At 41.7% G+C, this 72089-nt stretch overlaps 1 long non-coding RNA gene and 1 other non-coding gene across 3 annotated transcripts; both read right to left on the bottom strand.

The window, feature by feature from the left end:
- Nucleotides 1-1470: 1470 nt before the first annotated feature.
- Nucleotides 1471-1552, bottom strand: trnas-gcu (transfer RNA serine (anticodon GCU)). The gene has a single exon. It is a non-coding gene; the product is annotated as a tRNA-Ser (tRNA).
- Nucleotides 1553-33329: 31777 nt separating this feature from the next.
- On the bottom strand, nucleotides 33330-58240 carry LOC140471673 (uncharacterized). Of its 2 annotated transcripts, XR_011957159.1 has the most exons (7): nucleotides 58144-58240; nucleotides 55326-55408; nucleotides 52091-52177; nucleotides 48335-48439; nucleotides 47719-47836; nucleotides 34765-34883; nucleotides 33330-34457 (listed from the first exon to the last, which is right to left on the bottom strand). It is a non-coding gene; the product is annotated as an uncharacterized lncRNA (long non-coding RNA). The 2 variants fall into 2 exon arrangements; XR_011957158.1 differs by lacking the exon at nucleotides 47719-47836 and having other exon boundaries at nucleotides 58144-58225.
- Nucleotides 58241-72089: the final 13849 nt, after the last annotated feature.

The following is a 72089-nucleotide window of genomic DNA, read 5'->3' as shown; positions in this document are numbered from 1 at the left end:
CGAACTTCGGAAAACAGAGGAAAACCACCTTTACAATGTATTCGAGAAGAACAGATACTCAAAAATACAGTTCGCAGATTCCTCAAGAACAAACCACGACAAGCAGACCAAACACAGCCAGAACCCCTAACCACCTTACCATACATCGAAGAAGTTTCAGAAATTACAGCCAGACTATTCAGACCCCTCGGAATCCTAGTAGTACACAAACCCACCAACACTCTCAAACAAAAACCAACTTAAAAGACCCAGTACAACCCAAGGACAAAACCAACGTCATCTACAAAGTTCCATGCAATGACTGCCACCAACACTATGTAAGACAAACAGGAAGAAAGTTAGCCACCAGGATATACGAACACCAGCTAGCCACAAAAAGCCACAACCTTCTCTCCTTCGTAGCCCTACACACGGATTAAAAATACCACTATTTCGACTGGGACAACACATCTATCCTGGAACAGGCTAAGCAAAGACATGCCAGAGAATTCCTAGAGGCCTGGCACGTCAACCACAATGCCATAAACAAACACTTAGATCGAGATGCCATCTATCAACCCCTCAGAAAACGAATAGGAAATGACATCACCACAAACCCCAGGAACCCCATCGAGGAGAAAAATATAAATAGAAAGCAGGAGACAACAGCTTTGCTTCAATTGGAGGTCGCCACTGATGATGATGTTACTTAGCCAAGTAATGAAACGTCTGGATATCAAAGTTACAGCTTAGTGAGCAACCCTACACCCTATATTTTAAATCATTTTTCATGTTTATGTTGCATGAATCTTACGGTTATTGATCCACACTTTAGTTTCACTCGCTATAGGTAACATGCTGATTTCTCCAGTTGTTCATAGTTCAATGTGAAGCATCCAGTGTGTGCATAACGAGAAGGAGCTTGCTTCCCACATCTTGTGTTTATCTGTGCCTTATGTCCAGCATTCATCAATGGCGAGAGCAAGGGGCGAGGGCGAGACCAATGTGTAAGTCTCTCCGTGCCCATGCACGGCACCCACAGCGGCAATTCTCCACTCTGCATTTACACCCAGTTCTCTGTGCCCCTAAACCCACACCCTGCCCCTTTGAAATATCTCCATTATTTTGTGCTGTTTCGCTGTTCTCTTCTCACCAGGATGAATAACTTCTACTCAACCTCCTCCAGATTTCATCTGACAAAACATTCATTAAGAATCCCTTTGCATAAACATGCACTTCGCAGCTCTCGGTATTTGATTTTCCTGGATGTCTTTCATACGAAAAAACGTTCACAGCAGCTTGTAATGAAAAAAAAAAATCGCGTTTCGTTTCATTATCCCAAAGCAACCTCCATTTCAATGCAGTTTCGTCAAACGGCACAAACTATTCCTTGCGATTTTGTAACAGCGACAAAGCATATAAACTGACCGTTGGAGCTCCAGTTTTAATGCAACAGCTGAAAACAGCACCATTGAAAGCCGTTAATGACAGCGACGAGAGTGGGATTCGAACCCACGCGTGCAGAGCACAATGGATTAGCAGTCCATCGCCTTAACCTCTCGGCCACCTCGTCACAGACGCTGGAAAAGCTATGACCTTATGAATAATTGAATTTCGTAAATTATGCAGAGCAGCAGATGTTTCTCCCTGGTGTTGGTGAAATGAGAAACAACACAGTCCAAGACGATGGTCTGACCCCTGGGTTGTGGGGCAAGTGCACTCCCACTGTCACACTGTGCACACATTTTTCTGAACAAAAATGAGGAAATGACTATGTAACAAGGTCAGTTGAATTCTGTGAAATTTGAAGTCAACGGAATGAAGAACCCGAGACAGCAGGAGGTGTTCTTACAATAAAGAGTTGGATAGAGCTCTTAACGATAGTGGAATCAAGGGTTATGAGGATAAGGCAGGAACAGGATACAGATTGAGGATGTTCAGCCATGATCATAATGAATGGTGGTGCTGGCTCGAAGGGCAGAATGGCCTACTCCTGCACCTGCTGTCTATTGTCTATTCAACTGCCTGTCAGGAATTGTTTTCCAGACTGGAGGAGAGTGCATAGTGCTCAATGTCATTATTCCGAAGACCTAACTTCCGCTCAGATGTTTTTGACACGCACTTGTGTACAGAACAGACAATTTCAAATCCAAAATATGGCTAAACTGACAATTGAACTCAACAATGCAAAAACCTTGATGTGTATCATTTTCCTGGGCCGTGTGACACCAAGTCACTGTATGATCACAGCAACACAGTGAGCAAGTGTCAGAAGGAAAATGAGTGCAGTGCCAGAGCGCATGATGGGAGAAGCAGGTAACACACGGGGAAGTGCATTTCCCACAACATGAACACTTCCCAAACAGCGGAATGCGGTGGAAGAATTCAGAGGGAGTTTGCACTATGAAATTTGCTGCCAGAGACACAATGAAGAACTGTCATTGAGTCTGTTCAAGATGAAGATTTTAAGATTTCTACAGATGCAAAACAAAATAAAAAGCTCATGAGTTAATGAAGGCAAAAGATGAAATTGTACATTTCATCAATCTACCCATCTTTACAATGAGTAACTCACCACTTTCCTCACTCGGGGACAGAACCACTGGTGAAGATGATCATATAATCCCCGTTTACTAGCCATGGAATCAGAGAAACTCGGTTTCCCAAACGTTAAAGTAAAACCAGGAATGTGGAGGTAAGCATTAATGTGTTGCTCCTGTGCTGAAGGTGACCAGTGCACGGTATCTCTGTTCCAGTATAGTGGGCTGTGCTGTGCCGAAGTTTTAATTTTGAGCCTCACATGGAGCAGCTTTAATTTGTCCTCGTGTTGAGGGGTACGGACAGAAGGTGATATTGAGCAAAGCCAAGTTTATGGGAAAATACCCGTGTTTGTGGATTGAGAAACTACCTCTTCTGGATAATGACTCCTTGATCAACAAAGATACTGCAAGTATCTAAAACGTGAAGAAACATATGTGGAGAGAGAGCCGAAGGTGATTTTTCACCAGATGGATAACGTTTCCAATGTGCACTGCTTTAAATTCTGGGAAAATAGATGTTGAACTGATTTCATGTTACACAGTTTGTTACAAACTCACAAAGGTTGTTGCAATAATAAAAAAAGAAATCACATAGGACCGTTTGAATATTGTATTGAACTGAATTTTGGTGTGAGCATATTTTATCTTAACTGGCGTGCTGCAGAGAAGTACAGAGGGATAACAATACAAAAGGACCCATTCTCCTTGGTAGATTTCTTGGGTGGAGTTAAGAATGTACGAAATGTACATAACATCATGTGAATGTGGTCAAATCTTTAAAGTAGGTGTTGCATCTCCAAGTGACGATTCAATTCCTAGTCATTAGGATATAACTTCTGTATGCAGTTATTTTAGGACATCAGCTCCATTTACCGAGTTTCACCTTGAATAATACGCCACACCTTACCAATCCATGAACTTGTTATACTCAGTCTTATTCAGTTGTACGTGTTCATGAAATATCTTTGTGTCTCAAGTCAACAAATTCGAAATTGTTACGCAACCATACTGACTTTCACTCAATGGTAAATTCTCTCCTTGTTCGTTTGTTCATGTACCTTTTAAACCACTCTGAAGTCAGCTTCTACGTTTTACTTCTGTAAAGTCGTTCACGATTTAAATAACTCTATTGAATGGAAGAAACTCTCATCCAAACTTTTCTTAATCATTCCCTAATGGTTTTCAAGCTCAAAGGACAGTTATTGCTTCACTCGAAAGAGGGACTTTCCCCGATTTACTCATTCAAACCTCGTGTTCTGTGAAAATCTCATTTGTTGACATCAAACTTGCGTGTTTTTGCTCCAGCATTTCCAAATCTCGTGTATAAACTCCGTCATTCTTTCTATCATCCCGATGAAACCGTTTGTGTCTTTTCTGATATTCTTATGTCTTAGTAAACAACGTCACTTGGCTTTCTAATATCTTGCTATCCAGGAAACAGCGTCTGTGCCCTTTCTCACTTCTTTACATGCTTTTGGTGGAGAATGAGGATAAGGATTACACACAATGCTTCCACTGAGTGTGACCTAAAGATTTTACAGTTACACTATGAACTCTTTGCTTTTTCAATACGACGTCTCTATTTATAAACTCCAATAAGGTTAATTACTATCTATCCAGTTCATGAATATCGTCTCCATGGAGACGAAAATTATCTATCACTTCCTTTATTCTTCCACGGAATGTCTGAAAGGTTTGTAAGGCCAACATCTCCATATCCCCGTGTCCGGAGTCAGTCTCAGCTATTTCTAAAGGTGACTGAAGTTCAAATACTTCATAGTGTGTCTCCCGTCATTCCAGTGCAGACTGGGTCTGGACAGTAAATGCCATCACCAAAGGCCACCGTGGACCTGAAATCAACAGTTTTCATATAGTAATGGTCGTACCTATTGGGTATCGTATGTCCATGTTCTTATTCAATTTGTTCATCATTTCTTCGGTCCCTATACTGAATTCTACTGAATGATTAATTTGTGAATGGAGACATTCCCTTCACCACTCATTCGAAGCTCCATGGAACATTAAAAGATTTTACTCATACGCTTCCAGACGACAGTCCTGCCATTATTGGGATGAATCAGTGAACATTCCCCACGAATCCTGGAAGGCAAGGATTTCCTTTTCCATTTTAGGAGATCATTACAGCACTGAATCCCATGTGTGCGTTCATTATAACCGAAACAGTTGCAGCAAGACTTTAAAACTAAGATTTTGCTAAGATCTACTTGCATTGGTTGTCCCAAAAATTACATTCCATATTATGGTATGTTTGTGAATGAAAGCACTTTCTGATTCTTGAGCAATTGTATTTCAGTTTTGTCAAAAATTGTCATTCGCCGTTCTCTCTTTGCCTTTCATTTTCCCGTTTTATATCCCGTATTTTATCTGTTTATCTTAAGTTTTCAAAAATTTCAATCAATCTCGCTCCTGATTACCAATCCGAGAGAATGCCACAATTTTGTCAATTTAAATGCAGTGCAGCTGTCGGGCGCGGTGACCAAGCGGAAAGGCATTGGTCACGTGAAACAAATAAAAGGAGCCGGCTGGTGGACCTGGCCATTCCATCGTAGTCATATTTAAAACATTTAATATAATCTTTAGCCAAAACATATTTGGCAGAAAACAAGAAAACAAAAACGAAAAAATTGCTGATGTTGAAAATCAAACAAAAACAGACGTTGCTGGAATATTTCAGGACGTCTGGCAGCATCTGTGGAGAGACGGACCCAATGGATGTGAAACGTTAACTGTGATTCATCTGCACAGATGCTGCCAGCACACCTGTGATTTTACAGCAATTTCTGTTTTTGTTTCAGATTGGCAGATTTTGTCACAGTCCATGAGAACAGTGCTCAGTAGAATCAAACAAACAGCGTGGACCTGGTAGTGAAATGAGACAGTAATAATGAATGAGTGGAGAGTGTTGTACTGGAAAAGGACAGCAGGTCAGGCAACATCCGAGGAGCAGGAGAATGGACGATTTAGGTATAAGCCATTCATCAGGAATTAGGCTTGTGAGTCGGGCAGAGGAACAAAGCTGAAGCCAGGTACCAATTCGCAGGCACCTCCTCCTACAGACCACGATCACAAACTGTCCTCCCCTCACCAAACCATCATCTCCCAGACCATCCACAATCTCATCACCTCTGGGCATCTCCCATCCACAACCTTCAACCTCATTGTCCGGGAACTGCGCACTCCACAATTCTACCTCCTTCCTAAGATTCAAAAACCTGACTGCCCCAGTCGACCTATTGTCTTATCCTGCACCTGTACCATCCGAATAATCTCTTTCTACCTCGACACAATCCTCTCTCCCCAGTTCAGGAAATGCCCACTTACATTCGTGACACCCCTATGCACTTCACCTCCTTCAGGAATTTCATTTCCCTGGCCCTCAACACGCGATATTCACCATGGTCATCCAGTCCCTGTACAAATCCATCTACCATGACAGAAGTCTGCAAGCCTTCCATTTCTTAATCTCACACCATCCCAACAGGTACCCTTCCACCAACATCCTCACCCACTTGACTGAACTGGTCCTCACAATCAACAACTTCACTTTCCAAATCTCCCACTTCCTCCATCGACACTGGTTGTCATGGGCACCCACATAGGACCTAGCTATGCCTGCGTGTTTGTCAGATAAGCGTAACTGTCCATCTTTCACAGTTACACCATCCTACACCTATTCCTACGTTACATTGATGAATGTATTGGCGCCACTTGGTGCTCCAACGAAGAGGTTCAATAGCTCACCAACTTTACCAAAACCTTCCACACCAACCTCAAATTTATCTGGATCATCTTGGCAACTTCCTTCGCCTTCCTCGACCTCTCCATCACCGTCTCTGGCGACTGACTAATTAAAGACATATACTGCAAGCCCACCGACTCCCAAAGGTATCTAGACTACATCTCCTCCAACTCTATCTCGTGTAAAAACGACATTCCTTATTCCCAATTCCTCCGCTTACACCACATCTGTTCCCCCGGATGACCAATTGCACCTCAGAAAGACCCAGTTGGTCTCCTTCCTCCACGGTCACAAATTGCCTTTCCACGTTAGTTGACAATGCCCTCCAGTGCATCACCTCCACTTCACGCACCACCACCCTTGAACCCCATGCCTGTCAACGCAACAAGAAAAGAACTTCCTGGTGCTCACCTTCCACCCCACCAACCTCCGCATAAAACGCATCATATTCTGCCACTGATGCCACATCCAAACAGACGCCACCACCGGAGATATATTTCGCTACCCAGCTCTGCCAGCACTCCAGAAAGACCACTCCCTCCACGACCCCCTCTTGAGGAAGACACTTCCCCCCACCAGCACATAACCTTCTCCTGGCACCTTTGACTGCCACCAAAGTGAGGGTGAAACTAGCACCCACACAACTCTCATCTCCAACCAAGTCCCGAAGGGATCGTTCCACATCCGTTGGAAATTCACCTGTACAAATACCAATGTCATCTACTGCATCCGTTGCACCCAGTGTGTTCTTCTCTACATCAGGGAGACAGGATACCTTCTTGCAGATCATTTCAGAGAACATCTCTGGGACACCCGCACCCACCAACTTCAGCGTCCCGTGGCTGAACACTTCAACTCCCCCTCCTCCCCAATCAAAGGCTCGCAGGTACTGGACCTCCGCCACGGATAAACCGTTACCCACCCAACGCCTGGAGGAGGAATGCCACACATTCCGGCTTGGGACCCTTACACCACGCGGGATAAATGTGAATTCGAACAGTTTCCTCATTTCCCCCAAGCATAAGCCTTCAACTCGCCACCGCCCTCTCGACCCATTCCATCACTGCCACTTCTGACCTCTTACATTCTCCCTCCTATTCATCCATCTATTGCTTTCCAGCTATTTCCCCTCAACCACACACCACTTCCATTTATCTCTCAGCACCGACTCACAAGCCTTATTCCTGATGAAGGGCTTAAACCTGAAACTTGAATTCTCCTGCTCCTCGGATGCTACCTGATCTGCTGTGCTTTTCCAGCATCACACTGATCTCCAGCATCAACTCTGATCTCCAGCAGCTGCAGCCCTAACTTTATCCTTGGAATTATCAATGACCTTGGAATGAGGATATCCTTCGATATCAGTGATCACACTGTAACTGATTTTTCCATTTATTTTGGGTGAGGGCAGGCTGGATCTGGGATGAGCACTTAACACCTAAACAACTGGAATAGTATCAGATAGCGAAGTTAGGGCGGGCTGAAGTGAAGTGGAAAATTCTGCCAGAAAATGGGTCAGTACAACTGCATCACATCACCCAGATTGTAAAAGACTCGCACAAGGAGAAAATCAACTTCAGTGTAGGCACAATGACAGGTAAAGTGGAAAGGAGACAATACAACACACTGAGGTGCAGTGGAATTATTTATGTGAAAGGATTCGATATATAAGCTACACCTTTACATATGGACTGCCCTCACATTGGAAAAATGAATTCCCTGCAGTATAACGGCGACATTTGCCTGTGACATCACAATGCTGAGAGACACTGACATAGTTTCTTCTGTAGCAGCGTGGCCGAGTAAAAGCATGATCGTCCCATTAACCAGAACTCAATACTTCAAAGCTCTCCTCTGCACTATCCAACTTATTTGCTGCTCCTTTAGTCAGATCTCAATCGCTTCACTGTCTATCTTCTTCTGCTTCCAGCTTCACGGAAACACTTGAAACATGAACAAATCCACTTTCCACTTTCACCAATCTTTTGCAACTCCCGAGTTGGCACAGGTACGAGTGACCGATTGGCCTTCTCGAGCGTTCTCACTCTGGTATGATCTGAATGATAAAGTGGACTGTGTCTGATCTGCAGAATGTCCCCACCGGGACGGTGCTGTTTATCCCATCCTCGGGGACTGAGCTGTCTCTATTGGCAGAGTATTCAGCCATTCCCCTCCACTTTCAGGCATTATGAGGGGATGTAAAACGGATATGCTCTGAAGCTTCCTCTTACGGGCACAGCCAGGTGCAAGAGGGCCGCTGGAACCTAGCAACTTTGATTGCGATCTTTTTCCAAATATCATTTATTTGAGAGAGAGAGAAAGGTGCTGAGCTGGAGGGAAAGACAGAAATGGGCTGTGGACTCTCTTCCCTCAGTAAAATTCAAATCAGTGCATTTTTGTGCTGCCCATTTGATGTTCAGAATCAATCTTCACAGAACAATCCAGCAGAAAGGCTTTTGTTTCACAGGAGTCGGTTTCTTTGCTGCAATCAGGCATCAGTTAAGATCTGAGTCCCAACTGTCCCAGATGAAGTGACTCCGAATGAAACCCTCACTCACTGAGAACCGTCCCCACAACCAGGAGCTGCGGGGCTGCAGACAGTCCAAAGCAGAAGGGAGGATTAAAAGCGAGCCATTATTTCACCCTCAGCCACTCTGTCAGAGCCAGACAGAGGGACGGCAGAGACGTGTGACGCCATTCACGTGCCGACAGAAGCCGTTCAGCCCATCGAGTCCACGGCAAATCTCTATCGCTTGCTTCTCTCTGAGGTTATTCATCATCAGTGCTGCTTGTCCTAATAATAGGGAACTGTGTCTGTCTGGAAATGCTGTCTCCAACAGACTGAACCACATGTCATTCACGGCTGTTCATTTCACCGGAGAACCCTGCTGTGTGACACAGTGTGGGGAATAACTGCAAGGCGTCATGTGCACGGTCCACGCCACAACTGATTTCTCTCAACTTCGCCAGTGTATTCCCAGCTCAGGCAAGTGACTTTGCAAATCAGGTCATAACAGACCGATGGAGAACAGCAAAAAAATCTTTCATAACTTCAAACGTGTGTTTCCTCAAATGTATAAATGTGGCGGGTCTATCTATTTCAGATACCATTCAGTATAAGGATGCAAAAGGCACATCAATATGTAATACGAAGAACGGAGCACTGTTATAGCAAAATACTGGCAGTGGCAGTACATACACTGAAAGCTGGAATTGTAATCGAGCAGAGGATGCTTTTCATTCATTAATTTCTGGATTATGCGCCCACCTCGATCCCTCTGGGCCGCTCTGTTATCGCTGACCACAGCAGTTTCACGCAGTCTTCAGGTTTTTGTAGCATGTCCCTACGAGGATGACGTCAAAAGATCTTCACTGTTATTGTGTGATACGCTGTTTCACAGATGTGTCCCAGCTGCGTCAATATAACTACTGTGTAACTTCCCCAATGCTGCTGTTTTAATTGTAATTTTAATCAGGATCACAAAATGTGCCACACTGCAGACAGAGTCCATGCAGCCCACCTTCGCTCTGCTGGCTCCACGCAATGAGGAAATGACTGTGTTTTGATTGATTGATTGTCACATGTACCTAAGTACAGTGGAAAGCGTTGTTTGCGAAAGGTAAAGGCGGATCAGAGTAATCAAGGACATGCAGATCACAGCGTGAGAAAAGCAAAATTTGACCAGACTCGGGAATTCAGGTTACTTAGTATAATACGTGCGCTCAGCAAAATCCAAATTGGCAAGATCAGCATTATTTCAAGTTAGACAATTCATTTCTCAGAGCAGCACCGGCCGAGAAGAAACGGTTTTTGAACTTGCTTGTGTATGGTTTCAAGCTTTGGAATCTTAATCTGAACTCGATCTCATCGAAATCATATCTTCTCAGTCAAAAATGAAGTAGTGTGCAAAATTCCAAGGCTCATCTGCAAGGTGAACCCGAGACCTCTCACACGTATGTCACCTGACTGAGGCAATATCACACCCGAGACAAACAAGCGAGAACGGCGCCAGACGTGGTAATCATAAACCAGGTGATTTTTTTTTGCTATTTCTGCTGTTTCAGAGTGAAAGAAGCACCGAGTTTTCATAACAGCTCCTTTCCATTCTGACTCGCTTCTCCCAGGAGGCTGTGCTAGCTGCTTTCCCGGAACAGGGCGGTCTTCATTGAGAACTGGACGAACTCAGCTGCCATTGTCACGTAGTGTTGGTGGAGAACAGCTTGAACGCGGTCTTCAGCTCCCTCATTAAACACGGGTTTGTACAGCGGAGTAGGGGTCAGCTGGGAGTGGGAAGTATAGAAATTCTGGAAAGGTGTAGAAAAGTGAGATCGTGCATGCACAAGAAATCATCTTCTTTTGGGAACCCTTGTCCAAATAATGCGATCTGAGACAGATAGAAAATGCAGAACTGTGAGCAAAGAGTGAATCTCTCCCCATTATTCAGGAACAGTGTCTGTGCTTCTCGAAGTCACGGGGAGGCTTCTGCTGTCTGAATTAGCATGGGATATTAATGCACCAAATCCTGTCGCTCACGCAGCTGATGTGATTTCCACGTTGCCTTCAGTTCAGATCATAGATTTCACAGCTCACATCATCCCAGAGTGACAGGAAAGAGAAGGACGCGATTTAGATCATCATCTTAACACAACCTGGGGATAAATTGGATGTGGGAGAGCGGACAGCCTCGACTGATTCCAGCATATACAATCCCACTGTTCACAAGATCTGACCACATGGAAAGAAATGACACAGTGACAAGATGTATTGAATCCGATTCCAAGCAAAACAGAAGCCGATGGAATGAAAAGAGCCATGAGAGCGGGAATGTAACATTATCTGTGAGGAAGTTGTTTTCCAGAGTCGAGGAGAGTGCACAGTCCTGTTTCCAGGGGTCAATATTTGGATAAGTAGACTGAATCAGCATCGGAATTAGTGGTGCTGGAAGAGCACAGCAGTTCAGGCAGCATCCAAGTAGCTTCGAAATCGACGTTTCGGGCAAAAGCCCTTCATTCCTTTATTCCTGATGAAGGACTTTTGCCCAAAATGTCGATTTCGAAGCTACTTGGATGTTGCCTGAACTGCTGTGTTCTTCCAGCACCACTAATCCAGAATCTGGTTTCCAGCATCTGCAGTCATTGTTTTTACCTCGTTGAATCAGCATCGGCTATTCTTGTACTGCATCTTTTGTACAATGTTGCAAAAGTACGGGCCTTTTGTATAGAGGGGACAACTTCAAAATCCTCAATGATGCAAAACACACAAATGAGGTGAACAACAAAGCAACCGCAGAAACTCGTGTTACGTCATGGGGTAAACACCCGGCTCAACTTTTGCTCAAATTCGCTCTCTGTCAAATTCCTGAGCCTGAGATTCGAATGGTCTATGTTAATAAAAACTGTTCGCATCTCACAGCTTCAGTATTTAATAGGCCCCTACATGTATGTCTGACAACAGTAATTGATCCCTCACTGTGTTACTCAGCACACGTAGAGAAGAAATAAATATAAGAACAACAGTCATGTATCTGACTGGGATTTGACCCGATGCTGCTGCAGCCAATCGATTCAGCTGTAACTGAAATTACTTCCACCTTTCCTGTGACGGTAATAAGATTGCACAGCTTAGTGGTGAGTTTTCATGCTTTGAATTGGACCCAGCATCCTTTCTCAGGATGAAATTTACTGGGATATAAAGGCATGGTGAAAGACACGGTAGAGTTTACTGGAATATAAAGACGTTAGGAAGGACACGGTCAGTGTTCACTTGATACAAAGTCGATAAAAAAGACAGACATGACGGTTTCTTTGAGATAACACCACTAGAAAAGGAAAGAGCAGATTTAATGGGAAGGTGGGACAGATAAAGAACCATGCGGGAGAAATCAGGAAAGACTTCGTTGTGTCTGAAGGGAGGTGATCCAGCTAATGTGACGTTGGTAAGAGTAAATCTGAGGGAACTTCCTTCGTTTAAGTGAGTGGAAACTAAAGGGTGGAGTTTCAAAACCAACGGGGAATGATGAAGATGGTTGGAGCAGATTTTTCTTTTTTATTCTGAGAATTATTGAAATCGGAGATGAATTTTCAGAAATAAATACATTTTAGGAGCTGATTTCATTATAGTTCAAAGGTCGCGTGCAGACACACAAGGAGTGAATTTAACAACGATAGAGATTCTGGGCTGCCTGGATGGCGAGGCAAAAGGGACATACTCTTGAAGTGGATAACATTCATCGGAAAGAAATTGCATAATACCTGCATTTGAAAATGCTACGTATAAGAAGAGCTGCTGGCGTTGATAGGTGTTGCAGTTTATTCTACATGAAATATTATATATTGTAAATACACTGAGCTGTTTGGTTTATTTCTGCATTGAATGGAAGTCTGTTAGCTCAGTCCACTGACTAACTAGTTATGTGAAAAGTGAGACCAACAGCATGGGAGTAATTCTCTCACTGTCTCAGGTTTGCATAAGGATCATCATCTACTCTGCTCTCCTGATCTGTAATACTATGGTGCCTCTAGTGAGTAAGATTTGGCCTGTAGATGGAAAACATCATTATCATTGCCATTTGTTGCCTTGAACATTTGGTCACAATCACTCGAAAGGAGAGTGAGTCCATTTAATACTCACTTATCTCCGCTTAAAGACCCCGGTGACAAGAGTCGACCTTATTTAAGTTTGCACCCTCTGCTCCTCCCAACAGCAAACCTACTTGTTATGCCTTTGTCAGAGTTACTGACAACATTCAAACTCCCCAAAGAGATAAATCTAATACTTTCGATTGGATAATGAACTGCGTGTTTGCAGGAAATGGAATGATATGAAATGAGTTAATTAGACTTTCCCAGAATGTAATCCAGTGCAGGCTGAGCGATTTGAGAAAAGTCATTAAGCTAAAATTTCACCTCTGTTTCCCTATCCACAGATGGATATTCAACTGGGGAATATCTGTAGCTTTGCAGATAATAATTGACAGAAATGTGAAACTGGAGTTTTCAAATAAATGCTACTTTACTCAATATTGATTTCAACTGCGTATGATGCCCTAATAATCCCTTGTCAATGTCAGTAACAGCATCTTTAGATAAGCATTCAACTCACAACCGTTGCATTTTACGCACCTTTAAGTAGCAGGCGCTAAACAATTGCGTGACTGAAGCTGCAGACAAGCAAGCTGGTCACATGTCCTAGGAACTTTAACTCAACTGCCCTACTTTTGCTGTGGTTCTGAAATTAATGCTAACGCAGACAAGGTGAAACTGACATGGACCTGTGATTATTGAAGCATCAGGCTCAGGAAGGGGACACATAAAAATATGCAAAATAGACTTCATTGAAAAATGGGTTTCCGTTGGTTCCTGCGTTGTTTACAGACAATGTTACATTGCCGCTGTCGCCAGACCTTTCCTTCGATCGGCTTCAATTCGAATCGATAAAACTTCGCAACTTCCTTCTAAAAGTTCATACTGGTCACATGAAACACACTGCATTTAGCAATAATCTCCACCATTCCTACATCCATGAACATGTTTCACGGTTTCCATGAATACCGAGGATGTAGGAGTGTGACGCAAGAATACATTCAATTCCAGTTTAAATTGTAAAGTCGGAAGAATGCACAGGAAGACTCAGAATGTCAGAAATTCATGTACGTCTTCGTGTCCAGAAGTGCAGCAAATCAGAGGGGTAATCTGTCCCTGAATCCCCACGTTTGCTTGCTCTATGTGTTCAGTGAGAAACCTGTGTGAAGGAGCATGCAGTCTGACAGAGCGCCTGGGTGAATCCTAGATTGTCTGATCGAAAGCTGCAATAGGAGCTCTCCATTCTGGCTGTGAGAGCGGTTGGGTAAATGGGAGGACCTTGATACTCTGTGGGTGTAGATTCACATTTCAATATGTTATTGTTGAAAACCCTCTGTCAGAAACAGCACTGACAGAGAGGAACAGGAGGACGCTATTCCAAACACCGGTCCTACCCCACCATTTGACATTGTCATGACTAACCAAATACATCAATATCTTTCCCCGGTCTATCCACAACAGCCTGTCGCCCAAAGGGAGAAAGACATTTAAGCAATCGATAATGCCTGTGAAACTATTGGACTGGAATATGCGTTTAGAGACAGTGGGTTTCTGCACGAATTTTGTAGGTTTCGTGGGTTAGCAGTTGATTCTGGTCTGATCATGCTTCAATTGATATGATTCCGTTGAAACTCACCAACAAGGAGGTCAGGAAATTTCTGTGGTAAACAGCAATTTCAAGAACCCCAGACGACGGGAATTAACGATGAATCAAAAGAATAATAATTGATTCAGCTGATATCTGAACGCCGATTCTGGTGAAACCCAAAACAACAAACTTTGTATAGCAATGTTAACAATGCTGTAGAAATCTAACGCGCTTTTCATTGCACCACCGAGCCGCGCTAGCCATAATTTTACTGTACCCAAAGTTGTGGTTGTCGTGGAGAAAATGTAATAAATCTCCAGGAGATGCGGAGAGTTCTTCAAGGAGTAGATCTTTTATGAGCAGACAAAAAGCCGTGCCACACAGAAAGCAAATTCTTGAACGACCCCGAAACTCAGGATCCGTGGCTCTTTATAGCCTTTTTAAAATTATATTTTTGTTAGCTTACCAGGATGCCCAACTGTGTTAGTCAGAATTATTTCACTCCAGGTATACAATAAACCATTATCGCTCTACTTCTGCCAATAGGGTTTTTCTATTGTCACGATTATGTATTTTACTGCCACATCTGCTGCAGTGATCTTCCAGCCCAGACTAACTTGTCATGATTAGATTTTTAGCTACCCCATCTACCACAATGTTTTCCTGTCCCAAGCTGATTAGATATTTAATGTCTTTTTTTCTGCTACAAAGGTTTCAAGCAGGCTGACGCAACTATCAATTAAATATTTAAAGTCAAGTCCTAAATATTTATTGTGACGACTTGTCCCAACCTGCAATGATGATATTTAGCTGGCAAGGTTGACGTTACTAATTGCTATGATCTCAGCCTGTCACAGTATCCGTTCAGCCCCAGTTTGACTCTGCTAATTGGTGGAGGAGCATTCCACTATGCTTATCCCATCCAGCCACAGTGACCTTTTGACTCGTGTAGCATTCCACAGACCCCTTGTAACAGATCGACAGTAGTATCCATGCTTTTACCCTTCCCATGCTTTCATGCTCCGTACTTTCCGTACGGTGTTCGGACATTTGATCAGATAGCTGTTCGTCTTCGTCCCACTTTCCAGTATCTGGTCCTTATCCATGTGTGCTCTAGCTTCTCAAGTATTCGGCTAAGTACTCCTGAAGTGTTTTGATGACTCATAGCTTTACCACTCGTTCAAATAGTGAGTTCTAATGATACAACACTCTCAGAATGAAAATGTTCTTCTTATATCTCCTCTGATTATCCTCCCCCTTGCGTTTAACATAGATCTATGTTTGTAAACACTTCCCATAACAAATTTATTCCTATAACATGTATCTATCCCCTTAATGTACACCTCCATCTCTTCCTCACTCACTCTTCTCCGCTCTCAGATAAAGAGCCTGAGCTAAGCTAATTTATCTTCGCCATGACGAGATTGTCGTGCGAGAAAAGTACAGCAGGTCAGGCAGCATCCGAGGAGCAGGAGAACCGACGCTTCTGGCATAAGCCTTTCAACAGGAATGAGACGTGTTGGGGGGGCGGAGAGATAAATGGGCGGAAGTTGGGGTTGGGGGGAAGGTAGCTGGGAAAGTGATAATTGGATGGAGGCGGGGGAGAAAGTGATAACTCAGAGGGGGAAAAGATTAATAGGTCCGGAGGGTGGTGCTGAGTTGGATGCTTCGGACTGTGATAATGTGGGGGAAGGGGAATTGAAGATGATTTATCCCGTATGGTTACAGGGTCCCAAGGCAGAATATGAGGCGTTCCTCTTCCAGGCAGCGGGTGGTAACGGTTTGGCGATTGTCCTGTTCTGCAAACCACATTTCAGGGGAGATGTGAAATACCAAAGCCTAAAAAAAGGACAAAACTTATAGAATCAGAGTTGATGGAATTAGACACAATGCAGACAGAAACCATTTGGCCAATTGAGTCTGCTCTGTGCCGCCGAAGAGATTCACACTCCCCTGCCGATCTTTCTAAACCCGCATCATTGATCCAGCTACAAAGAAAGAAATATTTTCAAAAGCTCAGCGGGTCAGGCAGCATCGGTGGAGAGAAATCAGAGTTAACATTGCAAATCAAAAACTGTTCCAAGGAATGTTGACCCCAAATGTTCATTCTGTTTTCCCTGAGCTGCAATTCCCACTTTTGACTTTGACTTTGTCTTTGATTATACAGTCCATTCAGGTTTTGCTTGCCATCTACCTGACGTGCACACCTTTGGACAGTGAGAAAGAATCGGAGCAATCAGAGGAAACCCACACGGAAGAGAGAGAAAAGGAGCGTGCAAATTCCACACAGTCAGTCACATCAGTCTGGAATCGAATGCGGGTTTCTGGCCTCTTAGTCCTCCCAATCTGTAAGCGCCCGTCCCGGATGCGAATTGAACCCAATCTCACGCGGTGACAGGCAGTGGTATTACCCTGGAGTTCTATGCAAAAAGAAGCCTATGTATCAGTACTGGAAATCAATAATCGATTAACTATCCGAACTCTTTTTTTAAATCACTTGACCGACTGCCTTGTATGTCTTGTCATCAAAAATTCACATCTAAATACTTCGGAAAGTTATGAGGATTTCTGCCTCTCCAACCTTTGCATGCACTGAGTTCCTTTCAACCACTCGCCGTTTCAAAACGTTTGTCTGCGCATTCACTCAAATCTTCCCTCCTCTGTTCTTAAATCTATTACCCCGTGAGTGATCTCTCCATTATAAGGAAACCTTTATTTCAGTCCACGCCATCCGTATCCCTGATTATTTTTTATATCTCAATCATGTTTTCTCTCGATCTCTTCTGCTCTCAGTCTATCCAGTCTATCAATCTCTCTTCATAACAGGAGCTCTTCTACCCAGACAACGTCCTGGCAAATCATCCCTGCATCATTTCCAGTGCTAATATGATTGCAGAACTGCACGAAATAGTCTACATAGAGCCGATTGAGCAAGTGAAATAAATGATGTGGAAGTCTCCAGAAAAAGGTCTTTTTGGAAAAAAAGTTTCTTTTCCTCAGAGCTGCCCTGTGTTCTTTTCCTGAGCCTGAAGTTCCAATAATAACTGATCCATGTCATTAAAAACTATTACTTGACCATTGATCTCAAAACCACAGTATCGAAATGGATTGACTGGTCTGAAGGTTGTACTGGTATGATTGTGGCACGTTCATCCAGCAACAGCGAGCGCAGCAGCACAGACTGAACAGGGTTCAATGTGAAAATGATTGTAAGGGAAATAGGAGGGGGAGCTTAAAGGAGGTCAGTGATTGTGGGAGGGAGAGAAGTCTCCAAGAATGGGTGAGTCTGAATTCTGATATTTACCTCACAGAGATGTATGAGAGAAGGGATTGATGAAAAATCATTAATGTTAGAGAAAGTTTTCATGTAAAATCAATTAATTCATTTCTGTGTTTCGTTGGCATGTACCACAAGGAGTTAAAAAGGGGAGAAGGTTACATGCCGTAACTCGGATTCTAACGAGGTTACTGGGGCCACAACGCAAAACACTGAACATTATACGATCACTGGGCCATGCAGAGATGCGTGTTTGAAAAGAGCAGTAACGACAGAAACATAGGACATGTTAGGAAGAATGGAGAGACACAACAGGACTATATGGCGAGCAATAATAGACATGTTGGAACTCAGAATTGGCTGTATATTCAAATTGGATGTTTCAAGAGGCTGAGGAAGATCCATCGAGTACTGCATGTTGAAGACTGAAGGTGATAGATTTTTACAAAACATCAAATTCTCAAGGGATACTGCAGGATATTGTTGAAATGTATGTTTCATCAGCAATGTGGTTTCACAATTGTTGCCTCACGAGCTTCCCCACAGAAGGAAGTACCCATTTCTGCAGTGGATCACATAATCCCAATTCCTCCACCCAGAATCAATGGGCTGCAAAGATCAAACTGGAAATTGGGATGGAAATGAACACGTGAAGCTATCTATCACACCAGTAATGCGATCGGTGAGCACATTGTCCTTCTATGATGGTACAGAATGGCATGAAATTCCGAGACTGGGAGTTCTCCTGGTCAAAGTCGGGGAGGAAGGGCATATTTGTCTCCGGTTATGAGATTATTAAGATACAACAATAGCATTAACCCGCATTGCAGATTGGCTCAGCGGAAGCGTGCTGCAGTCTTAAGCGAGAGGTCGATGTATTGCAAACATTCAGTGCAATTTTCCAAACAATGCACTGTTGTGTTATTTTGACAGTTAGAACAGTTTTTTTTTGATCACATCATCCTCTTGCTCCCAACAAACACTCCAGTACAGCGTACATCAGTTTCATTCCGACACAGCCACATGTCATATTCTCACTCCCTCTGAGATTATTGGAATTTCCAATGTCATTTTCTGAGATGGAGCAACGTCGCATTGAGATGGTAGTGTAGTGAACAAAGAAGAACAAAGAACACATAACATTTGTCGCCCAGGAACAGGCCCTTTGGACCTCCAAGCCTGAGCTGAACCAAATCAACTGTCTAAACCTATCACCCAATTCCTCAGCATCTGTTTCCGTCTGCTCCCCACTTACTCACGCATCTCTCAAGGCGCACCTTGAATGAAACGACCGTGCCTGCCTCTACTACCTCTGCTGGCAGGCACCTACCACCCTCTGTGCAAAATATCTTCTACACCTATCCTCCTTAAACGTTTCACCTCTCAACTTGAAGGCGTGACCTCTCATTATTGAATAACTCACCTGGGGAAAAAAGCATATCTCTATTCACCCGGTCTGTACCCTGCAAGATTTTGTAGACCTCAATCAGGACCCCTCAATCTCGTTTTTTTCTACTGAAAACAATCATAAACTTCTTAATTTCTCTTCACAGCAGCATCTTCCATACCAGCAACATCCTCGTTAACCTTCTCTGCACCCTCTCTGAAACGTCCACTTCCTTTTGGTAACTTTACCAGAACTGTGCGCAGTATTCTAAACGTGGCCGAACCAAAATCTTGTACAATTTTAGCATTACCTGCCAGCTCTTAGACTCAAAGCCCGGCCCTATGACGACAAGCATGCCATATGCTTTCTTGACCGCTCTATCCACCTGTGCCACCATCGTCATGGTACAAAGGACCTGAACTCCCAGATCATCAAATTTCTCCAAGGCTGTCCCGTTTACAGTGTAGTTGGTTCTAGAATTAGGCTTCCCAAAATGCCTCACTTCACATTTGCCTCGATTGAACTCCATCTGCCACTTCTCCGCTCAACTCTCCTGTCTATCTATATTCTTCATTCTTTGATTGATCCCTATGCTTTCTGCTACTCACCAATCCTCGAGTCAAATGCAAATGTAGTGGCGATATCGTGGGCGAGCAACCCTTGGAGACTGGAACATGGCAGCTGCTGGTATTTACATCGATGAATAAAATCTGGAGTATTAACCCCGATCAGAGGAACAGAGGCAAAAAATTTTGATTTCCGAAAACCCATTCATTCTTGTCCCTTTGAAAGGTGAATTTGCCGTCCTTAACGAGACGTGCCAACATATGACTCCAGACTCACAACAGTGCGGTTCACCCATAGAATCACTCGGACTCAGTTCAAGGTGAATTAAGAATGAACAACAAATAATGTTCAGATCATGATGGCCACACTCCGTGAGAGAATAAAGAAGAATAGAAAAATGGATGACGTGTAAAATTGGGAGTCATCTCTGTTTGGACTCAAATTCAACTGATTATCCAAGCTAAATAGACACATGGATACCCACACCGCCAAGAAGTCAGCTCCATCGGGCGACATCCGGAAAGGATTCAATTACCCGCTGAAGTTTCAACCTACGTGCCCAGGCACAATGTGGATAGGTCATTCACCACTCCCATATGTGAGAAGGGATCACTCAGGAGGCCAACTGGCAGAGTCACCATCAGGTTTACAAATGACATCAGGGGTCCGATTGTGCTGTTATTGCAGGTGTTCATCCCATCCAGCAATGAACCATGTTTGGACGCCTGTTTCCAGGGAAGTTCCATTGTTTCCTGATGTAGATCAACGATTCAGACTTAGTTGTAGGAGTCATGATTTAGAAGTTTGCAAAGGATGCAACAATTGGTCCTGTATTTGACTATGATGAATAATGTCAGGGCCTGCAGAGATGTATCAATCAGGTGGAAAATAAAAGCGGCGAATGGAATTGAATCCAGACCAGTAAGTGTAATGAATTTGGGGAGTTGTAACAATAACAGTGAGGATTCTGAGTGGTGAACGGAACAAACAGGAACAAAGAGATCTTGGAGTGGATATTTACAGATCACTGAAGATTTTTGGACAGGGAGCTCAGTTGGTCGAGAGTATCTTTGGATATTTTCTGTTGTTGATCTCAGACTGTGGATGATATTCGATCTTTAGCAACCACCAGTTTAGGAAACAACTAAAAGAATGAGCACAAGTCTGGTCAATGCAATCATCAACATTTTAAAAGATGTAAGATAAATGATGGAGGGCTGAAGTATACCACTTTGACCATCAAGACCGCTTCATCCCTCAATGAATTTACCACTGATACATCTCCAAGTCATGCCTTTATGTGCCTTGGAGGGTAACTTGCAAATAGTAGCGCTTCAGTGCATCTTCAGCCTTGTCCTTATAGTCGGTTCAGTTTTTGAGCTTTGAATGTTCTGGAAACACAGCCTAGATGACTTACTCCACCGCATCTTGTAGATGGTGCACTCTACTGCAATTTTGCCTTAGCGGTGAAGGTAATAAACATTCAGGTATTGAACGTGGTACAGTTAAGTGACTGCGTTGTCGTGGAGGATGTCCAGTTCCTTCAGTAGTATTGAAGCTGCACACATCCAGGCAAATGGAGAGAGTTCTGTTATACATCTAATTTGTGCCTTACAGATGATGCAGGCTTCACGGAGACATGAGTTGTGTTAATAATCAAACGAAGTCGACTGACGGACATTTTTTTGTCGTCAACTTCTTTACATAGGCGGTCAGGTTCCATTTCTCCGAAGTATTAGCTCTGAGGGCGATTGCACGGAGGACGTCAGTTACAACGAAACCATTGAATGTCATTAGAATATAATTAGATTCTCATTTGTCAAAGTTATCATTATTGTATTTGTGTGGACTAATCCGATTCCAATCGCAATTTCATTTCAAATTCCAGTTCCCGGGCTGTAAGGGACAGCAGAGATTTACGAGAATGTTGTCAACTTTGGATAAAATGGAGCTTCGGGGAATGATTGGTCAGGCTGGGATTATTCTCCTTGAAACAAAGTCGTGGGATTTTGGGTAGATACAGGCAGGTGCCGTGCACCAGAGGACATAATCTCAGAATGAGATAGCGCTCAGTTAATTGAGAAATGAAGAGTCATTTCCATGCTCAGAGAATATGTGGCTTTTTTTTTGGCAACCGAAGTAGAGGCTAAGTTGTTGGTTATTTTCAAATTGTGTCAGGTACTTAATCAGAAAGATGATGAAGTTTGTCGAGGTAAGTGAGCAGAATGGAGTTGAAGATTATCAGATCAACCATGAGTTCGTTGTATGGTGGGACAGACTCGATGGGATGAATGGCAGACGTCCACTTTGTTTAACATTTGGTCTAACGCCAAATTTTATTCATAAATTGAGAATTGTGAGTGGATGCGATGAAATGATAGAAAAGGTTTATCAAACAGGAACGAAGCTCATAAGGTCATGAAGAAGAAATGTGCAGTGACCTGGGAACAACAAATGACACTCTGCACAGCACAGGTGGCGGTTTACAGACGCTATGATTGCTGAAGAAAATTGGTCGACCTTGTACAGTTAGCGAGTCAGTCATCACGCTGCATGTGAAAGAATGAAAGGTTCGTTTCATTGGAGCAGTTTGCTGCGGTTCCAATTCCGAGTGTCTGTTTCAAATACTGATCAAATCATTGTGTGGACTGTTAGTTTAAAATAATCATGAATAATCCCATTGGATAAACTTGTGCTCCCGATCACTTGTTAGTTATTTCTCTATCAGTCATTTAAATTAATGGAAGGACAAGATGGAATGAGGGACATAAAGAAAAAAATGTGTACCTTCTCATTACACCAATTTAATTTACAACTGATTAGAACATCTGCTCTCATTCTTTATTTCAATTTTAATGTGGTGATTATCATTCGTGAATTTCCCGTGCAGTGAAGGGCAAGAACAAAATTCTCGATCCAGTGTAAACCAGAGGTGTGGGATGCAAAATAAAAATGCAGTAGTGTTATGTGGAAAGAGCAACCAAAATGTGACTCAACCCGTGAATGTGGAGCACCGTAGTATAATAACCCATAATCTCCCGGTCTCCTCAGCACGTTTTGGAAAGGGGTGACATGTGACCTCATCAAGGTTACATGTGGTGAAATCCGTGGATGAGAAATGTCTAGAGCTAAATTGATTCCACATCATACTGTTTCTGCTTTCACCAGAATTACAATAACAGCAAAATTCAAGAAATAGCCATGCTCGTCGGAATGAACATCTGTCATTGATTCATTCTGAATCAGAACTGTGTCAGAATGAAACAGCAAACAAGAATTTCCCGTCATATTCACACCCACATTTTGCCTTGACTCATAATTTCTTCAGTGACGTTCTCTCTCACGTGAAGAAGTAGCCATGGAGAGGGATATAAAGACGAGGTTGCGGTTCAATAGCCATTCTCATATGGATTAACTGAATTGGGTTAAATCGCAAGAAACGCTGTTTTGATCGTTTCATTTTATTAATTAAACTGAAAGTCACACTGTTCATTGTAATAATTGGAAGTGAATAAGATTTATCTCATTGGAACGATTAATGATATATGCAAATTTGTTCTGATTTATTTCAGCTGAAAGAAAATACTGCTTAGAAAAAGAGACGATTAAAGTCCAAAAGAAAAACCAACAGTTCTGTTGCTCGTGCTTTTGCAGAGTTCAATGATCACTAAATGGACCAAACATCATGGTGATCACATCTTTTAGCCACGTGATTAAAGCAGGAAGTCGATCTCCAAGTACCGGTTCACTTACCGCTCATTATGTAATATCTTTCCTTTACAATAAAAAAATCCACTGAGTTCCATTTGCAATGCTTCAGATGGCATAGTATGCCAAATCTTTCCAAATCCAGGGTATTTGAAACAAAATCTTATTCAGCTGTGCATGTTCACGTAATTTCTAGACTTTTAAAGTCAACCAACTGAGACATTGTTTCCCCGCGGCTTCCAACCGACTACACCCCACCCCTACAACTTTACCTCGCCACAGGCTATTTCTATACTTGTGAAATTTATTCCTTGTATGTCACCAAATGTGCCTTTCCAAATATTTTGAATAACAGATTCTTGGAGTGTCAGCGATTCTGCTCTCATCATTTCTTTGTCCCTCAAAGGTTTTGAAGGTTTGACATTTAAATATTTACTCACTTGAACACAAAAAACACGAGTCACAAAAATACCAGTCACAACTAAAAACAGTCACAAAAAGCATTGGCTCGTTACAATAAGACCCTTATGAAAAATGTTCTACTCAACAGTAATTCGACGACTGTGAACATCTTCATATCGTCCTTGCAAAGAACACTCTTATTATTCCTAAACTTTTATTATCCTAATTTATTTCGACATTTGTATCAGAACTAGGAAGAAAACGAGAAGCAATTCACGAGTATTTGCAGGAGTGAAAGTCAAAATAAATTAATTTTACAGTGTCACCATTCAGTATTTTCTCTGACTAAGCAGATAAAGATGTTTAAAGTGCGAGCTCAAAATGTTTTCACCTCCAGTTGTACTAAGTCAAAATTAAGTTACTTTATTGTGCGACACTCCAACTGGAACCCTGATTGGAAAGCGGCTCCGTATGTTGATGTTCGAATCCTCGGTCATTTGTAATAAAGCATGGTTATTGGTTTTAGTGAAATATTTCCTGTGCAATTACTGAAGTCAGATGTAAGAAATCAAGTGCATGTATTGGGTGGAATTGTTCACCAAATATTTACTGTGGTTCTTGTTCTCAGGAACAATAAGATACTTCCTCAGGTTTTTCTCCTGAGCAGTAATTAGATGACCAGGAAGACTTTGTGTGACTGTATGCGCCGTGTCTGTGAGCATTTTTTAAAAATTACATTGAGATATTTTACTAATAACGGAAGGGATTAATAATCGTGTGTTAAAAGTCTTAACTAATGTCATATTTTCTTTATAAAATTACGAGGATTCCTTTGTGCAACAATGATTTGGAGATGCCGGAGTTGGACCGGGGTGGACAAAGTTCAAAATCACACGACACCAGGTTATAGTCCAACAGGTTTGTTTGGAATCACTAGTTTTCAAGGTGCTGCCTCTGTATCGGGTGATCTGATGCACAGACAGCGCCAGGTAAACCAATGCTTCCAAATAAACCTGCTGGACTATAACCAGGTGTTGTGTGATTTTTTTAACTTCGTGAAACAAACTGAAAAACCACATGTGATAAGTGAGATATATGCAAAATCGATTTTCAAAGCATTTCATCTTTACAATCAATTTGACTCGGCCATTGGAAAAATAAGGTAAAAACAATGACTGCAGATGCTGAAAATCAAATACTGGATTAGTGGTGCTGGAAGAGCACAGCAGTTCAGGCAGCATCCAACGAGCAGCGAAATCGACGTTTCGGGAATAAAGGCAGTGAGCCTGAAGCATGGAGAGATAAGCTAGAGGAGGGTGGGGGTGGGGAGAAAGTAGCATAGAGTACAATGGGTGAGTGGGGGAGGAGATGAAGGTGATAGGTCAAAGAGAAGAGGGTGGAGTGGATAGGTGGAAAAGAAGATAGGCAGGTCGGACAAGTCAAGGAGACAGTAAGTGAGCTGGAAGTTTGAAACTAGAATGAGGTGGGGGAAGGGGAAATGAGGAAGCTGTTGAAGTCCACATTGATGCCCTGGGGCTGAAGTGTTCCGAGGCGGAAGATGAGGCGTTCCTCCTCCAGGCGTCTGGTGGTGAGGGAGCGGCGGTGAAGGAGGCCCAGGACCTCCATGTCCTCGGCAGAGTGGGTGGGGAAGTTGAAATGTTGGGCCACGGGGCGGTTTGGTTGATTGGTGCGGGTGTCTCGGAGATGTTCCCTAAAGCGCTCTGCTCGGAGGAAAAATAAACCAAACTCTCAGGCAGTTCATCAATTGAACATTAAGTAGAAATTAAACTTAATAAAAGACATAGCAATAATGAGATGAATTACAACATTGTATTGTATAATAAAGGTAATCTGAAGAACTGAAGGGTAATAGCAAGTGGCATTTGCTTCATTTTACTGAAGAAAAATCGAACTTTTTTTTCATCTTGCTTGGACTAGAAAATAAGGATAAGTACATGTGAGGTGTTCAAATATACAATACTGATGTGCTAAATGCTTATTGAATCTCTTCTGCAGAATTAAGTTCACAGAATAAACAATGTTTGGGCATTCATGATCTGATTGGCATTAAAATCCTGTTGTCCACCATATGCATAATAATTGGATGTAGCAAGGTATTTTGATTTTAAAATCAAATGAATTTCATTTCTTAGATATATTAAATTTTGAAAACTACTAAGTCCTCAAACTTAAAATTTAGAGACAATGCAATGTGATACATCCTTTTATTAATAACCTGCAGATAAAAGATTGCAGATTGTGAGATTATTAGAATGAATCACAGACAGAAGCAGATCCAAAACTGGATTTAAAAACAATGCAAACTCCGCTTAGTTATATTCTAATCACCATTCTAAGCTGCTCTGATGCATCTCTGTTCAAGATGAACTCACACCTCCAACAGTAATTATTGGTGAAATGGCATTAGATATCTCATAATTTATCAGGTTGTGATTACTTTGATTCTCCTAGGAGAGAGACACTAGTAGAGCTCCACAAGTTCCTTTCGTTATCTTCCCACCAAGGAAGGGTGGGATTATAATCGATTGGGATTACTCAAATGCAAACGAACCAGTGTTCATTCCGATAACTGGGCTGGTAATTAATTAGACTGTTTCTGTGTAATCGACTGAGAATGAAATGGCAATTCACAATAATGATGGAACTAATCACATATGCTCTTACTTAAAAATTAAGATTATGATAATTGAGAGAAAGATAAATAGACACATCATGCACTTATTGTAAATTCATAAAAAAATACAACTGCTGTATATGTTTAAAGTGTTTTTTTTCTTATAATAGAAAGATCATTAGAACATTTAGCAGTAGGACGCAATCTGAAGAAAATGTTATTCACAGTGACTATTCAGCTGCAGAGAACTTCCCCTCCTTCCACAAACGTATAAATTCCAACAATTCCATATTCACTCTGATTGATAAAGGAAAGAGCAAACAGCTGTAAAATCCTTTTTTCTTGTTTTCACAAAATGTCACAAATTTGAAATTTATTTTAGCTTTAAAATATTTAAATCTTACTGTGAACAGAAATACAATAAATCTTGGCGTTGAAGAACAATATAATCAAACCAAATTAAAATACACATTGATATTCACAATAATTGGGGGAGTGAACACTGCAATTTATTTCCACCAGTTGATGTACTGAGCCATAATTCCAACTTCATACTCCATTTGGATAGGCAATGGTTAGATATTAGCAATAACAAAATTATTATTATACTGTCAGTGAACTGAATATTAATGAGAAATCTCACATTGCTATTTGAATGAGCAATGTGTCGAAATAAACAGTAATTATTGGTGAAATGCCATTAGATATCTCATAATTGATCAGGTTGTGATTACGTTTCTTGTAGAAATGAGTAGCATTCAAATATTTCCAATGAGCATTGGGTGGAAAAGCAATGCTTTTTGGTGTCGACCTGAACGGTTTTTTTTAATTGCAGTATCGGCACTAAGAAATAATGGATTAAACTGATGTGCGAATCTCACCTTACTGAATATTTCCAAGCTTTCTAACATGTTTCTAGTTCAATCTTCAGTATAAAAAGGGTAATTTTGGCTCAGCACATCTGTAACTGTAAACATTTCAATACATCACCAAAGTTATTAATCTGACAATTCAGAACAAATATAAAAAAAATACCTCTGTAAATGTCATTGACTATATCTTTTGATTATAGTTAAGTTCATTCTCTACTTACTTTATTCGTATTTCTGACACCAGTGATTAATATTGATTAGATTAAATGTCATATGAGTGAGACATTAGTTTTCTCTCAATGATCTGTGCAGCACAGGAATAGGTCATTTGGCCCATAACGTTGTGCAGAACATAATGCAAAAGACACTCACCGCTTCGGCCTACCCTTGGTCCATATCCTTCCAAATTATCTAAATGAACAGTAAAGAGCCTTAACGCATCTGCCTCTCCCACCATCGCTGGAAGTTCATTCCAGACACCTACCCCCACTCCCGTGTAAAAAAACAAATTGCCCCTTGAACTGTCTCCCCTAACCTTAAACGCAAGTCACATAGTTTTGACGTTTCAACTCTGGGAAAAACATTCAGAGTGTCAAACCTATCTATGTATCTCATGATTGCATAGACTTACATAAAGTCTTCCCCCAGCCTCTGCCACTCCACAAAAAGGTCGAATGAGTTTTTCTCGCCTCTCCAAATCCATACAGCATCCGGGTAACTGCTCTCTGTACCTTCTCCAAAGCCTCCATACCCGTCTTGTAATGTGGCAAACAGATATGAATACAATCGTTTAAGTATGCCTTAACCAAAGTCTTATAACATGACTTTGGTTACAACATGACTTCCTGACTTTTGTAACCAGTTCCGTGACCAATAAAGACAAGCATGCCATTTGCCTTCCTTACCACCCTATCTACTTGCATGGTCATTTTCAGGGAGCCATGGTCTTGAACGCCAAGATCACTTTGAACAACAAAGCTGTTCAGGGTCCTGCCATTATGTACTTTTCCTTAGTATTCGATCTCCCAAAGTGAAACACCTCACACTTATATGGATTAAACTTCACCTTTAATTTCTCTGCCCATATCTGCAATTTATCTTTTATCCTGCAGTATTCCTTGACAACCTTCTACATTATCCACAACTCCACTGAACTTTGTAATGCCTGCAAACCTATTAACTCACTCAATTCGATTTTAATCCATGTCACTTATATCCATTTTTATCACAAACAGAAAAGTTTCAGTACAGATCCCTTTGGAAAAAAAGACAGAAAATGAAAGAAATGCAGAATTCTTGAATAAATGCGGTTTTTCAATGACAGAACAATGCTGATGAATAATCTCTGAAGGTCTATTTTTGTTTTTAAATTAACCCAATATTTTAATTCTCAGTTTTCTGATCTTAATGAATACCGAGTAAAAAAAAAGCTTTGAAAATATTGAATCATTTTAAGTGTTGAGTTCTAACATTAATTGTTAGTTTATTGTCATTTCAATTACCACACCATAATGTATTTTAATCTTAGTAATGAGCATCAGGCGATTCACATTTCAGTTTAATCCATTATTTCTGATTGCAAGTATCATAATGAAATATTAACTTTCTTTTCAGGTCAACAGACCTGCAATCCACCAATGGTTTCTCATCCAAAATTCATAATAACTATCTCGTTTTCTTTCATTTGAATTCTCATATTAATGGAAGGAATATTAATCAGCCTTATCAATTAAGAAGTGGCTAACTATTTTTCACATAAATATTTCAGTTCTTTCCAACATATTGCACAATTACATTGCAATAAGGGTTTTCTCATCATTCTTAAATTTGCTATCAGCCATTTTAAAACTAATTATTGCAATTAACAAACCGGTAATCATTGTTGAAATCTAATATCTCCAACTTTAGATGAGGAATTACGGCTCAGTACATCAACTGATGCAAAACGTATTGCACTCTACAATCTCTTAATCTTACCAAAAATAGTTTGAAGTGTGGAAGCTTAGTTGGATTGAACTGACTGTGAGCAAAAATGCATTCTGAAGATGGGTCACTGGACCCAAAGCATTAACTCTGATTTCTCTTCACAAATGCTGCCAGATCTGCTGAACTATTTTCCAGCAATTTCTGATTTTGTTTCTGATTTCCAGTAGCCACCGTTTTTTGCATTCTTGTCCTGATTGTTTTTCATTTCAATGCCAACATTTCTGTTTTCTGATTATTACAATAAGAACTAACTGTTTTCATGCTAAATATCATTTCAATTTCATGTATTTCTTCCGTACGCAAAACAGAATTAACAAATGTTTGTTCTCGCAAGGTTTGTGACGGTTTATACCTCAGGTTGAGGTTTAGGGTGTAGGTTTGCTCGCTGAGCTGTAGGTTTGACATCCAGACGTTTCATTACCTGCCTAGGTAACATCATCAGTGGCAACCTCCAAGTGAAGCGAAGCTGTTGTCTCCTGCTTTCTATTTATATCTTTCTCCTTGGTGGGATTGCTGGGTTTTGTGGTGATGTCATTTCGTGTTCGTTTTCTGCGGGGTTGACAGATGGCATCTAGATCTCTGTGCTTGTTTATGGCGTTGTGGTTGGTGTGTCAGGCCTCTAGGAATTCTCTGGCATGTCTTTGCTTAGCCTATCCCAGGATAGATGTGTTGTCCCAGTTGAAATGTGTTTTTTTACACGGATGAAAAAAAAACACCATTTCGACTGGATCAACACATCTATCCTGGGATAGGCTAAGCAAAGACATGCCAGAGATTTCCTAGAGGCCTGGCACTCCAACCACAACGCCATAAGCACACACATGGATCTAGATGCCATCGATCAACCACGCAGAAAACGAACAGGAAATGAAATCACCACAAACCCCAGGAACCCCATCCAGGAGAAAGATATAAATAGAAAGCAGGAGACAACAGCTTCGCTTCACTTGGAGGTCGCCACTGATGATGTTACCTAGCCAGGTAATGAAACGTCTGGATATCAAACCTAAAAATCAGCGAGCAAACCTACACCCGAAATGTTTGTTCTATTACAGTAAAACTTGAATTCTTAGAAATCACAATTTTGTGAAAATGAGGGAAGTTGTCTTTCGCTGAGTAGTCACATTGAATGACTAATTCTTTATTTCCAATTCATATGCATTACAAAGCAGTTTAATTTTAATTTCTGTATATGAATAATTGTTTCAAACATATCGAATTATTTGACTATCGTGACATTTTTATTTCATTGAGATCAATGTCGCTTCGGTCCATCAGTATTAGAAATTACTAATTATTTTAATTGGTCCATTACACACTGAACTGTCTAATACAATCCTAGTCCAATTATCACAATAAATATCTGAGCAGTTTCCCATTGAGTAACCATAGTAAGTATATGATTATAGTCCTGCCCATCCTGCATGGGAACATTATTGAGCGCTCTGGTAATGTCTGTACTAATACACCAGGAGGCATGGGTTGAATTCCCACCTTCAACAGAGATGTGTCAAAGCACCTCTGTGAGTTGGTTAGAACATATCTAGGTGTCTATTGAATTGCTTTTCAATCCAACATTTCCTCAACTTGTATCCGTTGTTCATTGCTATGACCACAATATCTGCACTTTATTGGCTTTAGGTCACTGATTAAAATATAAAGGGGATTATGCTGCTTCTAAATACCTATCAACTTTGCAGTATTAAAGATTCTACAGTGTAAATAATATTTAAATTGAGAGGGGAAAGATCGAAGAGGGATCTGACGGGCAATTTTATTCGTACAATATGTTTGGCACATATGGGATGAGCTGTGAGAGGAAGGGGCAGCGGCTGGTACAATTACAACATGTAAACGACTTTTGGACAGTTACATGGATAGAAAACATCCAGAGGGGTATGGAACAAACACAGGAAAATGGGACGAGTTTAGTTTAGGAAACCTGGCCAGCATGCCAAGTTGGGCTGAATGGGCTGTTTCTGTGCTGTGCCAATCTACCATTCTACAATTCAAAGTTGACTGTGATTGGTAAAGGAGAGAACGAGCGTGTGTTAATTCTGTTTTGTGTCCAGAAATAAAGTGGAATGAATTTTAATTTTGTCATGTAAAATAGTTCACTCTTATTGTGATTAAAAACACAATGAATATGAACATTGAAGTGAAATATAATTAAATCAATTCAACTATGTTTCCATGGTTAAAGCAGAAATTGATCTTTACAATGATTGTGAGATTGTACACTGCAATATCTTCACAACAGTTCTTGCACTGAGCCATTATTGCACATTTATACCCCTTACTGAACTGAACAATTATTAGAAATGAATTTTGAAAATCTATCTACGCACTTAGAAGAAGGAGCAATTTAATTTTGCAATGTGACTGTGCAATGTGTAGACATGAACAAGAATTATTGCAGTGAAATGTAATTGCAGTTCCCTGAATTTCTACGGCTGAGATTAATGCGATCATTCAAATCAGTAAAAGTCAGATACTTTCAAAATATGTTGGATGCAAAATCACTGGTTCCATTGTGGGATAGTTGACCTGAAAACAACAATATTGTTACAGTGGATTAAATTAAACAATACATTAAATTAAAATGTGGATCACGTTAGAAACACAAACAAATTATTCTGCAATTATTATAAGGCTAATGAATTCAAAATAAATGCTGTAATCTGAACAAATAAATCAATTCAATATTTTAAAAACACTTTGCTCTGATGTTGATTAGACGTTCATTATGCTCAGTAAACTGAAAACTGAAATATAGTCGCGAGATTGATGGACTGGGAACAATAAATGAGCCATTCAGTTATTATTGAAAATAATTTATTTTTGATGAAAAATGCAGACAATACAATTCAAAAGTTATTGTGTTTATTGAACTAAACAAGTGATATAGGTAACTTCATTTCTCGCAAAAAATACAGTAATGCATTTCATTCAATTCAATTAATTGTAGAAACATGTATTTTTAATTTATGTGATTTTATCCTGATCAATGTTGAAACATTAGTACCTGAATTTGGAAGAAAATTATTGGTAAAGAAAGTGAATATCTGAGTGACCACAAGATACAGTCAATGACATTTGATAGAAAATCAATTTGCATGATTTTGTGATTATTGAACATTAATAAGTAATGTTGTAATAAACATTAAAACAAAATCAACAGTTCCAAAGCAGCTGTTTGTTGTAACAAATTGAACATAAAAACACTTCTGCAGGGCACATGATCTGAAAAAGCAAAAAATCTCTTGACGTGATATTTCGGCTAAAAGATACTTTCCTTTTTTTTTAAAAAAAGGGGTACAACTTTCAAGAATTCAAAAGTTATTGTGTTTGTTGACCTGAACAAGAGATGTAGGTAACTTCATTTCTCACAAAAGAAAGTGGAATGGGAACTTTAAAATTTTTTTTAGCAAGAAACACAATGTAGCTTTTAGTGTAATCATTTAAATTAAAATGCATGTTCGTATGGAATTGAAATATAATCAAAGCAAATGAAACAGGATTAAAATAAACATCAACACGAATTCCATTATTGAACTAAAAATCAACTAGCATTGCACTATTACAATAAAAATCAGCATTTGCTATGATTGCAAAACTGTACAGTGCAATGTGTTTACACAAGTCAATGTATGGAAACATGATACTACACTTTGGGATGAATGTACTGGATTGAACTATTATTAAATATTGGATATAAGCAACAATTAGTCTGAAAAACAGTTAATGTCAAACATTAAATTGGTTAGAAATCTGATTTTACTGTGCAACTGTGTAAAGTGTAGACATGAACAGTAATTATTAGGGTAGAATAGCAATCTGACATGACTTAAGGTTTCATATTAATTCCATGATTACTTTGTGTTTTCACATCAAGAAGAGATAACATATTTACTATGAATGCTTGGTTGTTTCATTGGTTGGTTTGTGGATGTTTTAACCTGGATAGAATGACTACATTTTTCATTGTAAGAAATAACATATTAAACTAAAATGGGAATCTCACGATGCTTGTCATAAAGATTTAACTGAATTACCGTCTGGTTAATGGAGTGACAATGAATTTACAATTAATTTTAGTACTCTGGCAAATTAAATGATTCGATATTTTAAAATTATTTTGCTCTAATGTTGATTAGACTTTTTATTGAGATCAGAGACATGAAGATTAAATTGCTTTTTTGGTAGATTGACAAAAAACATATTAGACATTCAGTGATTATTAATTATCATTGTTTTGTCATTCATAATTCTCAGTTATTCAAGAATTTCTTGCTTTACATTTCTTCCCAAAAAGAATAATTTCATGGAATTTTTCATATCATCAATATTTACAAATTTGAGTCAGAGTTGGGAAGAGAATAAATAGATAAGGAATGTGGGTATCACAGCAAAAAATAGGCAACAGTATTTGTCGCACAATTATTTTCAAAATTTCTCTGAAAAAATGTATAATCGGTTATGCGCAAATGCTTGCAGCTACAAATACAGTGAGCCATAATTACACTTTTGCTGTGATGAATAGTCGAGAAACCTATCACAAACATTAGTAATATTCAGGAATTTCTTCATCTCAATAAATGTCAGTATTAGCTTGCTCATCTATTAATGATGAAGGGTGATTATTGGTCAGAGAAAGATGTGTGTAAATTATAAGAAGGTGCCTATTGCATATCTTTGGATGGGGTGTTACGGTGATGTTTGTTGTGGTTATTCATCCTGGGAAAAATAAGATTATTACAAAGAGATATTCAGTGAACAGTGATTAGGTGACCTTGAAGACCATCGTTTGGTTTTATGTGCAGTGATTAAGAGTAATTTGATTTCAGTAGCATTGGGCTATTTTGCATGATTTGGCAAATGATTAATAATCTTGTGACAAAATTTTGAGGATGATCATGAGCTGTATTCGATCCATCCAGTGGGTTGGTACAAACATCCTTCACTGTTTTCCTTCCCATGAGAGGCGTGCTATGCTCAGGAACTGGCTGGAAGCCAAGATGCCAGAAAATCTGGTTCAACCTCTCGAATACACAACTCTCAGGCTGGTTGTCACTGGATGCCCGGAACTTTTGTGACCTCTTTTCTGGAGCTGAATGATGCTGGCTCTGTTTGATTTCATTTGAGCAGGTTTCTTTTCGATCAGATTTCTGTGGCTGTCGGTGAATTTCAAACATTCAATTTCGGGCCACAGGTCACTTGACCTCAGTCAATAATTAAAATAGAGTTCACTTATTGTGACAGCGATGTGATAATTAACGGTGGCGTTTTAACAAATGAAATGATTAAACATTTTCCAGCAGTTTACACAGACATTAATTAGATATTCATTAAGATATGTAAACTGAGAAGTATAATCTAGTTGCAGGATTACTGAATTGTAAGAAAGATTTAGTTACTGTGTTTTCTAGAAGGAATTGTTTAATCATTCAAATAGGTCAGCTCTTCCTGAATTCTACGTACCTTTATTTGTAGCGAACACTCATCTAGGACTCATTTGATTTGTCTTTTAAACTGTGTTTCAAGATTTCAACGGGACATTGACATTGATCTGAGCTGAGAAGTAGGAGATTGAGTTCAACCTGGAAAAGTGTGAAGAGATTCATTTTAGAATTTTGAATTTGAATGCAGACTATTGAATGAAATGTAGGATTTTTGGCAGTGTGGAGGAACAGAGGGATCTTGGAGTCCATGTCCATAGATCCCTCATAGAGGAGGTTTACCAGGATCCTGCCTGAAGTAGAGGGCACGTCTTCTGATGAAAGGTTGAAGGAGCTAGGGCTTTTCTCATTGGAGCAAAGAAGGATGAGAGGCAACTTGACAGACAGGCTTAGATAGAGTGATGAGAGGCTTAGATCGAGTGAACAACCAGAGACTCTTTTTCCCAGGTGGAAATGACTATCATAAGAGGGCATAATTTCAAGGTGAATGGAGGCATGCTTAGTGGAGATGTCAGAGGTAGGTTCCTATTACAGAGTGATGAGTGTGCGGAATGTACTCCCAGCAGTGGTAGTAGAGTCAGATACAGTAAGTGTATCTAAGTAACTCATGGCTACATAAATGAATGATAGCAAAATGAAGGGAATATATGTTAGTTTGATCTTAGAAGAGGATAAAAGGTTAGCACATGGACCAAATGTCCTGTACTGTGTTGTACTGTTCGATGTTCTATGTACTGAACTGAACAGTTATTACATATTAGCAACAAATAGATTTTCAAAGCTCTATTAGCGAACATTAGAATAATGATAAATCTCACCTTGCTATTTGACTGAGCTATGTGTGGACATAAACAGGAATTATTGCAGGGAAAAGTAATTAAGGTTTCCAAAATTAATAAATTTGAAGTTACCGAGGTCATTCAAATGGCGGCCTTTGTGGGGAGCCGCAGAAAATGGGGGAGATACTAAATGAGTATTTTGCATCAGTATTTAATGTGGAAAAGGATATGGAAAGGATATAGACTGTCGGGAAATAGATGGTGATATCTTGCACAATGTCCAGATAACAGAGAAGGAAACCCTGGATGTCTTGAAATGGGTAAAGGTGGATAAATCCCCAGGACCTGATCAGGTATACCCGAGAACTCTGCGGGAAACTAGAGAAGTGATTGTTGGGCCTCTTGCTGAGATATTTGTATCATCGATAGTCACAGGTGAGGCGCCGGAAGACTGGACTTTGGCTAATGTGGTGCCAACGTTAGGGCAAGAAGGGCAGTAAGGACAAGCCAGGGAACAATAGACCAGTGAGCCTGACCTCGGTGGTGGGCAAGTTGTTGGAGCAAATCCTGAGAGACCAGACGTACATGTGTTTGGAAAGCCAAGCACTGATTATGGATAGTCATCATGGCTTTGTGCGTGGGAAATCATATCTCACAAACTTGCTTGAGTTTTTTGAGGAAGTAACAAAGAGGTTTGATTTTGGCAGAGCAGTAGATGCGATTTATATGGACTTCAGTAAGGCGTTCTTCCCATAGGAAACTAATTAGTAAGGTTAGATCTCACGGAATATGGGGAGAACTAGCCATTTGGATACAGAACTGGCTCAAAGGTAGAAGACAGAGGGTGGTGGTGGAGGGTTGTTTTTCAGACTGGATGTCTGTGACCAGTGGAGTGCCACAAGGATCGGTGATGGTTCCTCTACATTTTGACATTTATATAAATGACTTGGATGCGAGCATAAGAGGTATAGTTAGTAAGTTTGCAGATGACACCAAAATTGGAGGTGCACTGGAGAGCCAAGAGGGCTACCTCACATTACAACAGGATCTGGACCAGATGGACCAATGGGCTGAGAAGTAGCAGATGGAGTTTAATTCAGTTAAATGCGAGGTGCTGCATTTTGGGAAAACAAATCTTAGCAGGACTTATACAATTCGTGGTAAGGTCCTTGGGAGTGTTGCTGAACAAAGAGACCTTGGAGTGCAGGTTCATAGCTCCTTGAAAGTGAAGTCGCAGGTAGATAGGATAGTGAAGGCGGCGTTTGGTATGCTTTCCTTTATTGGTCAGCGTATTGAGTACAGAAGTCAGAAGGTCATGTTTTGGGCTGTACAGGACAGTGGTTAGGCCACTGTTGGAATATTTCGTGCAATTCTGGCCTCCTACCTACCGGTAAGAAGTTGTGAAACTTGAAAGGGTTCAGAAAAGACTTACAAGGATGTTGCCAGGGTTGGAGGATTTGAACTACAGGGAAAGGCTGAACAGTCTGGGGCTGTTTTCCCTGGAGCATTGGAGGCTGAGGCGTGACCATATAGAGATTTACAAAATGTTGAGGGGCATGGATAGGGTAAGTAGGCAAAGTCTTTTCTCTGGGGTCGGGGAGTCTAGAACTAAAGATGGTAGGTTTAGGTTGAGATGGGAAGATATAAAAGAGACTTACAGGGCAACTTTTTCACACAGAGGGTCGTAAGTGCATAGAATGAGCTGCCAGAGGAAGTGGTGAAGGCTGGTACAATTGCAACATTTAAGAGGCATTTGGATTGGTATATGAATAGGAAGAATTTGGAGGGATTTGGTGGGATTAGATGGCGTTGGGAAATGTGGTCGGCATGGATGGGTTGGAGTGAAGGGTCTGTTTCCATGTTGTATGCCTCTATGACTCGATGACTCTTAATGAGAAAAAAGTCAGATTTTTACAACGAGTGTTGTATCAGAAATCATTGATTCTTTTGTATGTGTGATGATCTGAAAGAAAATGGATTTTTATATTACTGTATTAGTACAAGCGAACACGAGATTATTTTCAAATATGAAATTCACTGTAATTGTTAGCCAGAATAAGTTAAAGCTTTGTGTAATTATTGTAATGCTGATGACTTAATAATTGTTGTTAGAATTCTGAAAAAAGAAAATGTTATACTATTTGTCCTAAGAGTCAATAAATTAAATTGATATATGAACCACAATATACCTGTTAGCAAAACTAATTTAAATTATTATGCAGTTATTGTCAAGGCAATGACTTGATAATTAGTGCTAGTATCTAAACAAATAAATTGATTCAATATTTTGAAAGCATTTTGCTCTGAAATTGATTGGATATTTATTAAGATCGGAAAACGGAGGGAATAAAATGCAATAGCTCGCTTGATTGGATTGAAGAAGAAAATGAGACAGTCCATGTCAGTGTCGGTTACCACAGCACAGTCCTTTTGGAGACAGGTCCCACCTGCAGATAGAGCTGAGCGATGCAGCAACCAACAGATCAGATCTAAACTCTACATTCATTCCACATCCAGTCGAGAATGGTGGTGGAGAATTGAACAACTCACCGGAAAAGGAGGTTCTACAAATATTCCCATCATCAATGATGGAAGAGCTGAACACATCAGTGCAAAAGATTAGGCTGAAGCATTCTGGGAGCTAAATATCCAAGAATGCACATCCAAATGAAAAGGCAGGCAGGTGGGCAGAGAGGCTGGGGTTAGTGAACAGTAAGAAATGGAATTAAGTCAAGAGCAATAAATGACATTGGCTCAGATGATGTAGAATCTGTGTGGGTGGAGATGAGGAACCGCAAAGGTTAAAAAAAATATAATGGGAGTTATCTGCAGAGCTCGAAACAATAGTCAGGATTTGGGCATAAGTTACATGAGGAGATAGGAAAAGCATGTAAGGAAGGTAAGTTTACAGTGATCTGGGGGATTTCAATATGCAGGGGGACTGGGAAAATCAGGATGATAGTGGATTGCAAGAAAATGAATTTGTGGAATCTCTACAACATGGCTTTTTGAAGAAGGTTGCAGTGGAGCCCACTAGGGAACAGGCAATTCTGGATTTAGTGTTGTGCAATGAGGCAGACTTGATAAGGTAGGTTAACGTGAATGAACACTGAGGAGGCAGGGACCATAATATGATAGAATTTGCGCGGCAGTTTGAGAGGGAGAAGATGGAATCAGATGTAACTGTATTCCAGCTGAATAAAGGCAGCTACAGAGACATGAGGGAGAAGCTGGAGAGAATTGACTGAGAGAGGAGTCAAGCAGAAAAGAGAGTGGAACAGTGATGGCTAGGGTTTCTGGGAGTAATCAGGATGACACAGTAAAAATTCATCCCGAGGAAAAAGCAGCATGGATCAGGGAGGGTGAGGCAACTATGGCTGACTCGGGAAGTCAGGGAAAGCATACAAGCAACATATCACATGGCAAAGGGTAGTGGGATGTCAGTGAAATGGGAAGCCAAAAAAGAACAATGGAGAACAATGAAGAAAAAACATAAGGAGAAAGAAGATAAAGCATGAGAGAAAGCTAGTCAGTAATATTAAAAACATGATTGCCAGAGTTTCTTTAGTTACATAAAGTTCAAAAGAGAGGCGAAAATGGACATTGTGCTGCTGGAAATTGAGGCTGGAAGAATAGTAATGGGGAACAAAGAAATGGATAAGGAACTGAATAAGTACTTTGCATCAGTCTTCATGGTGGAAGACACAAATACTATCCCAAAACTTCAGGGACAGTCGGGGTGGCGGGGGTGGGGGTGGGGCGGGTGGCGGTGGAACAGAGATGAGTGTGGAATATAAATCACGAACAGATCAGGCTTGGTCTTATTGAATGGTGGAGCAGGCTCGAGGGGTCGAATGGTCACCTTCTTCTTCTTTCTCACATGATCCCAGGACTGAGAGCTTTGTTTAAAATTCATTCACTAGATGTAGGTGCCACTGGCTAGGGAAAAATGTATTACCCAGAGAGCATTTAAGATTCACCAAGGAGAAAATGGTAAAAAATTGAAAAATTTGAAAATAGATCTATTACCTGGACAGATGGACCACGCCCCAGAAGGTGATAGCTGAAGGGATAGTGGAGGCTTTAATTGTGAGCTTTCCGGTATCACTGGAGTCAGGGACTGTCCCAGAGGACAGGAACATTGCTAATATAACCCCCAACCACAAGAAGGGAGTAAGGAAAAAGAAGGGAAATAACTGGCTATTAATCCTGGCCTCAGTCATTGGTAAATTGTTGGTACTATTTTGTCAGTAATATTTAACGAACTGGTTATTTCAATTATAATGCAATCTCTACAAAAAGACCAAATATTTTTTTGACGACAACAAATTTTCAAACAACTTCTCTCAATCTATCTCTCCTTCCTTTTCATTAGACAACGTAGGGAGGCATGGAAACACGACAGTGATGTAAGCTATACGTAATACGGTGAGACAGGAAAGCTAGTATGGATCATTTTGATTCTTGAAACCCACCCAGTGAAGCAACACATTCACTGCATAATAAACATTAGACAACATTTCAACCCCACTCATACCGGCATGACAGAAATAAAATGTGGGTTGGTTGGACAGGCTGGTTTTGTTTCAGTTGGAGTGAGGGGTGACATGACTGAAGTATATAAGATTAGATTACTTACAGTGTGGAAACAGGCCCTTTGGCCCAACAAGTCCACACTGACCCGCCGAAGCGCAATCCACCCATACCCCTAACCTAACACTACGGGCAATTTAGCATGGCCAATTCACCTGACCTGCACATCTTTGGACTGTGGGAGGAAACCGGAGCACCCGGAGCAAACCCACGCAGACACGGGGAGAATGTGCAAACTCCACACAGTCAGTCGCCTGAGGCGGGAACTGAACCCGGGTCTCCGGCGCTGTGAGGCAGCAGTGCTAACCACTGTGCCACCGTGCCGCCCAATAAGATCCTGCATGGTTTGATAAGGTGGATGTGGAAAGGATATTTCCTCTTGTGGGTCATTTCTGAACTAGAGGGAACTGCTTTAAAATTGGCTTCACCCTTTCAGGACATAGATAATGAAATTTGTTTCCTCTCAGAAGGCTGTGCAACTTTGGAACTCTGCCCCAGAAGGTGGATTCACTGAGTATTTTTAAGACACCGGTTGATAGATTCGTGTTAAGGGGCATTGGGGCAAGATGGTATAAAAATCACGAACAGATCAGGCTTGGTCTTCTGAATGGTGGAGCAGGCTCGAGGGGCATAATGGTCACCTTCTGCTTCTTTCTCACATGATCCCAGGACTGAGAGCTTTGTTTAAAATTCATTCACTGCATGTAGGCGCCACTGGCTAGGGCAACATTTATTACCCAGAGAGCAGTAAAGAGTCAACAATATTGCTGTGGGTCAGGAGTCACATGTAGGCCAGACCAGGTAAGGATGGTAGATTCCTTCCCTGAAGGACATCAGTGACACAGATGGGTTTTTCCTGAAAATCAATAATAGTTTCATGGTCATCAACAGACCCATAATTTTAGATGATTATTAAATTCAAGGTCCACATTTGCTGTAATGCGATTTGAATCAGGGTCCCCAGAATATTCGCTGGGTCTCTGGATTAACAGTTCAGCAATGATAACACGAGGCTGTTACCGAGCGACAAAGGGACAGTTTTACGGGTGGAAACCAAAACCTTGATCAAACTGGATTAAATAAAGGAGTGCTGATAGAATGGAGGAGAGTTGAAGGGATTGGGGGAAGAGAATTACCAAGTTTAGGTTCAAAGCAGCTGAAACTAAAGCCACCAACAGGGAGGAGATGAAAACAAGAAACTCTCATGCAGCTGGAATTGGATAAGTGCAGCTCCCTCAGGGAGGTGTGGTACTACACTGGGAGGACAGGGTGAAGGCATGGGTAGGTTTAAAAGCAGTGAACCAAATTTTAAAATCATATTTCTGAACATAATGTAGATGAGGTTAAAATGGAGGTAGATGTCTTACGTGACTTGCTTTAAGGACACAGACAGTAAAATCTGAGGTGACCATGAGTATGTGGAGGTAAATGGGGAGACAAGCTGGGACTGTATTGGAGTAGTCACTGTGAGAGGGAACAAATGCTGGATGGAGGGTTTCAGCAGCTGATGGACTGATGCTCAGGTGAGCCATCGGAAACTGAGCAAGTGACCACCATCTAATAGGACAGAGAAACTGATCCATCAGCCTGAAACTGACTGACCACGTGGCTGTCAGTGACTCCAACACAAGTGAATGGAAACATTGCTCAGAGCCTGATTCTGTAACATTCAACACAACCAGGAAATGGAAAGTGAATAATGAGCTGAAAACAAGGCCACTGCTCTGTTAGAGTCAAAATCATTCAACGTTCAGTTATTGAATATTACTGACTCTCAGAATATTCTAACCTGCAGAATCACAGTAAAAGGGGAAAGTAAACAACATTCTTGGCAAAGACAGAATGAACCAACTGCTTGTATAAAACTAGCTCAAAACAAAGGTGCTGAATCCTCCACAAACTGACAAACACAGGTATATGACAAACCTGTGTGTAGATAGTAGTAGATAGACAATGAAATTCTTCAGAAAAACACTTCCCTGCTTATGGTGCGTGGTAGAAATCATTCTCAGTGAGAACTGCCACTTATTTCCTTTGAAAAGAGTTTCTGTTTTCCTTCAGAAAAGCAGGTGTGTCGCGCACTTACAGACAAAGGAAACCTGATCTGAGACTCGCAGGTTAATTAAGCTATTAGTGACAGTCCATTGCACACAACAGGAGTTTAGACCACAACAGATTCTAGGGAAACCAACAATGAAATGAAAAAGGTGAATTAGTCTTAATAGTCATGCAGCCTCTCTCGATCAAATAATTCTAGTCAACTTCCAAACATTTTAAAACTATTAATACCAATGCATACATATTTATTTCCTTTCCTAAGTTTCCTCCAAAAAAAATATCTGACTATTCTCTTCAAAATATATTTTAAATGGTCAATTCATAATCACAATTCATTTCCAATTATTCTTAGAGCAAAACAACTTGCAATCTAAAATAGTTTTCATGTCAATAATGACACTGGAAACTTTGTTATGTAGTTTAACCATATTTCCAAATATTGTTTTGGTTCATTCTTGCAGTGAAGCTAAAATTAAAGTCTATGCATTTTCTCTGATATCCTTCCATTACTTTATTCCCTAATAACAATGCCCACGGTGTAATGGGTGACAAGCATTAAAATAAAATTGAATTTTCAATGCAAGAACTGGTACAAATAATCACATATTATTCAGTTCATTCATTGTCGTTGATTATCAGAGTTATATTCATTGTATGAGCACGTTAAATTCACTTGAATAATCACAGTACAATTCTCACCTTTATAGATATGTCAAAGTGAATGTCAAATTATTAATATTTCAAGTAAAACCAAATTCATATTTTGTTCTGTTTGAATCCAGGAATGACAGGATATGTTGAATTATTATGGGAAACAGGAACAAGTGAAGGTGGTGGTTCTCAGACGTGAGGTTTTAAAGCCAAAAGGCCAGGTGGTAGTTACAGTGGGGGGAGGTACCTAGTGCCCTGCTCTCCTCAGAAGGCAGTGAGGATGGTGACACTGACTGGAACGGGTTAGATGGTGAATCGCCCACGTATGAACAGAGGGACGGCAATGGGTGGGATGACCCACCGCCCTATAAGGTCCAGAAGGCCCTGTCTATGGCTCCACTGGGCGTCAAAGCTCAAACTTGGACAGACAGTAGGGAGCAACAAAGGGGAACTAACAGAAACCAAACCTGAACCGTTCACCCACTGAATGACAGATGTTGGTGAATGAAGACCCAGCCTGATAGGGAAATGGTAATAATGGGCCTTATTGGGACAATATGGATGAATTAGTAGAGGTACACAGTCTCACCGAAGATGATGTACGGACCCTCCCTCAGGCCAAGATGCCCTGACGTGTACAGCAGAATCTGTCCCTGCAATGAGAGGGTGAGGGTGAGAGTCGGTTCCCCCAATGCACAGCCGATCAGTGGCTCCAGGCATTTACAGATAGTACAGGGACACACTGGGGAGGGGACAGGCTGAATGGGCTGAAATAACTTTGGTGACTTAGGGACAAAAGGGTCATATTGAGGATCATACAGAAAGGAAGCCTGATGTGTGGAAGGGCCACAGGGGATTACCAAACCCCAAACTGTGATGATGAAATAGGTTTGATGTATTTAAAAGATGACATGGGACCCTATTTAACTGTAATTATAAACATGGGACTCCCAGTGGGAGATAATTCTAACCACATTCTGAATTGGGCCATGAGAGCTGAGGCAAACACAGAAACACAGGGGAATAGCTGCAGTACAGGGAGGGTAATCAGACCCACAATGTTACAAGGGAAGCAGGAAAGGGCACACAGACAAGGAATGTAGGCACAGAGAGGGAGACAGGTGTTCATATTGTGAGTGGCCTGTGTTCATGTAGGTATATGCATAGCCCATGAATATTCATTGATGCGCTGTTAAGGGGCCAACACTTTCATGATTCTAACACCGGAGCATCTTTGCCTTTTATGCCTCACCCTACAACTCAAATCCTCCAACCCGAACAACATCCTTGTAAGTCTTTTTTGAAATCTTTCATGTTTCACAGCACCCTTCTGATAGGAGGCAGGCCGGAATTGCACACAATATTCCAAAAATGGCCTAATGAATGTCCTGTACAGCAACATGACCTCCCACATCCGTTACTCAATGCTCAAACCAATAAAGGAAAATACACTGAACACCTTCTTCATCATCCTATCTGCCTGCAACTTGACTTGCAAGGACTATGAACCTGCAGTCCAAGGTCTCTTTGTTGCGCAAACGTCTTCAGGGCCTTGCCATTCAGTGTACAAGTCCTGGCCTGATTTGCTTTTCCAAAATGCAGCACATCACATTTACCTAAATTAAACCCCATCTGATCAATATCTTATTGTAATCTGAGGTAACCTTCTTCATTATCCACACCCCTCCAATTTTGTATGACCTGTAAACTCATTTACGATACCAAATTATTTAAATGAATGACGAAACAAATCCAGAAATAGACATCCATTTCTCGGAGTTTGAATGTGCTCTGTGTAAATCCTGCCCAATGAATCTGTACCAGAGAAAGGCTGCACATGCGCCTGGCTGCACCTTGCCCCCTACAAAACTGGTGGCTCCACATGTGTACAGAGAATTCTTGCCCCGAATAAAGATGGCGGCGCGCACTCATGCCTGCAGCCACACTGAGGCAATTCCCCGTTTACTGTAAACACGAGACTGGGACGTTCAAATTTGTGTTTTCCGACGTGCACATTTTGTTTGTAAAATCTCACCGCTCATACAGAATCGCTCTCACCTCCTGCGGTTCCACAGACAGCCTTGATGATTTTTGTGGGTACCTATTCTCTGCCTGGTTACTCGTTTGTCCTTAGTGTATTTGTACAATCACTCTGGATTCTCTTTAAGCCTATTTCCTGAAGCTATCTCATGTCCCCTTTTTGCCCTCCTGGTTTACCTCGAGTATACTCCTACTGCCCCTATACTCCTCTAGGGATTCACACAAACACAGCTCTCTGTACCTGCCATATGCCTCCTTCATTTTCTTGACCAGGCCCACAATATCTTTCGTCAGGCAGCATTCTTTACACCTACCAGCCTTGACCTTAACAGGAACATACTGTCTGTGCACTCTCATTGTCGCAGGCCTATGGAGGCAATGGCAGATGAGGAGACAGAAGCAATCATTGTCAGTAAAGAGGAAATGTTGGGAAAGATAACAGCCTAAAGGTAGATGGGTATCCAGGCTCTGATGGAATGCATCCCAGGGACTAAAGGAGATGGTGGGGGAGGGGGGGAGTAACAAATAGACCTCGTGATAATTTACTACCATTTGTTGGATTCTGGGATGGTTTTGACAGACTGGAAGCTGCAAATGTGGTGTTACTATTTTTCAAAGGACCCGTTAGCTTAACTTCTGTAGTGGGGAAAATGCTTGAATCTCTCAAGGAAGTAGTGGTGAGATATCTGGGTAGAAATTGTCTCATTGAGCAGACACAGCATGGATTCATGAAAGGCAGGTCACATTTAACGCATTTAATGGAATTATTTGAGGATACGACGAGTACGTTGGACAAGGTGGACTCTGTGGATGTGGTGTACATGGATTTCCAGAAGGTATCCGATAAGTTGCCAACAAAAGGCTGCTGAATAAGGTAAAAATGCATGGCATTGTGGGTAATGTATTATCATTGATACTGGATCGGTTAACCAACAAAAAATAAAGAATGGGAATAAACGGGTGTTTGGATTAATGTTGGCACGACAACTGTTTGCAATTTACACAAATGTTTTGGAGTTGAGGACCAAGTGTACGGTGTCAGAGTTCATATTTGATACAAAGATGAGGTAGAGCAATGTCTGCAGAGGCCTCTGTCAGTCTGCACAGGTTAAGTGAGTGGGTAAGGGTCTGGCAGATGGAGTTCAGTGTTGGGATATGTGAGGTCATCCATTTTGGTCGGACTAACAGCAAACTGATGATGAAATGGTGAAAACGTGCAGCATGCTGCTGTGCAGAGGGAGCTGGGTGTCCTTGTGCATGAATCACAGGAAGTTGGTTTGCAGGTGCAGCAGGTAATTATGGCAGTGAAGGGAATATTGTCCTTCATTGCTAGAGGGATGGTTATGATGCAGCTGTACAGGGTGCTGGAGAGGCCACACCTGGAGTACTGTGTACAGGTTTGGTCCCCTTGCATTAGCAAGGATGTACTGGCACTGGAGGGAGTACAGAGGAGGTTCACTAATTTGAGTTGGGAGTTGAGGGTTGGTGTATGTGGAGAGATTGAGAAAACTGGTTCTATAATCATTGTAATTTAGAAGAATGGGAGGTTGGAGAGGAAACAATAAAATTATGAAGGGAGTAGATAAGACAGAAGCAGGGAGGCTATTTCCACTGCGGGCGGGTCAAACTACAGAGCATTACCTCAAAATAAGGGGGAGCAGATTTAGGACTGAGTTCAGGAGGAGCTTCTTCAGCTAAAGGGTTGTGCATCTGTGGAATTCCCTGCCGAGTGCATCATTTGACGTTATCAACTTGAATGCCTTTAAGGCAAAATGTAGATTTGTGAACAGGAAAGGAATTAAGGGTTATGGTGAGAGATCGGGAATGTGGAGCTGAGGCCATGAAAAGATCAGCCCTGATCTTATTGAATGGCAGAGCAGGCTTAAGGGGCCAGATGAAAGTTCTTGCCTTGTGCCATCAAAATTGGCCTTTGTCCAATTCAGAACCTTAACTTTTAGATCTGGTATATTATTTTCTGTAACTATTTTAAAACTAGTAGAATCATCAGAGACTCCCAACAGTGTGGAAGCAGGTCATTCAGCCCATCACATTGATCTTGACCTGGAGAGCCTCCTAACCTTCCCCTGTAACATTGCATTTCCCAGGGCCAGCCAACCTACACATCCCTGAACACTATGGACAATTCAGCCTGGATAATCCACCAAACCTGTACATCCCTGAACACTGTGGGCAATTCAACCTGGACAATCCACCCAACCTGCACATCCCTGAACACTGTAGGCAATTCAGCCCGGACAATCCACCCAACCTGCACATCTTTGGACTGTGGGAGGAAACCAGAGCACCCGGACGAAATCCTTGCAGAAAATCCCAATAAGGTGATTATCCCTTTCTTATTTCCCAGTTCCACCTAAATAACTTCACTGGGCGTACTCCCAGGAATATCTTCCCTAAGCAAAATCATAATGCCATCCCAAATCAAAAATGCCACTCCCTCTCTTGTCCCCTTTCTAGTCTCCCTATAGCATCTATACCCTGGAACATTAAGCTGCCAGTCCTATCCATCCCTGAGTGGTGCCTCTGTAATTGCTATAATATCCCAGTGCCATGTTCAAAACCATACCCTGAGCTCATCTGCCTTCCCTGTCAGGACTCTTGCATTGAAGTAAATGCAGTGCAACTGCTCAGTCCGACTTCATTCAGCCCATTATATTAATACTGACCCTTGCCTGCCTTGACTATTTGACTTCTGAGCTCTACCAGCCTCAGACATACCACTTTTCTCAGCATCTTCTTGGGTTTACACCCACTCCCTCACTGGTTTAATGCCTCCCGAGTATCACCAGCAAGTCTCCCTGCCTAGATATTAGACACCTTCCAATTCAGGTACAAACCATTCTTCTTATGCAGGTCAACTCTACTCCAGAGGAGATCACAACGATCCAAAAAACGTGAATCCTTTTCCCCTGCACCAGCTCCTTAGCCACTCATTGAGCACCTCCTCCTCCTCCTCTGTAATATGAACATTTTTCAAGATGTCACCATTTATTTCCCCACATTCTATATCTCCCATGTACTTTTTCACAGTAAACACTAATGCAAAATACTTGTTTCCTATCTCGCCCATCGCCTGCAGCTCCACTCAATGGCTGCCTTGCTGATCTTTGAGGGTCTCTATTTTCTCCCTAGTTGGCCTTTTGTTCCTCATGTATTTACAAAAGCCCTTTGGATTATCCTTAACCCTATTCGCCAAAGCTATCTCACGTCCCCTTTTTTGCCTCCTGATTCCCCTCTTAATTATACTCCTACTGCCTTTATACACAAAAATTTTTTGGATTGGAATAAATGCAAAATATAACATCCTGACAAAACAAACGAGGGTAGGACTTACACTCAATAAAAGTAGGGCCTTGAGTAGTGATATGGGAACAAAGCGACCGAGGGCTTCAGGTCTTTGAAGTGTGTGTTACATGCAGACAGGCTGGTGAAGAAGGTGCTTAGCAAACTTACCTTCATTGTTCAGACCTCTGAGTCCAGGAGTTGGGACGTTATGTTGAGCATGTACAGGACATTGGAGAGGCCTCTTCTGGAATACTCTGTCCAGTTCTGGTTGTGCTGTTATAGGAAGGATATTATTAAAGTGGAGCAGGTTCAGAAGAGATTTACCAGCATGTTGCCATGAATAGAGGGATTGTGTTCGAAGGAGAGGCTGGATAGCCGGGGGTGGGGGGGGAATTCAAAACTCAGGTGCATTCATTTTGAGAAGAAATTAGAAAGATTTGGGAAAAGACATTAGGGTTTTAAAAACAAATTATACGTGTGAAATGAACTTCCAGAGGAAGTGGTAGCTGTGAATACAATCACAATATTTAAATGACTTTCACATAAGTACATAAATAGGAAATATTTGGATGGATGTGGACTAAGCGGAGGCTAGTACAATTAGTTCAGTTTGGAATTATGGTCGGCATGGACTGGTTGGACCACAGGGCCTGTTTCCTTGCTGGATAACAATATGATTCTAATCCTCACTAACTCTAAATTCCTCCATCCTCAACTCTCCCGATCACTGTCACTTCATCCAGCCTCACAACTCTTCCTTATTTATATAATTCCTCACCAGCCACAGAACGCTCCCTATCTCATGTCCTCCAGTTTCTCAGATCTCTGCGATATGTGCCTTTCTTTAGTTCCAGCCTTGAGGATGCCCTCATTCACTCCGATTGGTTGGAGGACAAACTGGTACAACCTGGTCCTCCAGTACTGCTCTCTGTCCCCTATTGACCTGCGCTGACATCAATCATTCGGGGCCCATTGTGAGGTGAGTGGTGGGATCCTCCCTCTCTCTGCCCTGGGATGAGCTTCAATATTCACAGTCAATGGGGCAGTATCACAGAGCACAGGGGCTGGGGCTATTCAGCCCATTTGGGATGTACCCTCTCCCTCTGGAGATGCTGCAAATCTGTCCCAATTCTCTTCCCATTTGCCCATAGACCCCCAAATCTTCCCTTAAAAAGTAAAATTCCAAATCTGTTTATGAATAACTGCTGAGTCTGTGTCCAGCTGCCATTCAGACTTTTCCAGATACTCAGAACTTACTGAATAAAAAAAGTTCACATATTCACATTATTTGCCAATTACCTGAAAATAGTTACTAAAATTGTGACATTGTTAACAATTCCCCTCTCTCTCTCTGCAGATTAGATATCCTAGAAACAAATTTGCACATGGTCAAAATCATTGCTTAACCTTCTCAGCTCAAAGGACAATTATCTGTGCTTCTGCTAGCTCTCCACAAAAGAGGAACACATCTTATTTTCATTTATTAGTGTCATAGAGATGTACAGCACAGAAACAGACCTTTGGTCCAATTGGTCCATGACAACGAGGAATCCTCAACAAATGGAGCCCCATTTGCCAGCTATTGGTCCGTATTATTGGAAACTCTTCCTATTCATGTACCCAATCGGATGCCTTTCAAATGTTGTAATTGTATCAGCCTCCACTACTTCATCTGGCAGCTCATTCCACACATACACCACACACAGCTTGAAAACTTTGCCCCTTGGATCCGTTTTTAATCTTTGCCCTCTCAACGTAAACCAATGTGATCTTGTTTTGAACCCACCTAACTGGGGGGAAAAGACTCTGGCTGTTCACCTTATCCATGCCCTTCATGATTTTATAAATCTCCATGAAGTCACCTCTCAGTCTTTGACTCTCCAGGGAAATTAACCCTGGCCTATTCAGCCTCTCCCTGTAGCCCAAATCCTCCAACCCTAGCAAAGTCTTTGTAAATCTTGTCTGAACTCTTTCAAGATTCACAACATCCTTTCCAGAACAGGGAATTTCGAACTTTAAACATAATTCCTGAAATGGCTTAATCAATGTCCTGTTCAACCACAATTTGACGTCCCAGCTTCTGTACTCAATGCATTGACCAATAAATATAAGCATACCAAAGACCACCTTCACTAGTCTGCCTACCTGCGACTCTACTTTCAAGGAACAATGAACTTGCATTCCATGGTCTCTATGTTCAGCAACATTCCCACGGACTTTACCATTAAGTGTACAAGTCCTGCTCTGATTTGTCTTTCCAAAATCCAACAGCTTACATTTGTCTAAATTGAACCCAGTCTGCCATTCCTTGCTCCAATGTCCCATCTGGTCAAGATACTGTTGCATTCTGAACTAACCTTCTTCATTGTCCACTACACCTCCAATTTTGGTGTCTTCTGTAAACCCACTGACCATATCTCATATATTCACATCCAAGTCATTTATTTAAGGACCCAATATCCATTCCAGCAGGACAATGCTGCTCACAGGCCTCCAGTCCACAAAGCAACCCTCCATCACCACCCTCTGCCTCCTACCTTCAAGCCAGTTTTGTATCCAAATGGCTAGTTCTCCCAACATTTCATGTTATCTAACCTTGCTAACCAGTCTGCTTTGTGGAACATGGTTCAGTGTCAATATAGACAACGTCCAGAGTCTGCCTTCATCAATCACCTTTGTCACATCTTCAAAATAACTCAATCAAGTTAGAGAGAGGAAGAATTTCCCACACACTAAGCCATGTTAACTAGCCCTAATCAATCCTCGTCTTTCCAAATACATGTAAATCCTGTCCCTCAGAATCCCTTCCAACAACTTACCTACCACTGACATTAGGTTGACTGTTCTCTTGTTCCCTGGCCTTTCCTTACCACCTTTTTTAAATAATGGCACCCATCTTCCAGCACCTCACCTGTCACAAACAATGATATAAATACCTCAGGGAGGGGCACTGCCAAAACCTTCCTAGCTTTCCACAAATTTCTGGGATACACCTGATCAGGTCCCAGGGATTTATCCACCTTGCTACTGTTTAAGACATCCAGTACTTCCTCCTCTGTAACATAGACACTTTTCAAGTTATCACTACTTATTTCTCCAAACTCTGTAGAATAGAAGAGCATAGTATTTCTCCCACATCCTGTTGTTCCATAGATGGCCTTGTTGATCTTTAAGGGGTCCTATTGTCTGTCTGGTTATTATTTTATGCTTAAAGTATTTGTAGAATCTCTTTGGATTCTCCTTAAACTATGTCCTAGAGATATTTCAAGTCCCCTTTTTGCTCTCCTGATTACCCTCGAGTATATTCCTGTAAAAACGTGATCTTGTACTCCCAATACCTCCGCCTCTGCCATATCTGCTCCCAGAAGAAGCAATTCCACTCCAGGACATCCCAGAAAGGTTTCCTCTTTCAAGGACCGCGTTTCTCACCCACTTGATCAACAATGCACTCCAACGCATATCCTCCACTTCCTGTACCTCTGCCTTCCCCCCACACCTCCAACCACAATAAGAATATAATCCCCCGGTCCTCACCTGCCACCCACTAATCTCCATTAACCTCTGCTATGTCTGCTACCTACAGTCAGACCCCACCACCAGGGATATATCTCCCTCCCCAGCCCTTTCTATCTTCTGCAGAGACCATGGGATCTTTGGTGCTGATGTGCTGCCCCACGGATACTTCAGTCTCTCACCCTGCCAAATGGCCTAGTGAGATTATCATTAGATGGATAATCCAGACACCCAGATAACGTTCTGAGGCCCAGGGTTTGGATCAGGTCACGGCAGACAGTGGAATGTGAGTTCAATAAAAATTTGGAATTAAGAATCTATTAAAGACCACGAATCCATTGTTGATTATTGCGAAAAAAACCCTCATCAGATTCGCTAACATCCTTCAGGGAAGGAATCTGCCATCCTTACCTGGTCTGGCCTACATGTGACTCCAGACCCACAGCAATGTAGTTGACTCTTTACTGCCCTTTGGGCCCAGTCAGTGATACCCTCATCCTGTGAATGAATAACAAAGAAGGTCAAGTCTTGTCCACAACTATACTATTCTTACAGATAAGTGATCTCTTAGTAAATTTGCTTCTCAACTTCCTGCTGAGTATTGGGGAAGTTGGGGGGCGGTCAATAGTACCATCCCAATAAGGAGATCATCCCTTTCTTATTTCTCAGTTCTGCCTGGATGTACTCCCAGGAATACCCTCTTGAAGCCCAGCTGTAATGTTATCCCTTATCAAAAATACCTCTCCCCCTGCTCTGTTGCCCCCTTTCTATCTTTGCTATAGCATCTATACACTGGAACATTAAGCTGCTGGTCCTATCCATCATTAAGTCATGCCTCTGTAATTGCTATAATATTCCAGTGCGATGTTCAAAACCATACCCTGAGCTCCTCTGCCCGACCTATCGGGCCTCCTGCATTGAAATAAATGCAGTGTAACTGCTCATTCTGTGCCTTGCCCTTGTCTGCCTTGACTGTTTGACGTCTGAACTGTACCAGCGTCAGACTGAGCTCTTCCCTCACTCTCTCTCTGGGTTTACCCACATTCCTTAACTGATTTAATGCCTCCTGAATAGCACTAGCCACTGTTCCCTTCCAGTGCAGGTACAATCCATCCTTCTGATGGAGGGCAATTCTACCCCACAAGAGATTCCAATGATCCAATAATGTGAACTCTTCTATTCCTATGTCATTGATACTAGTAAACAACAGCCTCCCCTCAAAATGGCTATTCTCCCCTTTAAGAATATTCTGCTCCCTCTCTGAGAAATCCTTATACAGAAATTACACATTCGAATAATAAACCTTACACTCATCAGGTCATCATAAAAGGATTACATGACACATTGAAGGTTTGGGGAGACCTTTTGAGAGAATGCGATGATTCAAAGGAGAATTTTTAAGCAGCAAATGGGATTGGTCTGGAACACAATACTCACACACACAATGCGAATATCCAGATCCTGATATACTGAGTAATTCAATTAGAGTTTAGCAGAATATTTACTGAGATTACCAACTGAATGTCCACCAATAATATCCCGTAATACAAGTTTATAAAATCTGTCACTATCAGTTTAAGTTAGAAACTCACACCATCCCCTCCTTGTGGCCCAGGATTACTGTACATATTACCCTAGAGGACATCAGCAGTCAACTCAGAGGGAAATCTGTGGGTTTCTAGGAGATTCCAACCTGAGATCTCATGTGACTGAACACAGCAGTTCTTTGACACATTGGAGAAAATGATCCAAGCGTCAGTGAGATATGGGGAACAAGAATTACTTTCTTTTCTTTCATTCCGTGCTGCCGCTCTGCCTCATCAATAAGGCATGGGTGTGAAAGGCTAATGCCTAACGATGGGCAAGTTGTCTCCATCCTGACCAATGGGTAGGAAGATCCTCTCAATCACTCCAAAGCGTATCCCTAAAAAGACAGCAACTCTGTCTGCTTCCCACTGCCCAGTGCTCCCAGTAAATGTTTGGAAGAATGGGAAGGGGGGATATCTCCTAGAAAAGGCATAACTGTAAAGGTCTTAGAGGATTATGAAAAAAGAAAGATGCACAGGAGAAGGGGGCAACAAGTTGCCAGATGGGGTGTAACTTGGGAAAAATGGGAAATTGCTCATTTTGGAGGAGATAATAAAAGAACAAAGTACTATTTAAATGTTGGAAACTGTAGAAAGCTGCACCACAAAGGGACCAGGGGTAATTGTTCAGGAAACACAGAAAGCTACCACACAGTTACAACAGGGAATCAGGAAGGGGAATCGAATGTTTTGTTTCAAAGGTTTTAAGTATTAGAGTTTGGGGTCTCTACCTGAGAGTAACGTGTGGAAGTGCTGGTGAGACCACCATATCTGCAGTAATGAGAGCAGTTTTGGTCCCTTTAGATAAGGAAATGTGTCACTTTATTGGAGGCAATTCAGGGAAGATTCAATGAGACGATCCCTGGTTTGGAGGGATTATCTTTTAGATAAAGGCTGAAAAGTTTGGAACTCTACTCACTGGATTTTGGAGAAAGAGAGGTGATCTCATTGAGATAGATGGGATTCTTAAGGGGTTTGACAGGATAAATACTGAGAGGATGTGTCTGAGGGTAAATACTGAGAGGGGGGTCTGAAACCAGATTCTGAGTCACGGAATCAAGGATTCTGTTTTGGATTCAAGTTTAAGGCAACACAGACATGGGTAAGGGGTTTCAGTAGCAATGGAGCTGGGGTGAGGTGGAGAAAAGCAACGTTTAAGAGATTGGAGTTCCTGGTGTTGTGATTGCGTGGATGTCTGATCAGAAGGTCACCTTGGGGTCAGATATAACAGCAATGTTGTGAAGAGTGTCATTCTGCTTCAGAGAGTTCCCAGTGGGAGGGAGGGGCTCAGCAGAAAGGTAAAGGTAAGGCAATGGGTTTAACCGTGACAATGTTTCATTGGAGGAAACTGCAGCTAATCGAGTAGTAGGAGTGTGGTAAACAGTTTGATAACTGAGGAACAGTGGAGTAATGGAGAGGGATGATGGGGAGGGAGTGCTGGGCATCGTCAGTGTACATGTCAAACCTAACACAGTGTTTTTGGATGATATCACCTCCTGGCACTATGTACGTGAGATACAGGAGAGACCAAGGATAGATCGTTGAGGGACACCAAATGCAAGGAATTCAGAAAGGAAAAGGAGAGTAGAGATGGAGCAGGATTTTCCAACAACAGTGAGGTCAAATATCAGTTTTTCACAGAATGGGAGAGAAGGACATAACCAAAAAAAGACCAACAGACAGAACAAGGAACAATATCCATGAATTGGCAGGGGGGGGGGGGGGGTAGTGATGAGGCAGCAGTGGAGGAAAGAGTTGGAAAGTGAGTTTAGCGAGATTCGGGTAAAGGGTCAAGGTGAGCTCTGATAAGGCTTGAAAAGACACTGGAGAAAGATGTAGGTTTAGGACAAAACCAGGAACACCACGTGAGGCAGTTTGGCTCAGCAGGCTAGTGGGAGGGAGAGAAGGAGCAGATCGGATTATCTCAGTCTTAGTGACAGAGAAACTCCATGTGCTCCTCACTCGTTGTTGGAGGGGAGGATGGAGGAGACAGGATGATGGGCAGTGTTTTACAAAGAAACAAAACCAGGGTTAGTGATATTTAAAATGAATCAACAAACCTGATGTATTTAGCTTTTACCTAGAATTTTAAAACAAACGGCTGAAGTCCTGGTTCGAATCCCATCTTGGCAGATGGTGGAATCTGAATTCAAGAAAAAAAAACAACGTATTAGGAATCTGCTGATCTCCATGAAACCATTGTCAATGGCGAAACAAATCCTGCCAACCTGACAGCGGCCCAGCCAGCTACTCACTGTATTAATCCCTTCAAAGTCTCAACACAGGAATGAAACTGGATGGACCAGTTGGCAACTAACACGGCACCAGAAATTACAACCACAGAATCAGCTCTCTCGATGGTGCAACGTCCTCCTCACTAACATATGGTTTTTGGTGCCAAAATGTGCAGAGCTGTCTCACAGACTAGTCAAGGAACAGCCTGACATAGTCATACCCACGGAATCATCCCTTACAAACAATAACCAGACACCACCATCACCATCCCTAGATATCGAGAGTGTGGTGCTAGAAAAGCACAACAATCAGGTAGCATCCGAGCAGGAGAATCGACGTTTCTAGCCTAAGCCCTTCATCAGCCTGACCTGCTGTGCTTTTCCAGCACCAAACGCTTGACTCTGATCTCCAGCATCTGCAGTCTTCACTTTCTCCTGAAATCTCTGGATATGTCCTGTCCCACCGGCAGGACAGACCAGGTAGAGATGGTGGCACAGTGGTGTACAGACAGGGAGGATTTGACCTGGGAGTACACAGCATTGGCTCCGGAGACTCATGGCTCCTGCTGATTACCACGTACCGTCCTCCCTTGGCTGATGAATCACTCCTCCTTCATGTTGAATAACATTTGGAGGAAGCACTGAGGCAATAAAATGGTGTCAAATGTACTCTGGGTACAGGATTTCAATGTCCACAATCGAGACTAGCTCTATAATAGAATTACTGACTGAGCTGGCCAGCTCCTAAAGGACATAGCTGCTCAACTGAGTCTGCAGCGGGTGGTGAGGGAACCAACAAGAGGGAAAAACATACTTGATCTCATTGTTATGAATTGACCAGCTGCGGATCCATCTGTCCATGACAGTATCAGTACGAGCGACCATCACACATTCCTTTTGGAGACAAAGTCTTGCCTTAAAGTTGAGAAAAACCTCCATTGTGTTGAGTGACACTATCACCATTCTAAATGGGACAGACTTTGAAGAGAAGTAGGATCTCAAACTGGGTATCTGTGAGGCACTGTGGGACATCAACAGCAGCAGAACTGTACTCCAGCACAATCTGTAATCTCATGGGTTTGTAAATCCTGCTCTCACCCATCACAATGGACAGGAAAGGAGGGCATGCCATGAGCAGCACCAGGCAGACTTAAAAATGAAGTGCCAACCTGGTGAAGCTATCAAACAGAACTACCTGCATATCAAACAGCATCAGCAGCAAGCAACAGAGCTAAGTGATCCTACATCCAGTGGAACAGATCGGAGCTCTGCAGTTCTGCCACACCCAGTTGTGAATGGTGATGGACAATTAAACAACTCACTGCAGGAAGCATCACAGATATCCCCACCCTTACTGATGGAGGGGCCTCACACCCCATGCACCAGATAAGATGACAGCATTTGCAGCAATCTGCAGCCAGAAGTGCAAAGTGGGATGATCCATCTCAGCCTTCTCCAGTGGTTTCCAACATCACAGATGTGAGTTTTAAAGCAGTTCAGTTGAGTTTGAATAACATCAAGAAATGGTTAAGTCGTGCAAAGGCTATGGGCCCTGCCAATATTCTGGCAATAATACTGATGGCTTGTGCTCCAGAACTTGCCACCCACCAATCCAAGTACCGCTCCAGCACTGGCATCTACCGACAATGTGGAACATTGCCCAGGGATGTTCAACACAAAAACACAGGGCAACCCAACCCAGGCAATTTCCATCTATCAGTGCACACTCGATCAGCAGTAAAGTGATGGAAGGTGTTATAAACATGGCTATCAAGCAGCAACTGCTCAGCAACAGTCAGCTGAGCGACCCTCATTTTAGGCTCCACCAGGGCCAGTCAGCTTCCGATTGTGTTACCACCCTGATTCACAACCTGACAACCAGCTGAATCCCAGAGGTGAGGTGAGTGTGACAGCCCAGTCCCACTCCAAGACCACTATTTCTAGCTGATTCTACCCTTGTATCAGCTCATATACTTTCATCCACCTTGTGTTATCTCCAGACTTCATTTTCCAAACACACTCAGGGCCAGCTTGCCACATTCAACCTCCTCTGTAATCTCAAGTCTAAATCTCTGCTTGTTGATTCATCAAAAGGCTCCTAATTATACTCAACATACAGCCATAAAGATGTACAGCAAGGAAACAGACCCTTCGGTCCAACCCGTCCATGCTGACCAGATAACCCAACCCAATCTAGTCTCACCTGCCAGCACCTGGCCAATGTCCCTCAATTTAAAATTCTCACACTTGATTTAATTCCTGGCTGTAATAATCCTTAGCTCCCTGCACCACACACACTGAGGCCTCGACAATCCATTTTCTTCGAGACTCTCAACCATTTGTTAAGTCATTACTTCACCTGTGTGGCTGTTTCTACAGTTGCTGCAGCAGCTTGGTCTGAAATTCGCAGCCGAAACCTCTCAGGTCTGCTTTCCACCTTTGCGACATCCCTCAAAACCTGCTTTTTGGTAATGCTTTTGGTCACCTGACCTAATATCTCCATCTCTGGCCTTATGTCTAAAGTTCTCAATAGTATTTTTGAGAAATTATAAGCATGATAATAAAACTACAAACCGTTCTCGATTTTGACATTATCTTCAAATATTCACTGTTGCTGTAATGAATACTCTGTAATGTTTCTTACCACATTGTGGGAGCACCTTCACCACACAAACTGCAGCTGTACAAGAAAGTCAAACATCACCCTCTCCACAGGCAACAGGGATTTGGCATTAATCACTGGTATCTGTGGAAGGAGAAACACAGTTGATGTTTCAGGGAGTGCAAAACGGATTACAGGGAATGAAAATGGTGCAGAATTTGATCATCAGAAATGGAAGGAAAATACACTTGCTTGTTGGAAAAAAAGAATTCTTGACTGTCAAAAATATTCAAGAAAAAATTAATCTGATAATAGAGCAGTCCATGGTCAGGGGCTGGGCCGCAGTGAAAAACTCATTTACAAAGGGTCTATAAAAGTAATAATACAGGAGTAAACAGACCAGAAATACACCCATAGTTCGAGACTGAGGAAGCTAGATATTGACAAAGTGGTCATGAGGGAGCCCAGAGGTGAATCAGAGCAGTATTGGCTGCTGTGATCACAATGACTCTATAATAGAGAAAGGCTGCACATGCGCCTGGCTGCACCTTGCCCCCTACAAAGATGGCGGCTCCGCACGTGTCCAGTGAAACGTTGCCCCGAATAAAGATGGCGGCGCGCGCTCAGGCCTGCAGCCGCGCTGAGGCCATTCCTAATTTACTGCAAACACGGGACTAGGACGTTCAAATTTGTGTTTTCCGACGTGCACAATTTGTTTGTAAAACCTCTCCGCTCATAGCGACACAGTTTTTCTCCCGTTTCCCGATTTATTTCTTTCCTTACCGGATGCTTTCTCTCCATAACTTCCTGAGCATTCATTACAGCGACTCTGCGCCGTGCGCGAGGGTGATCACATGGTTGTTTAGTTCCGCCCTTCATTCACGTTGATTGGTTGGAGGACCAACAACTCCGACTCGGTCAACCAGCTCCGCCCACCGTCCTTTCATTGGTCCGGTGCTGACATCAATCACCCGGGGTCGCCTTTGTTGACGAAAGCATCAGCTAAAGCAGGACACACTGCGCATATGTTGGGTCATGTGATGGGAGAGTTTGCTGAGGGGAAGAATTTCCTTTGTGTGAGCTCTGCAGTAGATTTCCTTTATTAATGGAGGGAATTCCCTTCCTACTCATGACTGTATAGGTGTGATTGATTAATCAATGCCATCTGAACCAGTACATAAACACCCCATTTTCACATTCGGGATCTTTAGCTCATTGTATCACGCTCGTTTTGGAAACAAAAAAGCATGAAATGGAGCCTCAAGGAATCGGAGCAGGAGTAGGGCATTCATTCCCTTCAGCTTGTTCCCCCATTCTATCAGATCATGGCTTGGCCAACCCAGACCTCAACACCTCTTTTATGCTTGATCCGCATAGCCCTCAACTGCTCAATATTTCAAAAATCTATCTGCCCTCTTTTAAAATAATTTGAGACAGAATCACAGATTCCCTACTGTGTAGAATCAGGCCCTTCAGCCCAACAAGCCAGAACAACCCTCCGAAGAGTAACCCAACCATTCCCCTCCCACATTTAACTTTCACAATTGTTTGGGCGAGAAAATTCTAGCCATTCACTGAGAGAAAAAAATTCTTTACGTTTTTTAAAATGAATGTTCCCTTATATAATGTCCCCTGGTTTGAGACTTCACTGGTGCTAGAAGATCTAGTCAACATTTACCCTGTCAAGCTCCTCAGAATCTTGTTTCCATAAGATCACCCCTGCTTATCTATTCTTGATAGGTCAAAGCAGCTAAGTAAATCTTTTTTGAATGGTCTCCAATGTTGGTTTATCCTTAATTAAATATGGGAGCTATCATTGTATACAGCACTGCAAGTGAGGACTCAGCAACAGCCAGTGTAGTTAACCAATCCTCAATCCATGCTAATACATTACCCCGATACGGTGAGCTCCTAAATTGTGCAATTAACTTTTATGTAGCACCTTATCATTTGCATTTTTAAAATCCAAATACAGAACATCATTGGATTGCCCTTTGTCAGCCCTGCTTGTTATCTCCACAATGAACTGTCGCAAATTTGTCAAATATAGTTTCTCATTCACAAAACCCAGTCTACCATGTTTAATGATAAGCTTTTCCAAATGTCCTGCAATTTCTTACTTTAATATTTGACTCTGTAGATTCTTTCAGTAGATTTGCTAAGTATGATTCCCCTCTTAAGTCCATGCGGACTCTGTCCAATCCTGTCACTGTTCAGTAAGAAACTTGACTGTACTCCAATATAGTTACTAAACGTATCTGTATTTCTTTTTAAAAATTGACTATTTATAAATGCTGGACCCATGCAATATCAATGAATTAGTGATTCTGAATTTGGGTTATAATGTTTTTTCTATTAATTCCTTTTCGTACTGTGTTATGCAGACAGCACCAAGTGATCACTCTTAATTGTGAGTAACTTTGAAAATAATATATTTTAAAAATGACATCCCAAAATGCTGCCTCATTATTGTGCAAGGAGGATTTTGCAATCAATAGTTTGCAGATAAAATTGAACAGATTTTTGCTGCAATTTGGCCAGACTGCAGGTTACACCAAAGTGGCAACTCTGTTGTCAAATTCTTACTTGACACTGCCCAAGGCGATACTGATGGGACTTCACTTTGCCATTCTTGTTCACCAGCTTTATTTCCAGATTTAATTCTATAATCATTCTAGAGCTTGTAATTTTAGACAACTTCTCTTTTAGGTACATATGTAAATATCATACTGAAATGTTGCACTGAATAGTACCAAATCTGAAATTAGTCTCTAATCTGATAGTAACATGGTCTGACCCTTCTACATATGTATTGGCATAAGTCTATGCCAGTTATTTTTCTGAAGCCTGTGATTCCTGATGAAGGGCTTATGCCCGAAACATCAACTCTCCTGCTTCTCGGATGCTACCTGACTTGCTGTGCTTTTCCAGCACAACACTTTTCGACTCTGATGTCCAGCTTCTTTGGTCGTCACTTTCTCCTTTGAGGAGATTAAACTAAGAATAATTTTTGTTGAACAAAGTGCAATAGGAACCAATTCAATAAATTCAGATATCTCACATTTACCTTAACTATGTGAAGACTAAGACATTACCAAATTATTGTCAGTAATTGAAACCGTGCTGACAAACTTGTGCAGGATCAGTGCCTCACCTTTAGAGTGTTCCCAGATATCACGCAGCTGCAGTATTTTGTTTTGCGCTCGGCAATATGTTGTTCTCACTTGTTTCTTTGTGAAAGATTACAAAATTAACTTGGATGAATGAACTTGTGATTTCTTTAACCAATGTTGGGAGAAGAAAAAAGTCGGTATTTCAAGTGCTGATAAAGTAAAATAAACTGATAATCAGTAGAAAGGATTTAAGATGGATATGTGCATTTACACTATTGAAGGCAACCTGGCAGATTTGAATACCATTCGGGTAGTCAACAACAATACAGAAGTAACTTTATGAATTGCTTACTGTACACCAACAACACAAGCCAAGTAGTAGTGAAACCACAGATTGTCTACCATGGATTCCCAGATCTAAACAGTGCATTCCAGATATGCTCACTATCACCACCTGGGAGCAGTCTCCCAAAGTGCTCCCAGAATTTAGAAAGCGCACACACTGCCCTCCAAAGCTAAATCTGCGGTCACAGGCTTCACTCTTATTGTATATAATGACATTTATTGTTCAGTTCTTTAATGTGACAAATGAGTTTACAAACAATTTATAAAATACTTAAAATCCTGAAGAAATGTGATGTCAGCCCTTTGTAGAAGTGAATGGAAAGTGTAATGTTTGCTTGACCTTTGGCTCCATGTATCAGACCGAACTGAACCTTTAGCACGATGTGGGATGTTTCCCACACACTTTGTTTAAAAAAAGCAAAGATTATGCTCTGAGATTTAAGTGTTCAATCAGGTTGAATAAAAATCTTTCCAAAAATTGAGAGTTTGACCTCAGCTCCTTTAAAGAGACATGCTCCCGGCCTTCAATTTTGTGACATGTGATCATTCTTTGGTAAAGGTGGCTGTGTGCAACACTGCAGGATGTTGTGCTGAAGTGCCTAATTGGGTGGAGGAGCTTTATTACTGGTGTAACTTGGCTAATTTTGAGATGGAATATTACTTTGAGTTAAATCTTGTTTTTCAACTGAGACGTGCTTGTGTAACTCAAATGTGGAAACTATGCTCACGTTTGCAATGAAGAATTTAACTTTTGAAGATTAGTATTTTTCCGATCTGTTTTGGAAATAAAGTTCACTATAGAAAGCACAGTGCTGGAGAACCGCAGGTCCAGCAGCATCTCTGAGGGGAATAAATCATTGAAAGCTCCAAGTCCAGTGACCTTTTGTCCGTTCAGACGAAGAGTCACTGAAATTGAAATGTAACATTATTTTTCTCTTCACTGATGCCCTCAGAACTGCTGAGTTTCTCCAGCACTTTGTTTCTGGGGTTCAGATCTCTAGCATCTGCAGTTTATTGTTTTGTTATAGATCCTATGATTTGACTTGGGGAGCAAGAGGCAGCAACTGTGATCAACTAGAATAAAACTCTCCTACCATGAAAAAGAACACATAGTTCTTTATACTTTGCAAAACATGACTGTAAATAAGAAATACAATTAAGCTAAGTGCAAGATGGTATACCACTGGCCTTGTCTCAACATTGCTACTCATCTTTGAGGACTAATCTGTCAGAATTGTGTTTGTTCGCGTCCTTTGAGATCACATTTCACAAATGTCCCAGTTCCAATTCCTGGGCCGGGCGCAGTTACCACATTGCAGTGGGGTGGGGAGCTTTGGTTCAGCCTGAAGTTTTAGTTAAGAGCAACATTGCGGGTAAATGTTGACGGTTTTGACGAATATTGCATCATCAAACTTGGAGGAAATCCTTCCAAATATATTGATTAACTGGACTGAGCCTGTTTACATGCAGCCCTGTTAGTAGTGCTGTAATATTCTAAGTTAAGAATCACACAACACCAGGTTATAGTCCATCAGGATTATTTGGAAGCACACTAGCTTTCCGAGGGCCGCTCCTTCATCAGGTGATTGTGGAGGGCACAATTCTAAGGCACGGAATTTATAGCAAAAATTTAGTGTTATGTAACTGAAATTATCCACTGAAAAATACCTTGATTGTCTGTTGAGTCTTTCATCTGTTCGAATACCATGATAGTTTCACTTCTTTCATGTGTAAATCACAAAACCTTTTTTTAAAAGTTGCATCCCGGACATTGGCCCATCAAATCACTCATTGTATTAATCACTGCACAGTCTCAACAAAGGAATGAAACTGGATGGACCACATTACATCTACCAATGTACTGGAAAATACAACACAATCAGCCCTCTTGACCCTGCAACTTCTGTCTCACTGTGGGCCAAAACAGCAGCAGAACTGTACTCCAGCCCAATCTGAAATCTCATGGCCTGGTACATTCCCCACTCAACCATTATCATCAAGCCAGGGGAATCAACCCTAGTTCAATGGAGAGTTCCGCAGGGCATGCCAGGTGCAATACCAGGCATAACTAAAAATGAGATGCCAACTTGGTGAAGCTACCCAACCTGCATGCCAAACAGTGCAAGCAACACCAAATAGAACGATGTGATCCAACAACCAATGGATCAGATCTGAGCTCTGCAGTTCTGCCACACCTAGTCAGGAATGGTGATGGACAATTAAACAACTCACTGGAGGAAGCATCACAGATATCCCCAACTTTAGTGATGGAGGGATCTCACACATCCATGCAACAGACAAGACAACAGCATTTGCAGCAATCTTCAGCCAGCAGTGCCAAGTGGATGAGCCTTCTACATTGGTCCCTGACATCACAGACGTGAATCGACTTGGTTGAAAACTTATTTCAAATCAGATCAAGAAATGGAGAAGTAGTGTAAAGACTGTCAGCCCTACCAAAATTGTGGCAATAATACTGATGGCTGTGCTCCAGAAATTGCTGCCCACCAAGACAAGTCCAGCACTGGCACCTACTGACATTGTGGAACATTGCTCAGGGATGTTCAACACAAAAACACAGGGCAGATCCAACTCAGCCAATTTCCCTCCATCAGTCGACATTCACTTAGCAGTGTCATCAACAGTGCTGTCTCGCAGCTGCTCAACAATAACCTTCTGTGACACTCAGTTTGGGTTCTGCCAGGGCCACTCAGTTCCTGATCTTGTTACAGACTTGATTCACAAACTGACAAACAGCTGAGTTCCAGAGGTGAGGCGAGGGTGATAGCCCAGTCCCACTCCAAGACCACGATTTCGACTTCAGTGATATCACCTGACCTCACCACAGTCTCAGCTCATTTACTGAAACTCTCATTCATTTATTTTGTTAACTCTAGATTTCATTATCTTAACCCACTCCTGGCCAGCATCCCACAATCACCCTCCCTATAATCTCCAGAATATTGAAAACTCTACCGGCCAAGTGCTCACTTGTACCAAAACTTGCTGATCCATCAAAAGGCTCCCATTTATAAGCAACAGCAATTTACTTTCACACCCTTGGTTTAATTCCGGGCTGTAATCATTCCTATCTTCCTGCACCACACACCCTTTCATATCTCAATAACTTAGTTTAGACTCCCAATGATGTGTTTATTTTTGAGTTCAGCTGTGTGACTGTTTCTATAGATTCCAAGGCAAAATGGTCAGGAATTCCCACCCTCTAAGATCTGCTTTCTTCCTTTAAGGCATTCCTGAAAAATAGCTTATTTGGCAATGGTTTTGGTCACTGGACATAATATTCTCCAGCTGTGGCCTTATGTCAAAAGTTCTCAATATTTTTGTGAAATTAAAAACATGTTGATTTGTACAGATATCTTCTACTCTTCACTATTGCTGAGTGAATAATCTGTAATGTCTCTTACCCAACCACGTTGTGGGAGCATCTTCACCATACCAACTGCAGCTGTACAAGGAAGTCAAACATCAGCCTCTCCACAGGCAACACGGCTTTGGCCTTGATCACTGATATCTGTGGAAGGAGAAATACACATGATGTTTCAGGGAGTGCAATATGAATTATAGGGAATGAAAATGGTGCAGAATTTGACTGTCAGAAATGGAAGGAAAATCCACTCACTATTGGAAAACAAGAATTCTTGACTGTCAAAGATATTGTGGAAAAAATAACCTGATCATGGAGCAGCATACGGTCAGGAGTCGGGCAGCAGTGGACAATCCATTTATGAAAAGGTCTGTGAACGCAGTAGTAAAATACTAAACATGGCAAAAATACACTCACGTGAGACTGAGGAAGCTAGATAACGAACAAGTGGACATCAAGGAGCCCAGAGGTGAATCAGAGCACTGTTCACTTTTATGATCCCACAGTCAGAGATGTCTAGCACAAAAACAGACTCTTCAGTCCAACCCATCTCTGCAAACCAGATATTCTAACCTAAACTATTCCCATTTGCCAGCACTTGACTGACATCCCTCTGAACCCTTCCTATTCAAATGCCTTTTAAATGTTACAATTTTGGTTGACCTTTAGGCTCCTTTTGAATTTTCCCCTCTCACCCTAAACCTATATCCTCGAGTTCTGGGCTCCACCTCCCCAGGGTAAACACCTTGTCTATTTATGCGATCCATGCCCCTCACGATTTTATACACCTCTTCAACATCACACCTCAGCCTATGACACTCCAGGGAAAATGGCCCCAGCCTATTATGCCTCTCCCTGTAACTCAAATCCTCTAACCCTGGCAACGTCCTTAAAAAAATCAATTCTCAAACCTTCCATGTTTCAGTGCCTCTTTCTGATAAGAGGGAGACCAGAATTCCACACAATATTCCAAAAGTGGCCTAACCAATGTCCTGTACAGCTCCTTTACTCAATGCTCTGACCAACGAAGGGAAGAATCCCAAACAATTTCTTCACTGTCCTATCTACCTGTGACTCTACTTTCAAGGAACTATGAACCTGCATTCCAAGGTCACTTTGTTCAGCAAGACTCTCCAAGACCTTACAATTCAGTGTGAGTCCTGCTCTGATTTGCTTTTCTAAAATGCAGCACCTCACATTTATCTAAATTAAACCCTATCTGCCACTCCGCAGCCCATTGGCCCATCTGATCAATATCCCATTGTATTCTGAGACAACTTTTATCACTGTCCACAATACCTCCAATTTTGGTGTCATCTGCAAACTTACGAACAGTACCGGCTCTATTCACAATCAAATCATTTAAATGGATGAAGAAACAAATCCAAGAAAAAAAACATCAATTTCTCTGGGTTTGAATGTGCTCTGGGTAAATCCTGCCCTATGAATCTCTACCAGGGAGGGCTGCACATACATACCTCTGAACTTTGCCCCCAACAAAGCTGGCAGCCGCGCACGTGTCCAGTGAATCGTTGCCCCGAATAAAGATGGCGGTGATCACACAATGAGGTTATTTTCCAGTTTACTGCAAAAACAGGACTGTAAGTTTCAAATTTGTATTTTCCGATGTGCACCAAATGTTTGTAAAACCTCTTAGCCCATACCAATACCATTTCCCTCCCGCTTCCTGCTGTTTATTTCTTTCCTTACCAACAGCTCTCCATCCACATGTCCCGCACATCCGCGCCCACCGTGAGGATGATCACGTGGTATAGTCTAGTCCCGTCCCTCATTTACTCTGATTGGTCGGAGCACCAAATGCCCCGCCAGGTCCTCCAGCTGTGCCCCTGCCTTTCCATTGGTCTTCCGCTGACATCAACTACCAGGGGCCCATTGTTGCCTGGAGCATGCGCACTGCTTCACGGCTTTTGTTGCTGTTTATCAGTTACAAGAGTGAGACACAAAGTTAAAAATCACACAACCACCTGATGAAGAAGCTGCAAAGCTAGTCCTTCCAAATAAACCTGTTGGACTATAACCTGGTGTTCTGTGAATTTTAATTTTGTCCATCCTAATCTAACACCAGCACCTGAAAGTCAAGAGTGTGGGAGGAATGCAAAATATAACAACAAAAGAACTAGGAACAGGAGAAGGCCGTCCTGCCCTTTGAGCTTGCTCTGCCATTCATTAAGATCATGGCTGATCATTTTGTGGACGCAGAACCATTTACAAATGTTCTCACCATATCCCTTAATTAATTAATTAATTCTTTTTTAAAAAGCTACCTTAGCTTTAAAAACGTTTACTGAACTAGCATCAACTACTTCCCTGGGCAATGAATTCCACAGAGGTCAAGAAGTTCTTCTCAATTCAGTCCTAAATTTGCTGCCTCTAGTCTTATAGTGATGCTCTCTTGTCCTAGCTTCACCTGCCAGTGGAAACATTCCCTCTACTTCTATTTTATCCATTCCATTCATTATTTTATATGTTTCCCATTCTTCTGATTTCCAATGAATATAATCCCAATCTACTCAGTCTCTGTTAAGCTAACCCCCTCAACTCCGGAATCAACCTAGTTAACCTCCTCTGCACCCCCTCTAGTGCCGGTACATCCTTGAGCAAGTAAGGAGACAAAAACTGCATGCAGTACTCCAGGTGTGGCCTCACCAGCACCCAATACAGCTGGAACACAACCTCTGCTTTTAAACACAATTCCTTCAGCAATGAAGGCTAAAATTCCATTTGCTTTCTGAATTGATTGTTGTACCTGGTAACCAACCTTCATTCAGAAGGATACTCAGGTGCCCCTACATAGCAAATAATGCAACTTTTTAAAACTCAAGTAATAATCTCTTTTTTAATGTTACTCCAACCAAACAGTAGGACTTTACATTTATGAACATTCTATTCCAAATGCCAGCCCATTGCCCACTCACTCAATGTATCTCTGTTCCTCTGCAAAGTTTCCCAGTCCTCCGCACACTTTGTCCTGCTACTCATCTTAGTCTAATATGCAAACTTTGACACCCTACATGTGGTCCCCAACTCCAAATCATCCGTATCAATTCTAAATAATCACATTCCCAACACTGATCCCTGAGGCACACTATCAGTCACTGATTGCCAGCCGGAATAGTACTCATTTATCCCCACACTTTGCTTCCTGTTAGTCAACCAATCTTCTATCCATGATAATACTCTACTCCTAACACCATGCACCTTTATATTATGCAACTGCCTCTTGCACAGCACCTTGTTGAAGGCCTTTTGGAAATCCGGGTACACCGCATCCACAGGGTCCCCGTTGTCCACCTCGTTCGAAATGTCTTCATAGAACTCCAAAAGATTTGTGAATCCTGACCTGCCCTACATGAACCCATGCTCTGTCTGTCCAATGGGACATTTTCTATTAAGATTCCCTGCTATTTCTTCCTTGTTAATAGACCCAAGCAGCTTTCCCACTACAGAGAATAAGCTAACTTGTGTATAATTCCCTACCTTTTGTCCACCTCCTTTTTAAAAACGTGGCATCACTTTTGCTGCTTTCCAATCTGCTGGGACTGCCACAGAGTCCAGTGAATTTTGGAAAATTACTGCCATTGTATTTGCTATTTCTCCTGGCATCTCCTTTAGTACCCTGGGATGCATTCCATCAGGGTCAGAAGACTTTTCTGTCATAAGATCAATTACCTCCAACAGTCCAAACCTAGCTGTTCCATAATAATGATAATTTCCAAATCCTCACCTATCTTTGTCTCTTTGCTAATTATTGGCAAGATATTATTTCCTCCACTGTGATATCCCATAATTAAATGTTCCTTCTCATTTTCCAAGGGACTAACATTTACTTTAGCCACTCTTTCCTCATTCAATATAAAATTTTGCTATCTGTCTTTATAGTCTGTGCTAGTTTATTTTTATCATGTTCTATCTTACATTTCTTTATAGCTCTTCTGTGGCTTTCTGTTGACTTTCAAAGTTTTCCCAGTTCTAGTTTCAGGCTGTTTTTGGCCACTTTGCATGCCTTCCCTTTCAATTTGATCGCTTTCCTTAGATACCCATCACAGAGTATGCCTTTTCTTACAGTCCTTCCTTTTCACTGGAATATGCCATTGTTGAGCACTTTGTAAAGTGCCTTTGAAAATCTTCCACTGCTCATCAACTGTCCCACCATAAAATCTTTGTTTCCAGTCTACTGTATCCAGGTTCTCCCTTATTCTATTGTAGTTCCCTGTGTTGAAGCACAGGACCCAGGTATTAGATTTTATCTTCACATTCTCCATATGTATTCTAAATTCAACCATACAGTGATCACTTCTTTCAAGAGGCTCCCTAACTCTGAGGTCATTCATTATTCCTGTCTCATTGCACAGGGCCAGATGCTGGATAGATTGCTCCCTTGTGAGTTCCATTTCAAACTGTTCAAGAAAACTATCATGGATACACTTAATAAACTCAAGGCTACCCTGACTGAGCTGGTTCGATTTAATCTACATGTAGATTAAAATCATCCAAGATAATAACCGTACCATTTTTACAGGCAATAGTTATTTCTTTGTTTATTGCCCATCCCAATGTGATGTTATTATTTGGTGGCGTGCACACTACACCTGTCAGTGACCTTCTTGTTAGCATTTTGACTGCATCATTCCTGTTTCTCCTAATGTACAGCAATAACAACAACTACTTGCATTGTATGGGATCTTTTACAATGGCAAATCTCCTAAGGTGCTTGATGGATGAACAAAACATTGATTAAAGACAATGATTTTAAAATACATCTTAAAGGAGGATAGAGAAGGTTAGGGAGGGTATTCCACAGACTTCTGCCCTTGACAGCACCATTCGTGGAGTGATGCAGGTGGGGTGGGTTGGAAAGGGAATGTGCAAAGGGGAAATGGAGGAGCACAGGCAGTGCGTAAGGTCTTAAGGACAGAGGACGTTCCAGACTGAGTCTGTCTGTCATAGAGTATGGCTGTCTCATGGAGTTTGAAGCACTGCAATGGGACAATGCATGTCATGTTAGTCAAGGAGAGTATAACGGTGGCTGAGAGAACTTTTGATGAGGGCTAGTCTCCTGAGGTAGTGTGGGTTGAGGTGAGAAACAGAAGAGGAGAGGTCACACTGCTTGAAGTTTTTTTTTAAAATAGGCCTCCACAGAGTTCCAGGGAGGTGGAAGAGAGGATTTGCAAAATTATTCTGGATTGGAGTGAAAGTAACAGGGTGGTCATTATGGGGTACTTTAACTTCCCCAGAATTGACTGGAAATGCTATAACTAATACGTTGGATGGATCAGTTTTATCCAATGCATACGGGAGGGTTTCCTGACACAGTATGTTGAAGGGCCAACAAGAGTGGAGGCCACATTGGATCTGGTCCTTGGTAATTAACCAGACCAGGTGTTTGATTTAGTTGTGGGTGAGCACTTTGGAGAGAGTGACCATAATTCAGTTAAGTTTAGTTTAGTGATGGAAAGGAATTAGTACATGCCACAGGTCAAGAGTTATTGATGGGGCAAGGGCAATTATAATGTTATTAGGCAAGAATTAGATACACAGAATGTGGTAGCAAAATGCAGGGGATTCAGACAATGGAAATGTGGAGCTGGTTTAAGGAACAGATATTGCGTGTCCTTGATAGGTATGTCCCTATCAGGCAGGAGGAAGTGATAAGGTAAGGGAACCTTGGGTTACTGCGGAAACTGCATCTCTTGTTACGAAGAAGAAGGAGGCTTAGGTGTTGATGAGGCAAGATGGTTTAGATGAGGCGATGGAGAATTACAGATCAGCTAAGAAGGATTTAAAGAGAGAGTTAAGAAGAGCAAAGAGACGACATGAGCAGTATTTAACAAATAAAATAAAGGAGAACCCTAAAGCTTTCTATAGTTATGTGAGGAATAACAAGATGATTAGGGTAGGAATAGGGCCAAATCACAGACAGAATGGGAATATGAGTGTTGACACTGTGGAGATCAGAGAGATGCTAAATGAACATTTCTCATCGGTTTTCACTCAGGAAAAGGAGAATATTGTCGAGGAGGAGAATGAGGTATGAGATATTAGACAAGAAATTATCAAGGTTAGTTATGAACAGGTGTTAACAATGCTGGAAGGAGTGAAAATACACAAGTCCCCTGGGCTGGATGGGATTTATCCAAGGATTCTCTGGGATGCTAGGGAGAAGGTAGCATAGCCTTTGGCTTGGATACTTGAGTTGTAATTGTCTGCTGATTTGGTACCAGAGTACTGGAAGATTGCAAATGTTGTGCCCTTGTTCAAGAAGGGCAGTAGAGATGACCCAGGTAATTATAGACCAGTGAGCCTTATTTCTGTTGTAGGAAAGGTTTAGGAAAGGATTATGAGAGATAAGATTTATAATCATCTGGCAAACATCAATTTGATTTCAGATAGTCAATTTGGTTTTGTCAAGGGCAGGTCATGTCTCACAAACCTCTGAGTTTTTTGAGAAGGTCACCAAGCTTGTTATGAGGGTAGGCCATTTGACGTGGTATACATAGACAAAAGTAAAGCCTTTGACAAGGTTCCACATGGTAGGCTGTTAGAGAAAATGCAGAGGCATAGGATTGAGGGTAATTTAGCAGTTTGGATTAGAAACTTGCTTTCTGAAAGAAGGCAGCAAGTGGTGGTTGATGGAAAATATTCAGCCTGGAGTCTGGTTACGAGTGGTGTGCCACAAGGATCTGTTTTGGGACCACTGCAGGTATAAGTGAATGGATTAGGAAATTTGCAGATGACACTAAAGTCAGTGTAGTAGTGGACAGTGTGGAAGAATGTTACAGGTTGCAAGGGGACTTGGATAAACTGCAGAATTGGGCTGAGACGTGGCAAATAGAGTTCAATGCAACTAAATGTGAGGTGATGCACTTTGAGAAGAATAACAGGAAGGCTGAATACTGGGTCAATGGAAAGATTCTTGGTAGTGTTGGTGTGCAGAGGGATCTTTGAGTCCATGTACACAGATCCCTGAAAGTTGCCACCCAGGTTGATAGTGCTGTTAAGGCGGCAAACGGTGCGTTAGGTTTCATTCGTGGAGGGATTGAGTTCCGAAGTTGAAATACCATACTGCAACTGTACAAAACGCTGGTGCAGCCACACTTGGAATATTGTGTTCAGTTCTGGTGCCC

The sequence above is a fragment of the Chiloscyllium punctatum genome, unplaced genomic scaffold, assembly GCF_047496795.1.
Source record: "Chiloscyllium punctatum isolate Juve2018m unplaced genomic scaffold, sChiPun1.3 scaffold_151, whole genome shotgun sequence".
Taxonomy (NCBI): domain Eukaryota; kingdom Metazoa; phylum Chordata; class Chondrichthyes; order Orectolobiformes; family Hemiscylliidae; genus Chiloscyllium; species Chiloscyllium punctatum.
Note: the sequence above shows the minus strand (reverse complement) of the source record. Positions and strands in the feature narration are given on the sequence as shown.